Source organism: Carcharodon carcharias, chromosome 13 (assembly GCF_017639515.1).
Source record: "Carcharodon carcharias isolate sCarCar2 chromosome 13, sCarCar2.pri, whole genome shotgun sequence".
NCBI classification, from domain to species: domain Eukaryota; kingdom Metazoa; phylum Chordata; class Chondrichthyes; order Lamniformes; family Lamnidae; genus Carcharodon; species Carcharodon carcharias.
The window spans coordinates 28,075,799-28,138,547 of NC_054479.1; the positions used below are offsets into that span (position 1 = coordinate 28,075,799).

The window sequence follows — 62,749 nt, forward strand, 5'->3', positions numbered from 1 at the left end:
TCCAGCCAGGCTGGGGCACTGAAGTGACCCAGTACCTGGGAGTGTCAGAGGATGTAGGCATCATGGGAGCTGCGTGGGTATCTTGCACAGACTTGTAGAATCAGCATCTTGTGATCACTCACAATCTGCAAGTTCATGGAGTGGAAGCCCTTCCTGTTCTCGAAGGCATCGGGCTCACCTACTGGCGCCTTGATGGCCACATGTGTGCAGTCTATAGCACCTTGGACACGGGGGAAGCCAGCAATGGCTGCGAAGCCTCTGGCTCGCTGTGTCTGGCTTGCTTGGTCCCAATGGTAGTGGATGAAGGTCAATGCACACCTGAACAGAGCGTCTGTAACCTGCTTGACACAAATGTGGACAGCTGATTGGGAGACACCGCAAAGATCACCCACCGACCCCTGGAAGAAGCCAGAGGCATAGAAGTTGAGGGCAGCTGTGACCTTTAGAGCCACTGGTGTGGGGTGTCCACCCACACAGTTAGCGGAGATCTCAGGCCCAATCATCTGACAAATATAGTTGACTGTCTCCCTTGAGAGACAGAGCCTCCTTCGCCACTGCACCTCAGACATATTGAGGTAGCTGCTTCGCCACCTGTATACCCTGGCAGCAGGATAGTGGCATCTTCTACTACCCCTTCCACCTTGGATTACCTCATGGCCCTGCACCCCTTGTGCCTGCACCTTTCCTCGTAAAGGTGGCTCCCCTGGAGGCTGAATAGTACACCCTTCCTCCTCAGGGAAGGTGCCTCCAGTGGAGAGTTCAGCTCCCATTCCCAGGCTAAGGAAAGGCTTCCTGAGACCTGCAGGCCCAGAAATGATTCTTCACTGCAGAGTGCTGAACTGAAGGTTGTGAGCCCAGTCCAAGAAGCTGGTATGCATTTTGAAGTATTTCAGCTCACATAGGCAAGTATCAGTAACTTTGCAAATTAAATATTTGACAGAGCATAATTGCGATCCCAATGAGCCCTCTTATCCCCCCGCCCATGGATGAGATTTATATAAATGTCTCCTAGCCGCCTGCCCGTTGCGCCCATGTGATGACCCGAAGATCGCATGGGCCCTGAGAAATCACCGTCAGTTGGCGCCTCGAGGGCCTTATGTGGCCCGTTAAATAATGGCAGACGTGCATCAGATATCATTGCACACTCACGCAATGAAATATCGCGATGGCGTGTGGTGATGTTGGGATGCTCACCCAAAGTCACCACATATCATTTTACGCATCAGTGCGCAGGGCCCGCCCCCACATGTCAAGGGGAAAATTCTGCCCTATGTAATCATTAAAGGTTAGATTTGATAGGTTGATGAAGGAAAAGAGTTTGAAGTGGTACAAGAATATGGTGGGTAATTATAATTGGAACTACTCACAGGGAGGTTAAGTGCCAACATGAACTGACTGGGCTGAATTTCATCTTGCAACTTCTAGTTATTTTTTCCAAACCCTCCAAATGTCAAACTTCAAAATGAAGATCCACGGCATTTCATTTGCAACAAACCAGTCCATGTGAGTACTTTTGATGACAATAAGTGTTTAATGCATTTTAGCATGTGAATAGCTCTACTTCTTTCTATCACTGTGATTCCCAGAAGAATTAAGGGTGATTTTATGAAAGGAAATAACATTCTGAGAAGGCTTGACAGGATAGATGCTGAGGAGATGTTTCCCCACATAGAGGAATCTAGGACCAGGGGTCAAATTTTCAGAATAAGGGGTTGCCCATTTAGGATGGAATTAAGGAGGAAGTCCTTCTCTCAAGGTAATTAGCCATGGTCCACAAGGAACCATAGACATCTCTTTCTGTTAGAGAGAGAGAGAGAGAGAACAAGTGGTTCTATAGTCTGTGTGGCACCATTCCACATCAAGCAGAGGACAAGGCAAGGAGGCAGCCCTCCATGAACTACTGGTACAAAGATTTAACCCATGCTGATGGCATAATTCTGCACCACACTCTAGGCATCTAGCCAACTTAGCTAACCAACCCCCTTCTTCTTCTCTCAGAGGGCTATGAATCTTTGGAATTCTCTACTGCAAAGAGCTGTGAAGGCTGAATCATTGAATGTATTTAAGGCTACGATAAACAGATTCTTGTAGGGGAATCAAGGGTTCAAGGGAACATGCAAGAAAGTGGAATTCAAGTCAAGATCGGATCAGCCATGATTCTATTAAATGGCAGAGAAGCTTGAGGAGCTGCTACGGCCCAGGCCTGCTCTTATATTCTTATGTATATTCCTTTTAATCAAGCCTCCTACTACTCCATGGTGGAATCTCAGTGGTAAGAGATTCAAAGATTCTATGGTTGGCCCATATCATCAGAAGCCTTGGGCACCTGAGATAGCTCTCATCCTGGAATAGCAGAGGTCCCTAAGTGGCCTGCTGAAAGCTACAAATCCTGTACTGCTGAAGATTCACCCTGGCTTCTTACACGTATATGTGCAGACCTTGGAGGGGCCTGGTGGGATGCCATACATGTCATAATGGGCCTTAACTTCCAACTAGCATCAGAAAATGCTGGCCTGCAGGAATTAGAAGAAATAAATGCATACTTACCTGGTCTTGAAAATTACGCTGACCCTTCCGTTCGCCGGAGCTGCCTGGGGCCTGCATCAAAAGACTCTTCACAGGCCCCAGCAAAGTGCAGCTCCAGTGGATTCAAGGAGGCCACGACCCCTTTCTTACAGCACGTGCTGCCGTAAAGCAGGTAAGTTTAAAGGGCCCGGAAATTGACAGGCCAGGCAGGAAGCATGTGTCTAAGGTAAGCAGAGAGGATTTGGAGGGTAGGTCTGGGGTCCGGTAGGGATCCGGGGAGGTCGGGGTGTCAGAGGTCAGGGGTGGGGGGGGCTGCAGGGTTGGGGGTTTGGGGGGATAGGAGGTCGAGGGGTGGGGGTTGGGGGGGCTGGTCTGGGGTGCGGGGGGAGTCCCATGTGGTGGGGTTTGAGGGTGTGGGGGAGTCCCGTGGGGTTGGCCTGGGTCTTTACAATAGTTACCCAAAAGTTAGAAGAGGGTTTAATTCTTCAAACTTTTTCTGGGTGACTATTGGTATAACCCTGGCAGAACCATCCGAAGTTTGCAATTTAAACTACATTTTCGGATGGTTCCCAGCGCAGCGCTATTGTCCAGAGCAAGTGTGCACTTCTGGGCAATTGCCGTGCAAACCCATACCTGGGAACTTCCGAGAGCGATTCCCCAGCGCACCTTTGGGGTAGCCCCAAATCTGACACTGGGGAGTTACGGCACTATTGTCTTGTGAAACAGCACCCTCACCATAAGACCATAAGACCATAAGAATAGGAGCAGAAATTTGGCCATTCGGCCCATCGAGTCTGCTCCGCCATTCAATCATGACTGATAAGTTTCTCGACCCCATTCTCCCCGTAACCTTTGATCCCCTTACCAATCAAGAACCTATCTATCTTGGTCTTAAATACACTCAATGACCTGGCCTCCACAGCCTTCTGTGGCAATTAATTCCATAGATTCACCACTCTCTGGCTAAAGAAGTTTCTCCTCATCTCTGTTCTAAAAGGTCTTCCCTTTACTCTGAGGCTGTGCCCTCGGGTCCTAGTCTCTCCTACTAATGGAAACATCTTCCCCACATCCACTCTATCCAGGCCTTTCAGTATTCTGTAAGTTTCAATCAGATCCCCCCTCATCCTTCTAAACTCCATCGAGTATAGACCCAGAGTCCTCAAACGTTCCTCATATGTTAAGCCTTTCATTCCTGGGATCATTCTCGTGAACCTCCTCCGGACCCTCTCCAGGGCCAGCACATCCTTCCTGAGATATGGGGCCCAAAATTGCTCACAATATTCTAAATGTGGTCTGACCAGAGCCTTATAAAGCCTCAGCAGCACATCCCTGCTTTTATATTCTAGTCCTCTCGAAATAAATGCCAACATTGTATTTGCCTTCCTAACTACCGACCTGCAAGTTAACCTTAAGAGAATCCTGGACTAGGACTCCCAAGTCCCCTTGCACTCCAGATTTCTGAATTCTCTCCCCATTTAGAAAATAGTCTATGCCTCTATTCTTCCTACCAAAGTGCATGACCTCACACTTCCCCACGTTGTATTCCGTCTGCCACTTCTTTGCCCATTCTCCTAACCTGACCAAATCCTTCTACAGCCTCCCCGCCTACACAATACTACCTATCCCTCCACCAATCTTTGTATCATCTGCAAACTTAGCCAGGATGCTCTCAGTTCCTTCATCTAGATCGTTAATGTATAAAATGAAAAGTTGTGGTCCCAACACTGACCCCTGCGGAACTCCACTAGTCATCAACCGCCATCCTGAGAAGGACCCCCTTATCCCCACTCTCTGCCTCCTGCCAGACAGCCAATCTTCTATCCATGCTAGTACCTTGCCTCTAACACCATGGGCTCTTATCTTACTGAGCAGCCTCCTGTGCGGCACCTTGTCAAAGGCCTTCTGGAAGTCCAAGTAGATAACATCCATTGGCTCTCCTTTGTCTAACCTACTCGTTACCTCCTCAAAGAATTCTAACAGATTTGTCAGGCATGACCACCCCTTGATGAAACCATGCTGACTTTGCCCGATTTTACCATGCACTTCCAAGTATTCTGAAATCTCATCCTTAATAATGGACTCTAAAATCTTACCAACGACCGAGGTCAGGCTAATTGGCCTGTAATTTCCCATTTTTTGCCTCACTCCCTTCTTAAACAGGGGGGTTATATTAGCGATTTTCCAGTCCTCTGGGACCCTCCCTAACTCCAGTGATTCCTGAAAGATCACCACTAATGCCTCCACTATCTCTTCAGCTATCTCCTTCAGAACTCTGGGGTGTAATCCATCTGGTCCAGGTGATTTATCCACCTTCAGACCTTTCAGTTTTCCTAGCACCTTCTCCTTGGTAATGGCCACAATACTCAGCGCTGCCCTTCGCTCTCTTGAACTTTGGGGATGTCACTCATGTCTTCCACTGTGAAGACTGACGCAAAGTACCTATTCAGTTCCTCTGCCATTTCTTTTTTTCCCACTACTTCTCCAGCGTCATTTTCCAGCGGCCCAATGTCCATTTTTGCCCCTCTCTTATACTTTATATATCTAAAAAAAATTTTGCAATCTTCTTTTAAGTAGATGTCTGCTGGGGGGCCGCTAGTGTTGGTTGAAGTTCTGTCTAGCACTGATCACCAAGGAAACAAGCTGAATGGTGCCAATTAGATTCTAGAAGCTCTGAGATTCTCATTAACTGTGAGAGTTTTTCCTTTATTATCTGATCATGGATCTCTTTAACAAGTGAGACTTCTGGCTGCATTAGCTTTCAATTCTACTTTTATTTCCTTTCTGCCTTTTCATTTTGATTTCTAAATAATTCAAGATATCAGTGACTCTATTTAATCTGTACACTCAGTCCACTTATTAACTGTGCTAAGCCTTGTTATATAAGAAAAAGTTATTTAATTGAACGTAATGGCCCTGAAGTTCTACATTATTATTGGCATAGGTTTAGTGTATAATCAGGAAAAGAAATCTTTTGGCAGATAAATGAGATGGAAACCATTTTTGCCAATATCACATTCCAAAATCAATCGCTCCAAATTCTCTCAGGCTTTTTTTTAAGCCCTTAATGCTATTAGCTTGCCAAGTTCCAAAATAACTTATTTATACTTTTATATGTTATAATGAGGGTCCATAGTGCTGGAGCCCTGAGTTTTCTGCCTTACACTCTCAATGCATTCAAGGTAAGTTAAACTGAAAATTATAGGGATGACACAGCTGTTGCCAGGGTCAGTTGAGGGGGGCAGAAGTGAGGAGTTTGTGAGCCTGAAGACTCTGGAGAGTTTCAAAAGCTGTTGTTCAAGTTCCAAAACCTGGAGCTCAAGTTTTGGCAGCTGGTGCCACTGCCTGCACATGTGGTCATGTAGGCCATGGGAAACATCCATGACTTCACACATGCCACAGGATGCACATTCCACACAACTGAGCTGCTCTGCCATGCCTTAACTTTACCTTGCAGACAATTTAATATAAACTGGAGACTAGAAACGTAGATTTTATTGCTCCTAGTAAGCTTTACTACTGCCAGTAGCCTTACTACTACTTATGAAACCTTACAATTACTAATAAGTTACCCAAGTTTTGGAATATAAATGAGAAAATACTCACCAACCAATCACTTACCTGTTACTCTGTGAATTTTTCTCAGAGCATGGCTGGTGGACAGACTGAGTCTCCCTGGACCTGCATTCTCTCTCTTGCTTCTCCTCGCACTCTTTTAAATCTCCCAAGGGCTGTTATCTCTCTCTCATTCCTCTTTGCACTGTTTTAAGTCTCCCTGGGACCATGCTCTTTCTCTCGCTTCTCCTTGCTTTAAGTCTCCCAAGCATTGCTCTCTCTCTTTCACTCCCCCTCTCACTGTTTTAAGTCTCCCTGGGGCCACTCTCTCTCTCTCTCTCTTTACATAAAAAGGCTTCAGAGGAGATCTGTTCCCTTAAGATCTCAAGCCACAGTTATCTCTCATTGCTCCCTTACCTACACAAGTTCCGAAATATGTTCTTTAGGGTCAAATCTTGTGTAGAGATTGAAGGATAATAAAGTTAAGATGCTGCTTTGGAAACTGAGCACTCTTGGACTCCTATGAATGCTTTTTTCACTTCAAAAGAGTCTAGAACCAGGAGACAAAGTCTCAGAATAAGGGATAGGCCATTGAGGACTGAGAGGAGAAATTTCTTCACTCAGAGGGTAGTGAATCTTTGGAATTCTGTACCCCAGAGGGCAGTGGGAGCCCAATCATTGAGCATGTTTAAGACGGAAATCGATAGGTTTCTGGAGACCAGTGACATGAAGGGATATGGAGATAGCACGGGAAAGTGGCATTGAGGTAGTTGATCAGCCATGATCAAATTGAATGGCGGAGCAGGCTCAATGGGCAGAATAGCCTACTCCTATTCCTATGTTTCTATGTTCCTAAAATACAATTGTTTAGTACCATAATATTCACAAAATTCGATTGTTGCAAATTTCTATCATTTATAAATATATTCAATGTCCATTTTCTTCTCTTCAAAGTTGTAAACTATGGACTCTGACTGAAAGGATAAGCAGACAGTCACAGACGTTTCCACACCCTGACCTTTCTAAAACTGACTGGCTGAGACACAAGGGAGTGATTCACAGAATCACAGAATTATTACAGCACAGAAGGAGATCATTCAGCCCATTGTGTCTGCACCGGCTCTCAGAATAAGCAACTTACCTAGTGCCACTCACCCACCTTCTCTCCTTAATCCTGCATGTTTTCCTTTTCAGATAACAGTCTAATTTCCTCTTGAATGCTTCAGTTGAACCTGCTTCCACCACACTCTCAGACATTTTGAGTCCGTATGACTCTTCTTCAGAGCTCTTCCTCAACTCTGAAGAAGTTATACAGACTTGAAATGTTAACTCTGTTTCTCTCTCTCTCCAGATGCTGCCAAGCCTGCTGAGTTTTCCCAGCATTTTCTGTTTTCATTCCCATCTTTTCCTCATCCCTGGAACCATTCTTGTGAATCTTTTGGGCACTCTCTCCAATGCCTTCACATCTGCCCTAGAGTGTGGCTCCCAGAACTGGATGCAAGGCTCCAGTTGAGGCTGAACCAGAGTTTTATACAAGTTTAGCATAACCTCCTTGATCTTGTACTCTATGTCAATTCATAATGGAACCCAAGAGAATTTTTCATTGTGCCACGACCCCACCTACACTAAGTCTAATGTGTAGCTTAGTTGGATTGGTGGACACTGCAGCTGCATGTTGAGCCCAGGGTCCAATGTTAAGAGATCTGCAGACTGGCCCGTGTCAAAAACTGAAGAGAAGCAATTTTCAGAGAATTTCTACGCACAAGTACTATTGATAAAGCTAGACCTTTCCAAAAGAAACGTCCTTCTTTTTGCATGGACCTCTTTCTCCAGGTGTAGTAAGCCCCAACAAGCTGGCAAGTCTCCAGCCAAACATGTCATTGGAGGGCAGATGGTCACAGGCTTGGAAATGTGACTAGAGTCAGCAAAGCAACAGATGTCCCATCTTGCCAAAAATACTCCTAAACAATGGGAAATGAAAAGTCCAGGCCAAAGCATTTTGTCTGAGTTCTGTACAACTATTCTGTTTATAATGGAGTGGAATGCAGCATGTCACTGTTGTTGCACACCATAGACCTCAAGAAATAATAATTTGTCTACTTAATCTCACTCATTATGGACCAGACTGGTCATTCCCAGAAGACACTAGTCTAGCTTATTTTAATTCTCCCATGTATATATGAATTTAATTGATGTAAAAACACACTTGCATATTAGAGATCTATATTCAATTTTAACTTTTGCTCCAGATTTCCACTGACCCATCTGGTGCCTTTATAAACTATTCATGCCTTGTTCTTGCAGTTTATGACATTAGGCTATCTCAGTACTCATGCAGGCTAAATGTATTCATAGGCGGTTAAATAATGCATCTTCGTCTTGACAAGTTAACATCCCGGTTATTTTTTTCTTTAAGCAAGTGTTCGAAGAGAGTGTATCGTTTTGCTGCATCTGCCAGATTTTTATGGGGAGGATTTTTCCCTCATCAGGCTGGCATGGGGGTGGGGGCAGGGCCAGGAGCAGCCAGCCAGTGTGAACTGCGCCCTGAAACACTCAGCGCTAACTGGGTGGGGGGGAGGAGAGCGATCGTGGAAGTCAGCATGGGCGCAGGCTCACAGAAAGCTCCCTGAAGGTACAGAGCTGCCTCAGGAAGCTGAAGATTTTCCACATTAAAAATAAAGCTTTAAAAAATAAGGAAAACATGTCCCCTCGTGAGCAGGGAGTGTTTCAAATGAGTTCTGAAAACTTCCATTCTATTTTTAATTAACATCGGAAACTTCATCTGTGGATGAGGTTCCCTCAAGAATCGAAAGGCCGCTTGGCCTATTCACCCGCCCGCCAACCATAAGGTTGGATGGGCAGGGAAAACTATATTTAATTAATTGAGTAATGGGCTTAACAGCCATCTTAATTGTCGGCGGGCGTGCTGCCGACTCCCGCACATGCACGCCGATCGAAATATTGCACGGGTGCGCAGTGACATCAGGGCGCTCACCCAACATCATCGCGCGCTATTTTATGCTCGTGTGTGTTGGGCGAACGCCCGGAAGCTGAGGTGAAAATTCAGCCATGTATCTTGTTCTTTTGCTTTCATTTAAATCTTTTGCCAAACAGCAAAAAAATATACAGTACTTCGCTTTTTGAATGAATTCCAATCTTTTTGTAAAACTTTTATTAGAATTACTACACGTTGGTTCCCCGTTGCATCACCCTGATTAAAAGCATCATGCTGCCTCAAATACCCGGGATCCCTCTCTGCTAAGTGGGCCAAAGTGGACTTCCCATGTCAGCTTCAGCCCCGTGTCAAAGATTTCATCCTCAATCCCAGTGAACAGGGCCATTGTGATGGCCAGGGCACGGTCCTATCTTTTAAGATGAAGAGGCCCACATCTGCTCTGCTCGAAGTCCCTTGAGCTTCATTGGGATTGCAGAAAAACATTATTATTTGGAATCTTCGGCTGTGATACCAAGCCAGACCTGTTCTCCCGGGCATCAGACTAATCCACAAGCATCCTTCCAAAGAGTTTGACAAACATATTAACATGTTAAGTTTTCAGCTCTTATATTTTTATGTCAGTAAGCCAGATTCACTATCAAGTTTCCCAAGAACAATAACATTTTCCTTAAAAATCATCAAGATAATGGACTTGTGTACTGTGTGTGAAATATTTCTCTTGCACCTAGTATCAGGTCAAATAGTTGCTGCACAGGCTAGATATGTTTCAAAATCTCTTTGGTCTTCCCCAGCAACAATGCACTAACCTATTCAGCTGTAAAGAAATTTATTTTTCCCATTTCAGCAATCCTTATATGGCCTCTTTGAATAACATTCTCCAATTAGGGCAATTTTTCACTGTGGACTTGTCACTATTAGAAGGTCCACCGAAACTAGCCAAATAAATTTCACGTTGGACACTTTATTGTGAAACGCCAATTTTTATCCCTCAACCAACATCACTGAAAACAGAAAGGGCCGGATTTTAATGTCAAACTAACAATCAGGCTCATGGTGCTCCACGGTGATTTATGTGTAAACAGTACAGCTACCTCAGCTAAGATATAGATGTGCAGTTAAACACAAATGTACAAACATTGCTGTCTGTGTTGCCCCACTCTACCACTGGCTTTGTGAAAAAGGCATTTTTCTGCATTAAATGTCATGGAGTTGCTGTATTTGCATATGTACAGGCCATTAGCTTAACACCTGTCATAGGGAAATTGCTGGAATCTATTAGTAAGGAGGTTACAGTGCTTAGAGAGCTTAGAAAATCTCAATGCAATCAAGCAGAGTCAACATGATTTTGTGAAAGGGAAATCATGTTTGACTAATTTATTGGAGTTCTTTGAGGAAGTAACAAGCAAAGCAGATAAAGGGGAACCTATGGATGTGCGGTACTTAGATTACCAGGAGGCATTTGATAAAGTTTCACATCAAAGCTTACTATGCAAAATAAGAGCTTATGGTGTAGTGGGGTAACAGATTAGCCCAGATAGAGGATTGGTTAGCTAACAGGAAGCAGAGAGTAGGGATAAATAAATCTTTTTCAGGTTGGCAAGATGTGATGAGTGAAGTGCCGCAGGGATCAGTGTTGGGGCCTCAATTATTTACAATGTATATCAATGACTTGGATGAAGGGACTAAATGTATAGTGGCTAAATACGCTAACGACACAAAGATAGGTAGGAAAGTAAGTCGTGAGGAGGACATAAGTATTCTGCAAAGGGATATAAATAGGTTAAGCAAGTGAGCAAAAATTTTGCAGATGGAGTATAATGTGGAAAATTGTGAACTTGTCCACTTTGGCAGGAAGGACAGAAAAGCAGCAAATTATTTAAATGGAGAGAGATTGCAGAACTCTGAGGTACACAGTGATCTGGTACACGAACCAGGAAATGTTTGTACGTATAGCAAGTGATTAGGAAGGCAAATGGAAAGTTTGTCATTTATTGCAAGTGGAATGGAATATAAAAGTAGGGATGATTTGCTGCAGTTGTCCAGGACATTGGTGAGGGCACATCTAGATATCATGTACAGTTTTGGTCTCCTTATTTATGAAAGAAGCAATTCGGAGAAGATTCACTCAGCTGACACCTAGGATGGGAGGGTGATCTAACGAGGGAGGTTGGACAGGCTGGACCTATATCTATTGGAATTTAAAAGGTTGAGAGGTGACCTTGTTGAAAACATATAAGAGATTAAATGTACTTGACAGGGTGGATGCTGAAAGATGTTTCCCCTTGTGGGAGATACCAGAACTAGGGGTTACAGTTTAAAAATAAAGGGTCTCCCATTTAAGACAGAGATGAGAAGAATTTTTTTCTCTCAGAGGATCATGAATCTTTGGAACTCTCTTCCCCAGAGGGCAGTGGAGGCAGGATCAATGAATATTTTTAAGACAAAGGTAGATAGATCTTTGACTAATTAGGGACTAAAAGGTTATCAGGAATAGGGGGAATGTGAGATTGAGGCCACAATCAGAGCAGCCATAATCTTATTGAATAGCGGGACAAACTCAAGGGGCCAAACAGCCTACTCCTGCTCCTAATTCATGTGTTTGTAGATATGAATTGAACCTGCCCCAGATATTTAGGGCTAGTAATTAAAAACATAAATACCCTTCTAACAGTGTTAAATGTTAATGACTGTCGATTAACTACTCTGAAAATGATCATTCATGTTAATTGGTTAAGAAGATCCTCTATCAGATGCCCTGTTCATTCAGGTCCCAGATGCTCTGTTTCCCTATGTTTTTATCTACTTGCATTTTCAGCTACTTAGTGGGCAAATGGTGTTTGAGCTGAAGGGTGCAGGGGCAAGTTTAACCAACAGAAGATGCAATTAGGTGATTTGCTACAGCAATATTTGGCCATTAACTCCCTGCTGTATGTGGGGCTTTGCTGTGCAGAAATTGGCTAGAATATTTCCAACATTGCAACAATTATTGTACTTCAAAAGTATTTAACTGGCTGCAAAGTGCTTGGCATCATCCTGAGGTGGTGAAAGGTGCTATAAGTCTTTCTTTCTTTAGTTTCAACTTATTCAAACCCCATGTCCAGTAGTAAAGAAAACTTATCCGCGATTCCCCATAATATTTAATAACATTCATGGTTATTGAATTGGAAAATCAATTTGTAAATCAATTTTATTAAAAAGCAGGTTGTAGTTTAAGCATTTAGGTTACTCAATAGTTCATGTCTTTTGTTGGATTCCTGTAAACTTTGCCCCTGTCTTAGCTCATCTGTTGCTGAAACCCTCATCCACGCCTTTGTTACATCTAAACTTGATTATTCCAACACACCCTTGGCTGGCCTTCCACATACTATTCTCTGTAAATGTGAGATCATCCAAAACTTTGCTGCCTGTGTGTTAACTCAAACAAAATCACCTTCACACATCACCCCATACTTGCTAACCTACATTGGCTCCTGACCAATCAAGGTCTTGATTTTAAGGTTCTCATCCTTGTTTTCAAATTCCTCCATGGCCTTGCCCCTCCCTATTTTCATAATCTCCTTCAGCCCCACAATCACACAAGATATCTGCGCTCATCTAATGCTGGCCTATTGAGCACCCCCGATTCTAATCGCTCCACTAACGATAACCAAGCCTTCAGTTACCTAGGACCAAAGCTCTGTAATTCCCACCCTCCACCTATCCATCTCTCTACCTCACTTTCCTCCTAGAAGATACGCTTAAAACCTACCTCTTTGACCAAGCTTTTGGTCACCTGATCTTATATCACCTTATGTGGTTTGGGGTCATATTTTATAATGCTTCTGTGAACGACCTAGGGATTTGTTTTTACATTAAAGGTGCTATATAAGTTGTTCATATTGGAAGTAAAATTAACATTGTCTGCTTCACGCTGCTTCATAAATAATCACAAAACACATTATGTAATCTATGGCCGTTTCCTTCTGACTACCCTGTATGAGCAAGATTAAGGAGTCGAAACGAAGACATTTGGATAGCAAAAAAAGTATGTCATGACAAGGCTTTTACTTCATTTAGCCTCAAAATTTCCCAAATAAGTAGGGTGATACCTATGTAGTTATCTTGTTTGCAAATAAATAACATGTAGATTCTACTTTACAAATTTGGGCTGCTATTGAAAAAACGACCCAATTCAAAAATTAAGACAGTTAAAAAATTAATTCCAGTGGTTATTTTCAACTCACTTCGTTCTGCCAGAATTTTTGAACTTGTAGCTAAAAAGCAACTCCTACCCTCCCCCCCATGTAATCCAAAGACAGTAACTATACAACTTCAATTTTTCAGTGCAAAATCCATTAGTGCACAGGACAAGAACGATATGCAGTTGCTGAAACTGCCCATAATCACAAAAAAATATTTTCCTTAGTGTTAAAAGTCACTTGTTTCTTTACCTCAAGCGCCCCCAATAGGCAGGGAAGACTCCTTCCCACTGCTGAAACAGTGCCCCCGCAGGCGGGGAGGAGCAAACTCCCCTCGTTTGCACGGTGGCAATGCCCTCTGCAGGTGAGAAGGAGTAAACTCAGGCCGTAAATGCGGAAACGGTGCTCCCTGCTGGTGGAGGCGCAAAGTCGATCGGTTTATGTAGAAACAGCGACCCCGACAGGCGGGGGAAGGGCAAAGTCGATCGTTTAACGTGGGAACAGCGACCCCCGCGGGCGGGGCAGAGTTAAACTCCGACCGCAAATTCGGAAATAACGCCCTCCGGCGGTGGGGAGGAGGAGTAGGAGGAGGAGGAGGCGGGGTCTGTTTTTCTTTCCCTTCCGCCTGAGTCGGTAGAGCCTCCGGGGTCACCGGTGGTTCGAGTGCTGGAGCCGGGAAGCTGCAATGTCCGCGGATTCGGCGAAGAAGAGAAAAACCAAGGTGATTCGGAGTGACGGCGGGGCGGTGGAGAAGGAGGTCAGAAAGGCTCGAGGTGATGGCGACCAGGTGGGTGTCTGAATCCGGTGAGGTTGGTGCAGGGCTGGGCGCCGAGGCCTGGCGGGCGGGCCGGCCGGCTCTGCAGCACATTGAGCTGCTTCTGAACCAGCCACAGCCACAGGCACAGGAGGAGGTGAATTCCTCCTCATGGGTGCCTTGTAACAGGATTTCAGGACGTTAAAGACAGGCAACGCTTCAATTGCTTGGGGGTTTTGTCTGGAAATTGCTGCTGGAACCGCTTGTTGTCTGGGTGGTGGAGCGTCCCAGCCCCTCTTGTTTCCCTTTGAAAGGTGAAGTTAAAAGATAAGTCCTCTCATCTAATGTTTTGTTTTTAATTTTAGGAAATGCAGTTTCAGTCCCCAGAGTGCTGCTATCACCAGGCCAACTGGTTAAAGGTGGTTCAGTCGTTGAGCTGAATGAAGCACCCATTTCCTCCCAAAAGTCACCCTGATCTTAATCACGTTTATCCCTGTGTCACTGCACTTAGCCACTTCTGCCTTCAACTGTTAATAGTTGTCAGTCACTGTTAATAGTATTTAATTTGTACGAATTAGTAAAATACGCATCTGTTTTAGGAGACTAAATCTTATTGTGAAGAAGTGGAAGTGGAGACACGAGACCCTGCTAAAGACTACGACCTGTACAAGAAAACCTGTGAGGATCTTCAAAGGTTGATGGCTGAGATTCATGAACTAAAGAGTAAAGGAGGAAAAGAGGCTGTAAGTAGAACTCAATTTACGTAACTACACAAGCGAAACACTCTGGGTGCCAGTGTCTGTGGAGGAAGAGAGTTAGTGTTTCAGGTCAATAACCTTTCATCAGAGCTGATCCTGCTAGCTCTGTGTCTCTCTCCACAGATGCTGCAAGACCTGCAAAGTATATCCATCATTTTCTGTTTTTATTTACATTTACAGGATTCCTGCTTTCCCAAGTGAAGAGCTGTGAAAGCAAGAGAAATAAACCCCACAACTAATTCCAGATTGTTTTTAAAATATAATATGAATTCATCTTGGTAGAATCATTTCTAACTAGTCTTAGGTGTTAAGACTAGACAAGCTGTAAAGATATGAGAAAGCAGGAAAGTAATGGGATAGTATATAAAATACTAGACATTTTTCCCAAGAGTCTGCTGAGAGAAGTTGGAAAAACTGTGGACTTGATATAAAATAGTATTGTGAGTTTGAATATGGTACTGTATAGTAGTTTGCTTCATGCGTCTGCTGCCCTTGGCCCTCTAGGTAGTGGAGGTTGCGGGTTTGGAAGGTGATGTTGAAGGAGCCTTGGTGGGTTGCTGCAGTGCTTCTTAATATATGATATACACTGGTGGTAGAGGGAGTGAATGCTTAAGTTGGTGGATGGGGTTCCAATCAAACAGGCTGCTTTGTCCTGGATCATGTCAAGCTTCTTGTTGGAGCCGCACTCATCCAGGCAAGCGGAGAGTATTCCATCGCACTCCTGACTTGTGCCTTGTAGATGGTGGACAGGCTTTGGGGAATCAGGTGGTGAGTTGCTTGCTGCAGAATTTTCCAGCCTCTGACCTGCTTTTGTAGCCACAGTATTATATGGCTGTAACAGTTCAGTATTTGGTCAGTGGTAACCCCCCCCCCCGCCCCCCCCGCCCCGGCTACCTGTGCAAAGCTCATGCCTTCAGGAACTATTACCTAAAGATGTAAGTGGAAAATGAATCAAATATCATTTAAAATAAGCAACAGGAAGAACTTATTTATACAACTTGCGCTGGGCAGGTTAGTAAGGACAAAAAAGGGGTCGGTTCACAATATCATTGGATGCCATGTTGAGAGAGGAATGAGCTGAAGTTGGCCGAGAGGTTATATTTTGTCCTCAATTTTGCTTATGTCTTTTAAGAAGTGCAGCTTTTGGTGTTTATTGCTACCCTGTTGATGACGTTTTGGGGAAGTTAAAATTGACAAAGTGAATTGCCCTTGTCGTTATGTGCTTCATTTGTCATAATATGAGTAGCAGGTTCTGTAAAGTGAAGCCAAAGAAAACTAAAGATCTTGCTGAGCAGGTAATTGAAAGTCTCCGCTTAAAATTTATCTCTGTTATGAGTAGCAGATTAAACAAAGGAGGAGAGTGTGTGTGCTGAACTCAGTGTTGAGGACAAAGTATAACCTCTCGGCCAACTTCAGCTCATTCCTCTCTCAACATGGCATCCAATGATATTGTGAACCGACCCCTTTTTTGTCCTTACTAACCTGCCCAGCGCAAGTTGTATAAATAAGTTCTTCCTGTTTTAAGTTTAGATCATCATAAATTGAACTTATGTGCAAAACTTGAATGGCAGTTCAGCCATATCGGTGCTTTCTTCCTATAAGACACATTAAGTGAAAGAAAGAAGCTAAGCATGTATATTAAGAACATCTTTCACAACCTCAGAACCTCCCAAACTGCTTTACAGTCAATTAAGTACCTTTTGAAATGTTGTCAGCATTGTAATCTAAGCAACACAGCAGCCAATATGCACATGGCAAGGTCCCGCAAACATCAGTGAAATAACGGACAGGTAATCTGTTTTAGTCATGTCAGTTGGAAGATAAATATTGGCCAGAACTACGGGGAGAACTCCCATGCTCTTTTTTGAATAATGTCATGGGATCTTTTATGTCCACATGGTTGCAAATAGTGCCTCGGTTTAACCCCTCGTGAAAGACAGCACCTCTGACAGTACAATACAGTACTCCCTTCGTACTGCACTGAAGCATCTGCCTAGGTTAGGTGCTCAATTCCCTGGGGGTTGGTTCTTAAACACATGACCTACTAATACAAAGATAAGAGTGCTACCCAAGAGCCAAAGATGACGGTGCTCTTTGTGGAGCAGGAGAAGCACAGGTATGACGTCTTCCTGTTTCCAGTGCTAAGCACATGCTTTATGTTTGATATGTTTGTGCGATTTCTCATTCTTTTCTTTCTTACAGTCAGCAGAGATTGATGAGCGGCGGATCCAAAGCTGTATTCACTTCATGACTCTAAAGAAATTAAACCGTTTGGCTCATATTAGGTTAAAAAAGGGTCGAGATCAAACTCATGAGGTAAATGAGGTTTTGCAATCCATTTCCACTTTGGGAGATTACTGTCTCAGAGAAAAATGCTTTTGTTTCAATCCTCAGCTCCAAAAGAAATAGAATAAAAATAGGACCCTTTTTTTGGTTTACACAACCAGACTTTTTTCTTTTATATATTTAAATTTCCACAACTGCATTATTGATCAGTGGGGTAGCTGTGTCATTGTAGAGAAACAATAATTATTTTTATTTTCCAGTAGTAATTATTTCTGGAATATTAATCCAATATATCAGCCTTCAACAAATCAAAGTAGCTACAATTATTGTTATTGCACCATAGTCAACAGACTGGCATGTTTCCAATTGGCATGAAATAGCTCTGGAATACCATAACAACTTTGAAAAACTTTGTATGTTCATTCGGAATTGACTTTTATTTTGAAATAGTAGTGTAAATAAATTGATCCAATTTGTACACTTTGGATACTAGAGACTCTAGCTGTTGTTTCTCAGGCCAAACAGAAGGTGGATGCTCTTCATCTTCAGCTTCAGAATCTTCTATATGAGGTGATGCATCTTCAAAAGGAAATCACCAAGTGCTTAGAATTCAAGTAAGTTTCCCTTATCAACAAGAAAGGTTTTCAAATAGTTTCTTGTTCTCATCTTTAGTTTTACTGCAGCCAGGTGGTCTGTTTTATTGATGCTTGTCAAATCTCATCAATATTGTGGTAATCCACTTCTTATTTCATATTGTTCATTGTCTCAAATTTCTCCACTAATATTTCATCCCAGCATTCTATAGTTTAAAGTGCTCCTTAGGTTTGGAAGGGCAGAGTGTATATTTGTACAACTTGGTATCGTACATTAGCAGTGACTTAGAAAAACATGTCACTATGTTTTAATTCATTCCGTTTCACTGGCAATACCAGCATTTATTGCCCATCCCTACTTGCCCTTGAGAAGGTGGTGAGCATTCTTCTTAATCCACAGATACTGCAATGTTTCAAGTGCTCCCACAGTGTCATTGGTAGGTGAAGTTCCAGGATTTTGACCCTAAGACAGTGAAGGAAGAACAATATATTTCCAAGGTAGGATGATGTGTGACTTGGAGAGGAACTTGCAAGTGGTGGTGTTCCCAGGTCCCTGCTGCAATCGGTAAAGATCACAGGGTTAGTAGGTGCTGCCAAACAGGGCGTGGCAGTTTGCCTCCATGTAACCTGTAGATAGAACACACGGCAGTCACAGCACACCAATATTGAAGGGATTGGATATGTAGGAATCTGAAGGTGTAAATGAGCTGCACAAGCCACATTATCTTTCCCCTTGCATTTCATGCCAGATGGGCCCCTCAACTAAAATACTGGACTGAATTCGGCTCTCTTCATATGCCTGAATTAATTCAATTCTTTAACTTTAGTAAAACTGCAGATTTACAAATCTACAATCTTGATAAGATTGAATGGATGTGTCTAATTTCTTTACTTCTGTGCTGTCTTTTAGATCTAAACATGAAGAGATTGACTTGGTGAATGTGGAGGAGTTCTATAAGGAGGCCCCATTAGACATTAGCAAGCCTAATTTCACCATGAATGATCCACATCAGCAAACTCTGTCTCGCTTAGACTGGGAACTTGAACAACGTAAAAGGTATGGTAGTGATTCAATACAGAAGGATGCCATTCAGCTCATCATGCTTTTTCTGGTTCTTTGAAAGAGCTGTCCAGTTAACTCCATTCCCCTGCTCTTTCCCCTAAAGCTGAGCAATCTTTTTCCCTTTTAAGGATTTATTGAATTCCTATTTGAAAGCTATTATTGAACCTGGTTCCATCACCCTTCCATGCGTTGCACTCGAGATCAAAACAACTCACTAAGTAAAAATGTTTTTCCTCAAACTACTGATCTTTCTGCTATTGGAAGCAGTTTCTCCTACTTTACCAAAATCTTTCAAGTTTTCTCTTAACCTTCTCGGCTCTAGGGAAGTAATTCCAGTCTGTCCACAAAATTCCCTGATATCATGCTTGTAAATGCTTCTGCACTTTCTCCCAGTCCTTCAAATGCTTCCTAAAGTGAAGTGCTCAAAATTGAACACAGTACTTCAGCTGGGGCCTAACTAATATTTTACAAAGGTTTAGCATAACTTATCTGCTTTTGTGGTCTATGCTTTTTAAAGCCAAGGATCCATATGCTTTTTTAACAGCCTTCTAAAATTGTCCTGCCACCTCCAGATTTCTCTGTTTGTGCACCTCTTTAAAAGTGTAGTAGTTTATATTGCCTCTCTTCGTCCTTCCAATCAAAATAAATCATTTCACATTCCTCTATTAAGTTTCATCCCATTTCATCAGCCTGTTACTAACCACTTCACTGTTTACTACGTTTCTAGGTTTCTTGTCATCTGTAAACTTTGACATTGTGGTATATAAAATGGTTATAGCACAGGAGGTCATTCAGCCTGTCTTGAACCTACCCACTCTTTGCAAGAGCAACTCTGCTTATTCCAGCCCCTGCTCTTTCCCCGTAGCCCAGAGATTAGAGATTTTTTTTTCTCTTCAGATGCTTATCCAATTCCTTCTAAAATTCACAATTGAATCTTCCTCAACCACAGTCTTGGGCTGTGCATTCCAAAACCTAACCACATACTCCATAAAAAAATTTTCCTTGTCGCCTTTGCCTCTTTTGTCAGTCACCTTGAATCATGTCCTCTAGTTCCTGCAGATGGGAATACTTTCTCTCCCTCCACTCTGTCCAGGCCCCTCATGGTTTTTGAACACCTCTATCAAATCACCTGTCAACCTTCTGTAATGAGAACAACCCCACCTTCTCCTATCTATCCTCGTTACTGAAATCTCTCATTTCATGAAGCTTTCTCATAATTTTTTCTGGGTCCTTTGTAAATCCTTCACATCCTTCCTAAAGTGCAGTACCCGGAATTGGATGCAACGCTCCAATTGAGGCCAAACCAGCTTTTCGTAAAGGTTCATCATAATTTCCTTGCTTTTGTACTCTATGCCTCCATTTATAAAGCCTAGGATCCCGTATGCCTTTTTAACCACTTTCTCAACCTGCTCTTCAACCGTTTGTGCACGTATACTTCCTCACTGTTCACAATATTTCCAAGTTTTGTCACCCAGATCATTAACATATATAAAAAGAGCAGTGGTCTCAACAACAACCCTGGGGGAACACCACTGCACACTTCACTCCGGCCTGAAAAACAACTGTTCACCACTACTTTCAGTCCCTTAGCCAATTGCATATCAGTGATACCTTTGCTCCTTTAATTCCATGGACTTTAATTTTGCTAACAAATCTGTATTGTAGTGCTTCATCAAATCAACCAGACTACCCTCAAGTTAATTTATCAAAGATCTCAATCAAGTTATTCAAACACAATTGGCCTTTAATAAACCTGTGATGATTTTCATTTATTAACCCACATTTTTCCAAGTGCCAACTAATTTTATCCCAAATTATTGTGTCTCAAAATTTCCCCACCACTGACATTGGACCGATTAGCCTGAATTCCTGGGTTCATCCCTCTCTCCTCATTTGAACAAGGGTGTAATATTTGCAATCCTCCATGTTCTGGCACCATCCTTGACCCCAATGAGAGTTGAAATATTGTGACTGTGAAGGGCCTTCACAGTTTCCATTGTTGCTTCCCTCAACATCTTTGGATGCCAGCCATCCAAACCAGGTGACTTTTCTATTTTGAACTCAGTTGACCTTTGAAGTACCTAGTTATCTATTTTTATCTTATCCGATTTCTCCACTGCTTCCTTTCCTGTGACATTGACAGCATCTTCATTAATAAAGACAGATGCAGTACCTCACCTATGCTGTCTGCCTCTCAAGGCGATCTCTTTTTAGTTCCTAATCAGCCCCACCCTTTTACTGTTTATATGTTTGTAGAAGAAAAAACTTTTGGGTTCCCATTTACGTTACCTGCCAATCTGTCTCATACTCTTCTGTTTGCCCCTCTTATTTCCTCCTGCAGTTCTCCCCGTACTTATGTTGTATTGGTTTCTGTACTAAAAGCTTCTGAAACCTATTAATTTTTATATTTAGGTTGGCCGAAAAATATAAAGAATCACTCGCAAACAAAGAGAAAATTCTAAAAGACATTGAAATCAAAAAGGAATATTTAAGCAGCCTTCAGCCAAGGCTCAACACTATTATGCAGGTATGTGGAGAAAATGCATTTCAACTTGACAAGTCTTACTTTTTAACCATTACCGTATAGTCAAAAAAAATTGTCTTTTTGGATCATGATGCAGACTTGCATGGTTCACTCCATGTATCATCTTTACCCCTAATGAGACAAAGTGCTTGTGTTCATGTAATTAAAATCTTTTTAAACTAATAATATTTGGGAAAGGTCACTTGGTATGAAGCATGACATCTCCAGCATTAATGACATGATCACTGCAAGCGCCATCCAGACTGCAAACCAAAATGATATCATGTGAATTTGTAATTTTTGCAGCCTAAAACATTTCGTGGGAATTTTTGTGCTCTTTTGAGTCAAGGATAATAGGAAGAGAATGGAACGTTTCTAGCTTTGTTACCCAGCGTCTGCATCAAACAAGCCTAGATTAGATGCAACATGGGAAGATGCGTCTCTTTTTCCAATAATGTCCCTTAATTATAACCACAGAAAAGCGACACCCTGAACCACTCCTTCGTAATTTGAGGCTTCCTAATTTGAGTTATATTATATATCATGTCAAATTGTAAATGGATTTATTCTATGAACATATGCCCACTAAGACCTGGTGTAACAATATGTAAAGTTATTTATATTTAACCTTTTATGCCTACCTGAGGGGACTTTTATCCTGTCAGTCAAGGCTAGATTTAATCCAGGTCCCAGATAGTTTGTTAGCACACAGTGCTGTCAGCCAGTCCCTCAGAAACTTCAGCGTAAAATTTAATTATGTCGCAGGCTCTAGACAGACTGAACATGAAACCCAGTGTTGGTGACTGGAGTCATCGACTTAAAGAATCTTTGCCAAACTGAATTATGTTTCCCAAAAACTTGCAGTTACATGTTCATGATAAAGTAGAACCTTGCTTGTACTAAAGTTTGTGAGGATTTTTTTTTATTTGGCATTAACACAAATCTGCCCAGATTATATCTGTTTATCTCTGTCTCTTCTCCCACTTCCTCCCTCCTCCTCATCTAAAGAAGAAACTACTTGGCCCTCCTCTTTCCTCCCCACCTCCCATTCGTGTTCCTTCCTGTGCTTTGGCCAAAACTGAAGCAAGCTTTGGTAATTTTGTTTGAAAAACTTCTAAGTTTTTCGACCATTCTCTTGTAATTTATTTGAATATTTGTTGTGTTAGAATATCCAGAAATGTATATCACTATTTCACTGTTTATTCTTGCATTAATATTCAAATAATATCTAGATTCTGCACCTTCTGTGCTGATACTTCCATAGAGCACCTGTACACTATAATACAGCCAGCCTGCAAGCAGAAGAATGTCCTCATTCACAATGTAGCAACTATCCCAATTACTTTTGTAGCTCATTATGCACTTTTCTTAAATTAGATTATGTTCTTCAGTTTTCTCACTCTCTTCTGAAGATAGGAACTCATGCAGGGTTATGGTTTTGCTGAGATGTGCAGCCTCTGATGATGCTCTTGTGTAAGTCTAGGCAGTGACAAATTATTTTAAGAATTGCTAGGTAACCAAGAGAAAATAAAAATCAGAAAGGAATATTTAAACAATCTTCAGCCAAGGCTCAACAATATCAGCCAGGCATGTGACAAAAAGATGTGCTAACCAATTTTATAAGAACGTAGAATTACACAGAATCTACATCACAGAAACATGTCATTTGGACCAACTGGTCTGTGTTGGTGTTTTGGTGTTTATACTCCACATAAGCTTCATCTCACTTTAAGTAGCTCTTCCCACCCTGTCTCCTCTCCTGATATTCCCTTCTCCCTCATATATGCATATAAAATTAAATAGTCAGCAGTACTAATTTTCTCAAATTGGCGGGGGGTACTGAATCATTGGGAGGAGTGGGCGGTGTGGTGCACGTAATTAGAACACATGTCCTCTGTCTTCAGAGTGAGTTTAAAGCAAAGTCGTCTTAAATTCTCGTGTGACTAATGCTATGAATAAACAATGTGTGTTTTGGTTGTATCATATACAGCATTTGGGAGTCCATTGACTATTTATTTTACTGCTTCGTTAGGCATCTTTACCAGTCCAGGAGTATCTTTCAATGCCCTTTGACCAAGCTCATAAACAGTATGAAATCGCTAGACACCTGCCTCCTCCATTATATGTGCTGTACGTGCAGGCAAATTCTTATGGGCAAGCTTGTGGTAAGTCAAATGCATAATGACTGAGTGCCTTGGCATGCATAAGGTTCACAATAGCAATGCATTTATTTTCATTTCTATCATTGTTTCTATAACCTTAAAATTATTGCATACAAAATTTAAATCAGACTGGAGCTGAAAACTTTAAATGTTTTTTTTGCTCTTAATACAATTGTTGCATTGGCAAATGTATATATTAAAATACTATTTTTTCTTTGACATTTGAAATGGTTCACTGTATTAATCTTCAGTGTTCCTTCATAGTATTTTTTGCTGATGTTGATATTTTTTATCCTTATATTTCTGTGCTGCCCTTCTGTTGCCAGATTTTGGAAAACTATTTCAAATAAGAAATACTTTTGCAAGTGTGGCCTACTTGTGTTTTCCTACCACGTCTCTTGCATAAATTAATAGTGTTTACTGTGAGTGGCATTTGTGAGGAAGAAACTCCTATGTAATAGCTTTAATTTTTTTACTGTTGGTTTCTTAATCTGTCAGTTGACAAGTAGTTACTTCTGTTCGGGTTTTTAATTTAGCATGTGAGATTAATTACTGGTTTAAGTTCAGCTTTGTTGCTGATCTGTTTTCTTTTACTGACACCGTGTCTCTCTTTCGCAATCCTTTTTTTGTAATCCTCTTCTGGCTGTGGTGGTGGATGCCCCATTAGCTCAGATGAACAAGGCCTCCCAGCCCTATGGGCGGGGTGAGTATTGGGACTTGAATATTGTTTATTAAGCTTTGAATTTTTTTGCATTTAGTACTGTGCTGCTTGCATATTGTAACTTCCAACTGACAGTTTCACTGATAAAACAATGATATTTTAAATCCAGATTAAGATGTTTGAGAATACAAACTATAGGTGTGGATTTAGCCAGTTCTTACTCAAGGTGTGATTTTAAAATAGATATTTGTTTTCAAATTTTGAATATATTAAAACTTGAAGAGAATCTCTTCAGTGATCAGCCTTAATAGAAAACTTGACAGAGAATCGTATCCTGTGGAATTAATACAGCTTATCTTCATTTGTTTATGATTTGTATTATATGTTCATTTTTCCTCCATATGCTTTACATTAGCCAATCTTGGGGAAATATCTTGACCATATTACACGAGAATTGCATAACTGAAGTAGATATATTTCTCTAGGGAAGAGGCTGCAATGTTTCACTTAGACTGGGAGTTTCTCAGTTTGCACATATCGATATAGATTTATGTATGCTGTTCTACCACCTGTCTTTTAAGTGAGACCATCTGCTTGTGTTTTAAGTTTATTCCTAGCTATCATCAGCATGAAATGCTTAGGTACTGCACCCAAGCAGATTTTGACCTAACTCAATGAGTGCATTAACTTTTTTAAATGTACTGATTCCGATTTTCAATCTCCTGTTTTACTACTAATACTCTAATTCATTAACTTCTTGCAATGGTAGAATGAACAACTAGAAAGCACTTTTACTAAGATGTGAATTGGATGTAGTTTTGTGTAAATAAGTCAATTTGAAATGTTTTTTCTAGCAAAATACGAAAAAGCTTCAAATAATTTATTATTTATATATATACTCTCAAAATAAAAGAGAGAGCACACAAGATTCTAATGCAATAATCAATTGAAGCTTTCAATTTCAATTTTGAAAATATGAGATGGCTGCCCCATTCCTGGAAATATAAAATATCAAACCCATCTATACATTTGATTTGCATTTTTAGGCTCAGAACACACAACCAAAGCTTAATATGTAGAATTGATTAGTATCAATGGACTATATTTCTGCTCTTTGCATTCTGTGGTGTTTAAACTACCATATAGACAGCTAGCATAGAATTAAAAGTTAGTATTTTCTTGGGTCATTTTTTTTTTGTAAGTGTAGGGATCTGACATCATTCATTAATCATCATGCAAACAATGTTCTTTCCACACAAACAAAGTTACACATTTAATTGTATTCCGTTTTGATTTTGACAGGCCTTTATTTCATTTTGAACGTGTGTAGATGATTATAGAATGCCCAATTCCTGACTTAAGTGCCACTTTAATTATGCTGAACTCCGATACTAGGTGGAGATGTGCTTTTTCTTCCTGATGCTTGGATTCCTTTGGCATCATTTGGTGTTGCGCCTGATAACCTAGCTATTATCAGCAACTCCCTCTTTGAAAAAAAATTGAGGATTATGTTATAAATTTAATCAAATGTATATGGTGATTAAAATATAATTTCATCAATTTGCAATACTACTGCACAACTAACAAGTTAGTAATTTTTTGGATATTTCTGCCCCTCCTCATACTACTCTGCATTGCATTATCCCTGTCAATTACCCATTTAGAACAAATGGTGAGCATAGTGTGTTCGTAATGAGTTTGTAAAAAGTGTGACGCAGAAGAAAACTGTCACTTTTTGCAGTGTCAAAGAGTTTTCATCTTCATGATAAAAACCTTAATCTAAATTTTGCAGTCAGTGACAAAGCAAAAGCGCTCGCTGCTGAATTCGAAGAAAGTTACCCACAGAGGTCTAAGTGATCTCTGCCTAGAGCTTTCCTGACAGCAGTTTAAATCTGGCACTAAGTCAAGGGGGTTTGCTGGTGTCCAGCAGCAATGATGTTAGCAAACAGGGTGAGCAACCAATCAGATTGAAGTATTTTCACAGATATGAAAGCAAAAAGTTAAATCGCTGAACGCCTTCACTTTTATTTTAAATTTTCAGACAGAGAAATTGATTATGGATTGACAACAAAGCCAAAATATTATAAACAAACTTTAAAACAAAACTAATGTGAAATCTTATATCATGATGAAGAAAATGGACGTTCCACAAATATTAAAATAGCTTTTCAGGGCCAGTGTCAGGCCAGTTTAGCACTAATTATGAAAGTACACCGTTGAAAACCCAATTACATCTCCTTCAATAAGGTGTAACTTTTTCAAGGGCTTTTACAGCAACACTGGTAATTTAAAACTGGACATTTTCATCAATTTGCTGGTTGCTTAGGGATTGCAGTCTAGGGGTCTTAACAGCAGATCTTCTAGAGGAGCATTGAATCTTTGGCAGCAGCTTCTGGATATCAGTGTTACTCTGATCATGTAAGGACTGAAGTTATCAGTTTCAATGGAATAATGACTGGGAGCACTGACAGTTTCATTATCATTATTGCCATAAAATCCAGACCCTTAAATCTGGTTACTTGATGATGTCAATGAAGAATTTAACAGATGTTAATTTTTTTCCTTAAACATTACAACCTTGTCTCACGAATAAATAATTATATCCCCAAGCATCAAATGCAGATGCATTGCACAATCTGTTGTACACGTTTTCTAACCTACTAAAATTTCTGGGTTTTTTCTATGTAATTCCCCCACACCCTTGATTGCAGTCACAACTCACTGTGCACATATTAATCTTTTGTAGCATACTACCCCTGAAGTAAGGAATTAACACTGATCACAATGTCAAATTTGCTATGAATCATTTCAGTATTAAATATTTTTTTTGTTTTATAATTTCAATTTCTGTATAATTCAGGGAGCTAATTGATTTTTAACATCCATGCAAGTTTTTTTTTTTATTTCTGGTTCTTATGCAATTTAGGAATTTTCATAGTCAAGAAATAAAATTTGTGGGTTATACAGTAATTGGCCAACATCATCTGAAGTTCACTGTGGACTGGTCTATCCTAAGTTGCACTGTACAGATTTTAATTAGTGGAAAACCTATTGCATTCTGTAATGTGACAGGAGAGGTGAAGTTTTCTGGTTGTACATACCATGAATTTAATCTGTCCAGGTCATAAACACTTGTTCTAGGGAGTAAAGTTTAAAAAGAGCATCTAGGCACACTGATATTGCCAACACAATTCAACCATTACTTGACCTAAATTTGGCTAACGCTGTTTATTGCCATATTGCTTCATCATTGTAGATTTTCAATCTTTTGCCTTCATTTGAAGCATGTCACAGTATTCCCTTATCACCATGTGTAAATATTTAATTGCTATACACGTGCTGTTTTCCTGCCCTGAAGTACACTGACAGTTCTGACCGTTACCAACTGAGAGGTTGCAGTAGTAATAAACTGGTGTTTATCAAAACAAAATTATCAATTTGTGTGTCATCAGACAAATGTAATATGGCTTATTGATAGTTTCAGACTACAAGCCAGATATTTGTAAAAAAACATATTTTGCCCACACAATAGAACTATATGGGTCTGAAAACTTATCAGTACTACTTGTGGATAACAATTGGTGCAGTTTCCTGGTACTCTGCTAGACTTGGATTAAATTTTGCATTGAAATATGACACAGTAGCTCCTCATTGTGTAAAGAGTGCTCCCTGTAAAATACAGTCACGAGGAAAATTTAGTCACATTTCTTCCCAACGAACTTGAGCTATTGCACCATAAATGAAAGTGACCAATACAAAAATCTGGTAAAACTTTTTTACCATCTTTTCTGGCATGGACCTTATGAAATTATATCGATCAAATTAATATTCTTCTTTTGCCAGATAAGAACCTTACAGTAGCTATTGATGGGGATGTGGAAGAAGCCAAGGCACTTGCAAGACCACCAGAGGATTCCCAAGGTAATCCAATAGGAAATTAGGGCTATTTGGAATTTTACTTGGAAATTCATTTATGCTTTAATTAGCAACTAAATGCTCTTTTTCTAATGACTCTAAGTTTTAACTAAGCTGTACAGCCCAGGAAGGTTCCTGGTACAATACCCAGTCTAGTCTCAGTGGGAGCTGTTGCATTGATACTGGCTTCACTGGCGCAGATTGCAGTGGTGGAATGATCTGGCAGAGTCCATATATATTGGGCAGAATTTTCCGGCTGACATACAGGTGGCGTGGCCTGCACGTCAGCGTGTAAAATGTCACGAGTGTGCCGACGTCAGCACACGGCATCGCGATATTTCAGTGGGCGGGCGCACTCAGTTCACCTGCCATTAATTGAAGGGTTCATTAAGGCCCTTAACTTGCCAATTGTCCAGGATTTTGAGGGGCCCGTGCGAACTTCGAATTGACACACAGGCCCAACAGGCAGGTGGGTAGGAGATTATTTAAAACTTTTGCAATGTTGGGATATGTGGACTCAGAGGGGTTGTTCAACTATAACTTCATGTAAAACATGATGAAAGTGTTAAAACCTGCCTGTGTGGTTGTTAGTAGTTCTCATCGATGTCCAAGAGGTTTTTGTGTAATTTGAAACCAGTCTGCAGACAGTAATCTTTTTTGGCCTTGCGGCTTTCTGGAGGCCTCCATTTAGCCTGGGGCTATGGGTTCTGACCTCTCCAGCAGAGGCAGCTCCCCTGAGGAGGAAGGGAGGGATAGAATAAGGAGGAGGCCAGGACTGAACAATCAGCCTCCAGGGGAGCCACCTTTGGATGTCCAGGCACAAGGGGCTTAGGGCCAAGAGGTTGTCCAAGGTGCAAGGGGCCGCAGACGACACCACTATCCTGCTGCCAGGGTATACAGGCAGCAAAGCAGCTACCTCAGTATGACTGAGGTGCAGAGCCAAAGGAGGCTCCATCTCAAGGGAGACAGTCAACTATATCTGTCAGATGATTGGCCCTGAGATCTCTCCTAACTGTGTGGGAGGACACCCCATGCCAGCGGCTCTGAAGCTCACAGTTGCCCTCCACTTCTCTGCCTCTGGCTCCTTCCAGGGCTCGGTGGGTGATCTTTGCGGTGTCTCCCAATCAGCTGTCCACACTTGTGTCAAGCAGGTTACAGATGCTCTGTTCAGAAGGTTATCTACCTTCATCCACTTCCACTGCAACCAGGCAAGTCAGGCACAGCGAACCAGAGGCTCTGCAGCCTCTGCTGGCCATTGCTGGCTTCCCCTCCGTCCAGGGTGCAATAGACTGCACACATGTGGCCATCAAGGTGCCAGCAGGTGAGCCCGTTGCCTTCATCAACAGGAAGGGCTTCCACTCCATGAACGTGCAGATAGTGTGTGATCACAGGATGCAGATTTTACAAGTCTGTGCAAGGTTCCCAGGCAGCTCCCACGACGCCTACATCCTCAGACACTCCCAGGTGCTGGCCCGGTTGGATGGTTGGCTGCAAGGTGACAAGGGCGATCCCCTGCGAAGACGCCTCTCTGCCATCCAAGGACAGAAGCTGAGCAGCGGTACAATAGGAGCCAGGGCCCATGAGGGCTATGGTGGAGAGAGCCATTGGTCTTCTCAAGATGCAGTTCCGTTGCCTTGACCACTCAGGGAGCGCACTCCCGTACCCCCCCAGATCATGTCTCTCTGATCGTGGTAGTCTGCTCCGCCCTGCAGAATTGTGCGCTGGAAAGGGGGGATGCAATTGACGATGAAGACCTTGACGCCCTGGATGAGGCTGCATATGATGAATCCAGCAGTGCCTCAGAGGATGAGGAAGCACAGGCCGATGATGAGGGGCATAATGACGACCCGCGTTTACACCAAGGAGGCAGGGACACCCAGGACAATTTAATCCAAAGAACCTTCAGCTAGCTCCACACACATAGATCAGCAGGAACAGCATTGCCTGGAACTTCCACACGTGGTACTTAGGTGCTACATCTTCCACCTTATCAGCTGCAAATAAGGCCTTAGTACAGAAACATCAATGTCCACTCAAGCACTCATGATAATTATGTGAAAAAGAAAAAAGCACCAAAATGAAAAGACCCTCAGCCATGGTAACAAAGGTGGACTTTATTGTGTCCAAAATTAAAGCACGCATGATTATTTCACAATGATAGAAAAATGGGTCCCTATTCTAAGGCCAACACAAAATCACCAGTGACATACCCGGGGAGTGCCTAAGGTGTCTTATGCTTACGTTTCCGGGTGCTACGTCTACGTGCTGCCCCATCGCTTGGAGTGGCTTGTGAGACAGCCTGCTGACTCTGCTGTCCTATTGGCCTAGATGACCTTGGCGTGCATCCTCTGGCCCATGGAGCCTGTGATGGCCCCGCCTTGGAGGGAATGGCCAGTTCCTGAACTGGCACCTCCCCGGTTGTCGCAGCCTCAACGGAAGAAACGTTGACTAGCCGAGGGGCTGCTGCCCTCATCCGGAGCACCATGAGAGGAGCTCGCAGCAACGACAGGCAACTGCTGTGCCGACGTACGGTCCATTTCAACCTCCCTGCTCCCCGCAGATGCATGGGCACCGAGTGCCAGTGCTTGGTATCCACAACATCTCCCACAATGGGAAAGACCACCTGTGGCCAGTACCACTGAGATCTTGCAGGTCAGAGCGTATCCCAATCATATTTTGATCCATTCGGTTAAAGCCTGTCTCTTTGAGAGTCGCCAATCTCTCATTGAAGGAATCCTGATGATCTGCCCTGAGAGTGGAATCTTCACATGTACTCTGCCTAGACTCCTCCGTCGCAAAGAGCAACTGAACCACTCCCTCATGTAACCCTGCCAAATGCAAATGCATTTCCTGCCGCCTGTCCAGCTGCTGCAATGGGGACAACTCCAGAGGCAAGTCATCAGTGCCGAACTCAGTATGTGCCTCGTCCCTGCAGCCCTCCGGCTGCTGGAGCCATCAGCACTCTCTGCCCCTACCATCTCCTCCAGTGATCGTGATGTGCCCTCTCCACTGTGACCCGGGACACTAGCTGACGGTAAATTCCCACCGAGGTGTATGTGTCTGCGTTGATGCCTGGCTGGCTGAAATGATGTGCAGCAAGTTGCACATGTTGCCCCTCGGGTGTGATGGGGCGGCTCGGTGCCGACATGTGGGTCGCTCTGGTGATGATGCTGAAATTAACAAAGACAGTGCATCAGTTAGCATTCATTCACTTCAACCTTTCTTCCCTTTCCCCCCTAGCCTCATAAGTCGCTCACCCTTAAAGACCCTAAGGAGAAGAACATTGGTGAGGTGGAAATGAGTCAAGACAGGCCCCAACCATTAAACGCACATGTAGACAGGCTGGTCAGATGGACTCGTGAATGCCACATGGCTTGTTATGAAGCACAGGAGTGGGGAGAGTGCATTGTTGCCTGGATAGTTGTGGGGCTAAGGAAACATCTCAAACAGTTGTGACATTTTCCGCCGAACACAGGAGATTGAGAGGTCATATTATTGCCCTTCATTCCATAAGGAGGGGCATTGACCGGGTGGCCAGAAGGCAACATTTCCCCTTGGCGCAGGAATGAGTAACGTGGTGGCATTCATCTAAGTTGAGTGCCGTGAGGTTCACAGCTGAGGTGCTGAGGACCTTTTGGACAGAGTAATGTGGGGCTCACTGGCTGAAAGGGTGCAGGAGGTCCCAAACCCCCTAGAAAGCATTAAGTCTTTGGCTGTGCAGCAGCGATCCAATGGCATGGTAGACCATGGTGATAGTGGTCACAAATGGGATCAGGTGACTTTGGAAGGTGGTGGAGACGCTATTCCTCAAGGGGACGAGGGTCCCTCCTGTATGACCCAAACGTCAGAATGTCTCAGCCTGTGAATGAGCTTTGTTGCAGCATTAACGATTGCAGCAACCATCAGTAGTTTGGATGGTGGGCAGAGAGAGTGGATGGGACTGTGGACCTCAAATACCTGCCCGCCAGATCCCAGCCTCGCCACCCTGGCCTCCTGCCCCGCTCCATGGCCTGCTCCTCGAAGGGTGTGAGGCGCTGGAGGAGGGCACGCCCACCTCCAGTCCTCAGGTGCTCCCGGGAATCGTGGTTACTTTTTGCCTGCAAAACAGAGAAGAGGATTTATTGGGGCAACTTGCTCATGTACTCTGCACACGCACGCCGCACCCCAACTGCAGTGGCCCATCTGAGGCCTCCAGCAGCTCCTGTCCACACTACTGGTGATGAGTCCCCAGAAGACAGTACAGCTGATCCCAAACCCCTTGCCCAACAGTCCCCTTGGACACATTCTGCGTCCATTACTTTGAATAGTGCCCATGTCAAGGAGGAGCAAATAGGTGCGGTGCCGATACCAGCAGATGGGACTTGCCCAAAAGACCTTGAGGCACCCATTAGACCATCTCATTACCATCAATATGACGTGTTGGAGTTCTGAGTGTGTCTACTGGCCTCCCCTGCAGCTTGCTCCCAAACTACTCAAATGCCATAGAAACCAACATATGCTGCGGGGAAAGCCCTTCTTCTCCTCAACCACTGAGGCTGATGTAAGCATTGTCAGTACCCATTTGCCCACCCAGCGTGTGACAGATGCCCTATGCAGTAACGACAGCAATACATGGTGGTGGTGGGGGGGCGTCAAAGGCTAAATCTGCCTTCTGGGTCAAATGGTCAAGACAGACATGATACTCACCCATCCGGAGCGCAGCAAATCATTGAATTGCATTCTGCAGTGTACCAGTGCGCCGGATGTCATTATGGGTACTTACAGCCTCACCCACCTACTCGCATGCCTGGCTGGTGATATGGGGGGCCCTCCTCCTCCCATCCTCAGGATACAGAATCTGACGCCGGTTTCCCACCTCTTGCAGGAGGACAGCAAAGCATGCATCTGAAAATCTGGGAGCACAGTGGCTCCCCCTTGGCCTCTCCTGCAGCCTGCCCCCCTCCTCCTCCACCACCACCTCTGCCCTCCATGCAACATTTCTTGATCTCTGAGTGGCCATGGTGCACTGCTTCAAGCAGGCTGCCTGGCCACTCTCTAAACAGGCTGCCAGCTCCCCATTGGAACCGGCAGTCTGAGGCCGCCCGTCCCCCGCAACAATTTTCCCGTTCTCCATGGGAGTCGCAAAGCCGCGGTGCGGGCCTTAATTGGCCCGCCCATGGAAAATGGCACGGCCCGTTTCGCCAGCGGCAATCGGCTACCCGACACCGAGTCGGTCAGACCCGCCTAACTGATGAACGTAAAATTCTGGCTGTTATTTCAGGTATCATCAAGTAACTTTTCTTTTTCCTTGCTACTTAGTTTCTTTGCCTTCTTCTGCAGATGATGAAAGTGACTCAGATGCAGAGGAAGAACAGTCGACAACTGTAAGTAACTAAAATTTTAGCTGAATTTGATCTGTTCAGTGGATGTTTGGTGGCAGTAGTACGTTCTTGAACAAAATATAAAACCCTGCTCGATTGGCCAGCAATCACGAAACCAAAATTGCTGGGAATGTGAAACAACTTGATTAGTATCTTAAAGAAATAAGACTCTTTCATGTGGTAACCTTTATTCTTCATTAGGAACTGGATAAAAGTACAAATTTCTAATGTGATCAAAAATACTCTGCTAAGATGCAGTGGATGTGTCTAAGTGTGTTTTGCCACACTTTCCTAAAAGTAAACTGAGATTCTGGCCACTTAGTTCAGTGCAGGTTTTACTACAAATTATAAAGAACATAATTACTTCAATAAAAGGAAAGACTTGCATTTTATAGAAAAGCTTTTCACAACTACTGGACACCTCAAAGTGCTTTACAGTTAATGAAGTACTTTTTGAAGCGTCGTCATTGTTGTAAAGTAGAAAAGGCAGCAGCCAACATGTGCACAGCACAAACAGCAATTTGATCATCGCCAAGATCTGGTTAGGGGCCATTTGGTTAACGTTTAAAAAGAAATCCAAATGCCTCATTTTAACCAATAGAACTAGGCCACAAAATTTTGCTTTTTTTAACAAAACAAGCTTTATTGTACGTAAAATAATTAAATCAAATATTCACACTGTAGCTAATAACCACATATATTATGTACCCTGGTTTACAACTTTCTTCCCTGAAGAATGGAATGTGGAGCCATTATGGTGGGGTTGTGGCGGGGGGGTGTTGGTTATACACGGGTGGACGTGATGCGACAAAGATAACAGTTTTAAATTTGAGTTGTTAAGGGAACCAGGAGTCGACGTAGGTCAGCAAGGACCAGTTCCTGTAGATGAGTGGGACTTGGTACAGAATAGGATATATACGGGCAACAAAGTTTTTGATGAGCCAATGTTACTATGTGAGAGGATGGGAGGTCCACCAGCAAAACTTCGAAATAGTTAAATCTGAAAGTGACAGAATGACGTGAATGAGAGTTTCAGTAGCTGATGGACTGAGGTAGGGGCAAAGGCAAATTGTTACATAGTTGGATGTAGTTGGTCTTTATGACAGAGAGAACATACGGTCAGAAGTTCCGCACTAGATCAAATAGGCCTTTCTCTTGATCTATAACCATTTGCAGTTCCAAGTGTTTTTACTCCCTAAATATGCATCTGTGTAACTACATAAAAGCAAAACCTTTTAGATCCTGCAAAGAAAGGAGAATTGTTATTGAGAGAATTCTATAAAAACTTAAGTTGCAGCAGTAGCAAGTAACTAAAGGAAGTGGCCACATGGAGATTTTTTTTAAAAAGTTATTTTTGACACGGTGCTGAATTTTGATATGCATGACGGGGAGTCAAAGTGGGCTTAGAGGGTATATATTAATGATAGGAAGGTTAAAGAGTGAATCTTGCTGTTAATGTTGTTTTTGTAGTCATCTATAATTATTTTTTTTATTATCCCCAACAAAATACTTTAGAAATAACTTGAATATTTTATGTAAGACTGTATATGAAGCAATTCCCTGTGTACTTTTTAACCCAAGTGCACATTATGATAACGAATGACCTTTGGAAACAAATTTCATTGCAGCTTTAATATGTTTTGTGATTGTTAAAATATTTTTGTTCAGAATTTGCTAATTAATCCAATGAACAGTACTACTCAGGAGAATTGCTGAACCTGACACTGATGGAGCCATGCTACTGTGCACTTAAAAATATTTTTTTAAATTTATTGCTAAACCAGTTTAGGTTCAGTGTCTCTACTGATAACTCAACTTTCTCAGACTATGGCCCAGACCTTCGACGAAGCGGCAATCATTGTCAGATTGCTGCTCCACATGAACGTTTCCACCCCATGATGCTGCCCCGCATTTCTTGCCAGGCCTTCTGAGCCCAGCTTCTCCAGAAATGTGTAGCGTGGCATCCTTCCAAGAGCTCCATTGCAGTGCTGTAACGTCAGGGAGAAGACAAGACATGCCCCCTTTTAGCACCATTCGGCATGTGTGTTAGTGAATGGGTGAAGGGGTAGAGTGAGGAGGTGAGTGAAGTAAGTAGGCAGTTGGGTCAGGGTTGGTTTGGGAGGAATAGTCAAGTTAGGAGCTAGTCAGTTCAGGTTGAGGGGTAATCAGGTAGTGGGGATAGTCTAGGTGTCAGGAGAATAGTCTAAGTATCAGGGAGATGGTATGGGGAGGGGTTTCAAAGCGGGTGTTGGTGGGGGGGACGGGGGAGTGGGGCGGTCAGTCCTGTAGTTACCCAGAAGTTAGGCTAGGATTTTTCTGTCTTAACATTTCCTGATCAACTGTTCAGCTAAGTCCCATGGAACTGTCCGAAGTCTCCAACTTTAGCTCAGAGTCTGAAACATTTGCGGAGGGTCCCAGGGAGCAGGGCAATTGCTCGTCAGAAGTTCAAACTTCCCTAGCAATTCCAGTGGAGATTAGCGGTCAGGACTCCTGCAGAGCCCCAACGCGCATCTTGGGTCATACCGGTCTCCAACAATCTGGAGGTCAGAGGATTTGGGCCAATAAGATTTGGCAACTCCCCCAAGCATGTTATGCTCATGTTGTCATCCTCAGCATTCATTGTGTCTGAGCAAAAATAGCCTAAAAGCCTTTTAAAATTATGTATTTCTTTGTAACTGATTTTAATTGTAAAAGAAAAACTTGCAATTATACAGTGCCATTTATGAACACGACATCCGAAATGAAGTACTTTTGAAGTGTAGTCAGTGATGTAATGCAAAGCAAGAAACCCAACGGCAAATTTGTCTGCAGCAAGCCCCTGCAAGCAGCAATGTGATAATGACCAGATATCTGTTGGTTGATTGAGGGATAAGCATTGGCTAGGACACTGGGAATAAACTTCCAGCTCTTCTGCAAAATAGGGCCATTAAATCTATCACATCCACCTGAGAGCGCCTAGGGTTTAATGTCTCATATGAAAGATGGCACCTCTAACGGTGCAGTACTCTCTCAGTACAGCAATGGAGTGTCAGCCTCAGCCTTTGTGCTCATGTCTCTCGAGTGGGATTGAACCCACAACCTTCTGACTCAGAAGCAAAAGCATTACCAACTGTGCCACAGCCGACTCCAAAGCAATCTCTGAAAAAATATTTAATGCTTAATAATGTGCTGGTTAATTATCTTAGGCACATGTAAAGCATCCTCATGAAGGGGTAAAGGTTCATTTGGTATAGTGAAGAATATGTACTAGGAGACAATATTAAAGTATGATTGGCTACTTTTCTTATGACTAATTATTCATTTCATTGTAGTTTTATGACATTCAAGTCTTGAGTTGCTCCTGCAACAAGTGAACAAATCCCATAATTGCAGCTAATATTTATATTTCTTAAATGAACCGATTGTGAAATGTTGTCTAAACTATTGATCTGTTTTCCAGAAACGTCGCCGCCCAACTCTTGGCCTACAGCTGGATGATAAACGCAGAGAAATGTTAAAACGGCACCCGCTGTCTGTTACTTTAGACCTGAAATACAAAGGTTAGAATTGACCCACCACCTCCTCCACCCTCATCATCACACACAGAATTACTGACAAGACTGACATTCCCTTTGTGCTATCTAAAGTTACTGAAACCAGTTGTGCAAGTACCAAAGGCAAAATGTTATGTAAAATCAAAAACTCTTGTTTTTTCTTAAATATACTATCTCCATAGCTTTCTAGTGTGCTGTCTTCAAACAGAAGTGTGTGTGTTGTTTTTTTTTGATTCATTAATGGGATGTAGATGTCGCTGGCTAGGCCAGCATTTATTGCCCATCCCTAATTGCCCTTTCATAGATTTCTTGAACTGCTGCAGTCCATGTGGTTTAGATACATCCACAATGCTGTTAGGGAGGGAGTTCCAGGATTTTGACCCAGTGACAGCGAAGGAACAGCAATATGTTTTCAAGTCAGGATGATGAGTGGCTTGGAGGAGAACTTCCAGGTGCCAGGTGGTGGGGTTCCCATGTATCTGTGCCCTTGCCCTTCCAGATGATAGTGGTCGTGGGCTTGGAAGGTGCTGTCTAAGGAGGCTTGGTGAGTTCCTGCTGTGCCTCTTGTAGATGGTACACACTGCTGCTACTGTGTGTTGTTGTGGAGGGAGTGAATGTTTGTGGAAGGGGTACCAATCAAGTGGGCTGCTTTGTCCTGGATGGTGTCAAGTTTCTTGAGTGTTGTTGGAGCTGCACTCATCCAGGCAAGTGGGGAGTATTCCATCACACTCCTGACTTGTGCCTTGTAGATGGTAGGCTTTGATGAATCAGGAGGTGGGTTACTTACCGCAGGATTCCTAGTCTCTGACCTGCTCTTGTGGCCATAGCATTTGGCTAGTCCAATTCAGTTTCTGGCCAATGGTAACTCCCAGAATGTTGATAGTGGAGGATTCAACGATGGTAATGCCATTGAATGTCAAGGGTATGGGTTGGATTCTCTCTTGTTGATGGTCATTGTCTGGCACTTGTCAGTCCAAGCCTAGATATTGTCCAGGTCTTGCTGCATTCGGACATGGACTGCTTTGCTATTTAGAGGAGTCTCGAATAGTGCTGAACATTGTGCAATCATCAGCGAGCATCCCCACTTCTGACCTTATGATGGAGGGAAGGTCATCGATGAAGCAGCTGAAGATATTTGGGCCTGGGACACTGCCCTGTAGTGATGTCCTGGAACTGAGATGATTGACCTCCAAACAGTCGCAACCATGTGTGTGTGACTGTATGTATCACTATCTGTTTGTGTGTTTGTAAGGATAGAACTACATCAAAGCTTTATGTACCGGATAAATACTGTGTGAAAATTTAAAAAGGCCTGTAGCATTAGCTCACATCTTTTTCAAACATTTAGATTCCTCTGGTATCAAATTGAAACTAGCACAATATATTACAACTCAAACATTTTTAGAAAATCTTCGTAGGTTTTGCACTATAAGTGGAATTTGTAATGATTTGTAGTGTAGCATCTTAATGTGTGCCTAGTCATTGCCTGTTGCTGGAATTGAAATTTTCAGTGAAGCATCTAGTATTATGAACAGTTTGAGTTATTGGACACCTTCAGATGGGAACATTTCAACCGTACTTCCGTACTTTTCATCTTAAATGTTTTTCTAAGCCGTCCTGCTTTCACCAAGTGTATGTTTAAGTAAAGATTGATCAGATTTATTGTTTGTTTCTAATCTTCCGTTACCTTTCTCTTTTGGCAGATGGCAGTGTTCTTCACCTTTATTTCTACTATTTGATGAACCTCAATATTATGACTGTCAAGACTAAAGTGACCACAGCTACTGAAATGTCCATAGCTATCAGTGCAGGGTAAGGGCTAAAGGCAGTGAAACCTTAATATTATCCCTGTGTTGACTTAAGTCCTGGTTACAGCATTGATTTGCATGAATATTTGGAGCAAAGTGGTAGGAATTCATACAAACATATGAATGAAGAGCAGGAGTTGGCCATTCGGACCCCCTGAGCCTGCTCCACCATTCAATAAGATTGTGGATGATCTGATTGTGGCCTCAAGTCCATATTCCGCCTACCTGTAATACGCTTTGACTCCCTTGTCAATCAAGAATTTATCTAATTCAGCTTTAAAAATATTCAGCAACCCTGGCTCCACCACTCTCTGGGGAAGATAGTTCCACAGACTTAGGGGAAAAGGATTTCTCCTCAACTCCTCCTTAAATGGGAGACCCCATTTTTTTTAAACTGTGACCCTAGCTTTGGGGTCTCCCACATCCTTTCAGCATCCACCCTGTCAAGTCCCCTCACGAGCTTATATGTTTCAATAAGTTCACAGAATCACAAAATTGTTACGGTATAGAACGCCATTTGGGCCTCGTCGTGTCTGCACCGGCTCTGAGCATTTTAACTTAATGCCAATCTCCTGCCTTTTCCCCTTAACCCTGCGCATTGTTTCTATTTAAATAATCATCTGATGCCCTCTTGAATGCCTCAATTGAACCTGCTTCCACCACACTTCAGGCAGTGCATTCCAAACCCTAACTACTCGCTGTGTGGAAAAAAATTTTCTCATCTCGCATTTGCTTCTTTTGCAAAACACTTTAAAACTGTGTCCTCTGGTTCTCGATCCGTTTGCAAGCGGGAACCATTTCTCCCTATCTACTCTGTCCAGACCCCTCATGATTTTGAAAACTTCTATCAGGTCTCCTCTTAGCCGCCTTCTCTCCCAAGGAAAACAATCCCAACTTCTCCAATCTTTCCTCACAACTGAAGTGTCTCATCCCTGGAACCATTCTCATAAACCTCTTCTGCACACTACTCAATGCGTTCACATGCTTCCTATAGTGTGGCGCCCAGAACTGTACACCATTCTCCAGCTGAAGTCTAACCAGTGTCTTATATAAGTTCATCATAATCTCCCTGCTCTTGTACTCTATGCCCCTATTATTGAAGCCTAGAATGCTGTATGCTTTGAAAACAGCTCTCTCTACCTGAGCTGCCACCTTTAATGACTTATGTACATATACATCCAGGCCTCTCTGCTCCTGCATGCCCTTTAGAGTAGTATCCTTTTATTTTATACTGTCTCCATGTTTTTTGTACCAAAGTGCATCACCTCACACTTCTCCACATTGACTTCATCTCCCACCTATCTGCCCACTTCACCAATGTGTCAGTGTCCTTTTGAAGTTCTACATTGTCCTCCTCACAGTTCACAATTCTCCTAAGTTTTCACCTCTCATTCGCCTAATCTCCAATGGATGCAGGCCCAGCCTGTACAACATTTTCTCATAGGATAACCCCACCCCCATCCCAGGCATCAGTTGCATGAACCTTCTCTGAACTGCTTCTAATGCAATTAAGGCCTTTAATAAGGAGACCAAAGCTGTACATAGTACTCTAGATGTGGTCTCACCAATACCCTGTTCAACTGCAGCAAAACATCCCTACTTTTATATTCAATTCCCCTTGCAATAAATGACAATATTTCACTTGGCTTCCTAATCACTGGCTGTACCTGCATACTAACTTTTCCTGATATATGCGCCAGGGCACCTGGATTCCTCTGTACCTCAAAGCTCTGCAATCTCTCCCCATTTAAATAATCTGTTGTTTTTTTATTCTTCCTGCCAAAATGGATAAGTTCACATTTATCCATTTTACACTTCATCTGCCAAATTTTCCCCCACTTACTTAACTCTCTTCAGACTCCTTGTGTCCTCTTCACAACTTGCTTTCCTAATCAGCTTTGTGTCATCAGCAAATTTAACAAGCATATATTGGGTCCCGTCATCCAAGTCATTAATATAGATTGTACATAGCAGAGACCCCAGCACTGAACCCTGCAGCATTCCACTTGTTACATGTTGCCAACCTGAAAATGACCCATTTATCCCTACTCTCTGTATCCTGTTAGCTAACCGATTTTCTATCCATACTTATATATTACCCCTTACACCATGAGCTCTTATTTTGTGTAGTTATTTTGGTGTTGCATCTTGTCAAACGCCTTCTGGAAACCTAAGTACAGCACATCCACAGGTCCCCCTTTATGCACATTGCTTGTTACTTTCTCAAAGGGCTCAAACACCATTTCTCTTTCTCCAAACCAAGTTGAATCTGCCTGATTGCATTGAGATTTTCGAAATGTCCTGCTATAACCTCCTTAATAATAGATTCCAGCATTTTCCCTACAACAGATGTTAAGCTAACTGGCCTGTAGTTTCCTGTTTTCTGCCTCCCTTCTATCATGAATAGAGGAGTTACATTTGCTGTTTTCCAGTGTGATGGGCCCTTCCAGATCTTAGAGAATTTTGGAAAATTAAAAACAATGCATCTACTATCTCAGCAGCTACTTTTAAGACCCTAGGTTGAAGTAAATCAGGACCTGGGGACTTGTCAACTTTTAGTTCTAATATTTGTTTCAGTACTCTTTCCCCAATGATTGTAATTGTTTTAAGTTCCTCCCTCCCTTTCACCACCTCATTTCTGCAATCCTATTTGTAAACTCTACAGTGAAGACGGATGCAAAATATCTGTTCAATTCATCTATCATTTCCTTATTTGCCATTATTAATTCCCCAGACTCAGTATGTAGAGGATTTACTTTACTTACTAGAAACTTATGCTGTTTTTATTTTTTTAGCTAGCTTTCTCTTGAATTCTAATTTCTCCCTCCTTACTTTTTTAGCCATTCTTTGCTTTTTTTAAATTTTCTGTCCAATCTTCTAACTTCTAATCTTGTGGAATTATATGCTTTTTTTCTTTCAATTTGATACTATTTTTTAACTTCCTTAGCTAGCCATAGATGGTGTATCCTTCCCCTAGAGTCTTCCTTTCTCCTAGCTCTCAGGGACTACTATTCATACATAAATAACATTTAGCTAGACCATGATTAGAAATACTTTACAACCTTCCTTAGACATCAGGGAGTAGCGTTTCCACTTGGGAAGTAATCAGTAAATTGCACCCAAAATGCATTGGAGATTTGATGGTTAGGTTGTAGTTCACATTTCCAACAAAAAAAATTATTTGCATAATCGTAAATCTAAAATATTCTATGAACCAGCACAATTGGACAGCATAATCAAACTTTTTTCTTGCATTTAAAAAGTATTCATTGATGTTCTTAAGTTTGTTAACCAGGTCCAATTTTAGTAATGCAGCTGAAAATGGGTTTATCACAAAAAAATAAAAATTTGAATAAGTATCCATTCCGCAACCTGTGATTAATTTGATTTTAACATCATGGGAAATTGCTTTTTAAAAAAAAACTAGACTGAGCCAATTACCACTTTCATTGGTGTTCTCTAGTCATGTCCTTAGTAAATTAAATATTTTCTATCTGGGGAAAAAAAAATCAAAGACATGCCTATTAGTGCCCCTAAGAAAATTAGGGCAATTTGAAGAGCCTTCACTAACCAGCAGAATCTCAATTTTGACCTGTGGCGTTATTGTAGATGGGGTCTGACCTGAGTGAATTGACTCTTAAGTAAGTGTAAAAAAAATTATGGAAAACACAACCAAAAGTGATTTGGAGTATAACTCGCGATGCTTTTTTAGTTGATTCAGCCAATTCTGTCCAGAATGCATTAATATTACTTGCGTAAACAAGTGGAAACTGTACACCCAAATTACTGAATGTCACACGGGATCAAATTGGCTCCAATCTTCTATTGTCATGCATGTTATCATGGAACTTCTCGACCTGGAAGAGACTCCAATTACCGTTCCCCTGATGGCAATAGTCTCTGATTAATCATCAAACAAGTTTGGGTTTGAGCATTTACAAGATAGGTTACGCAATTCATAAAATCTGAGGCAATAATGACCATTCCTCTGATTTTAATTTCAAGAGCCTTTTACAATAAATGTGAGTATCCGACTTGCCTTAGATCTAAGTGCCAATAGAAAAAGTAAATTTTTTATAGATAAAGATCTTCATTACTATTCATTTTTCTAATCAATTTTAGCGATTTGTTCATGCTCTTGTGTGTTTTTCTTTAAAATCTTTTGCAAATGCAGAGACCTGTTGTCTCCAGCTTCATTACTGAGTTGTCTGTACCCTGGAGACCATGGCAAGACGACTCCAAATCCTGCTAATCACTATCAGTTTGATAAAGTTGGGTAAGTGTTTTCTTTCATTACCTTTCAATATCGTAAACTATAGTATATCAATTAAACAGCTTGTCATGAACTCAATTTTTTTGGACCCTTTATGCGCTTTGTAAGTCAGCAATTGTGAAGATTGTAGCATTCGGGGCACAGGATTTTCCAATACTTGTTGCATTTGATCCTGCCTAGAAACAAGGGCGGGATCCTCTTGGAGTGTTTTGATAAGTCACCCAGGTCAGTTCAAGGGTCAGTCAATTTTAGTCAATGAGAGTCAGGAGCAAGAGAAGAAGCTCCATGCAGCTAAAGTGCTGCTGTTAGCTCTGAGGAGCTGAGTTGGCAGGCTCCAGGTGGTGAGAGCTCGGGAGAAGCCCTGGAGAGCTGAAAGGGCAGCAGAAGGTCAGTGACTCCATGCTGCGTTTGCCCAGTTGGGGCAAGGGTAACCCTTTGGAGCACTGATGTTCTGCTTGGTGTGGCATGGCTGAAGTGCTGGAGCTGTGTTGTTGAGTTGGTGCTGGAGTGCAGACTCAGGAATCCAGGGGAATGTAGTCTTGGGAGATGACATTGAAACCCTAGGAGGTGAGCAGTTGTTGAGGTAGTTCATGTCAGAGCAACATTGAGAGAATTCAGAGACTAGATCTTTAAAGGTGAAGACATGCCCTCTCTCATAAAAGAGACAGACTTTTAATGAGATTTTGTAATCACTCTGAACACTAATGTGTTCAGTGGGTTGCTGAGAAATCCATGGAATCTGTCTTGGTCGCGTCTGCCATTTATTGTGCAAGGTGGTGTGTTCCACAGTTTGCCTGTTAATTTACATGTACCTCATGTTGATTCTGAATGTTAGAGTATGTAAATGATTTTACTTTTCTGACTATGTATAGTAAAGTTTATTTTGTTTGTTCAAAAACTGTGGAATCTTGTGGCTTTATTCTCTGACTTCAAACTTTGTCTACTTTAAACAAATGTTACTGTTCTCTAATTTGAGGGTCTGGTCCAGGATCATCATAACCTCAATGTCACACAATGTCAATAATATTTATTGAAGTTGTTTTTTCTGTATTACTTCAATTGGTGACTGCATTTGTGATGCTGTGGCAAGATTCATTCGTTGTTTTTTTTCTAAGTGGATGAGCAAAAATAGGCTGAATGGCCTTTCCTCATCTGTCTTGTTTGTGAACTGTTCAGCTAGCAGAGGGAGACATTCATCCCACCAGTCTGCATGTGATTAAAGTTAGATTCCAGAGGTGAAAAGATAGTATGCCAAGCCTTTACTTCTAGTTCTCGAAACCTGCTTTTTTAGCAAGTAAATCTTACCTAAAGAACAGCAATTAGAGCCCAGACATGCTGATGATATAGCTGTATGTATTAATCTTAAAATATTTTCCCTAGAATCTTAACTTTCAGTGACTACATTGGAGAGTTGGGACATCCCTATGTTTGGGTTCAAAAGCTTGGAGGACTGCATTTTCCAAAAGATCAGCCACAGGTGAGTTTTTGCAGTTTAAAGAGTGCTCATTAAAATAGTGATGGCATCAAGTGAGCAACAATCCAAAATTTTACTTCTCATGGTGGAAGGTTTTTTCTTGGTGTGGATGGGAAGTGACTCTAAGCAGAAGGACCATGTTCTATCTAACGATAGAATTATTGTGAGAGATGTTTTTCCTCTAAGGATTCACTTAGAACTTAAGGTTGTTTACTGTTTCCTGTCTGCCATTGAGCAATTTTATGTTAAAGCAACTTTAGTCATAGCCGATAGGTTGTTGTACTAGCTCCATTAGATAATCAAACATTGGGCCACCATCTCTGCTATCAGTTACAGTGGATCTTGGCTTTTGACTTTTTATTTTACCATTTGGTAAGGGGCACCAAGTATAGTGAATTCAACAATACAGTGAGCAAAACGCACAACTGTTAAATGAGGGAGGGCTGCGATCACAATCTATTTGTCAACATATATGCAAGTAGGTTTTCTGAGGAGGACTTTTGTGATTGAAACATTGTAACCAAAGGTAACCACACTAATGAATTATTTTGTCTATGGCAAAATGTCATTTTCTTATCCAGCAAATTATTTTGTTGTCGTAAGCCATTCATATATAGTGCCTTTCTTTCTTCGCCCTGGGAGGTCAGAAATGTATTAGGGATAAAGGAAATGTACCCTGACTGGAGAGATATGTCAGGTGGTGTTCCCCATGGATCTGAACTAAGGCCTCAGCTTTTCACCATATATATCAATGATGTACATGCAGGGATAGATAGTTTTATATCCAGGTTTGCAGTTCACAGCAAGTTGTGCAGATGGGAGCAGGAAGTTGGAAAGGTACATGGACAGACTAGGTAAGTGCAAAACTACAGCAGTTAAAGTTAAATGTGAGGTTTAAGTTTGAGAAAGACACATCATAATATTTTCTTAGCTGGGTGAGACCAGGAACTATGGAAGAGCAAAAGGATTTTGATGCCTACATACACAAAACATTAAAAGCTAACCAGAAGTGCAAGTACAAAAAGTAATCAAAAGGGTCATGGAATAGTGGCATTTATCTCAAGGAATGGGACTATAAAGGGGAGGAAGTTGTATATCGTCTTTGTTGGAGATTCCAGCTGCATTCCGTTTTGGACATCGCACCTTAAGAAGCCTATATTGTCTGCACTTGGTTACAAATTGGATTCACCAGAATGATAATGGGGCTGAAAAGTTTAAGTTATGAAGACAGACTGCATAAACCAGACTGGCGTTTCTTTGCATTTAGATGGTCAAGAGGTGATCTAATTGAGGTGTTGATGAAGAGATTTGTTAGGGTAGATACAGAGAAACCATCCTCTTTTGATGAGGAATCCGGAAGAAAGGGACACGATTTTAATATCAGAACTAGGCCATACAGGAATGAAATCACGACACACTTTGTCAGACAAGGGTAGTGGAAATCCAGAACATTGTTCTCCAAAAGGCTGTAAGATACTGTATTGACTGAGATTTTCAATACTGAGATTGAAAGATTTTTGATATGAAAGACTATCCAACAATGACAGGTTAATAGAGTTGAGGTACAGCCATGATCTGATTAAATGGTGTATAGGCTTGACAGGCTGATGACCTACTCCTCCTATATTTGACACTGGGCAGGGTAGTGTTTGTTGCCCGTCCTTAATGTTTTGAGAGCATTAGCCAGGACTATTCATGTATAAGCTAGACCAGATAGGGATAGCAGTCTTCACTGAAAGACAGTGAATACTTATGTTTTCTGGAAATCTGGTAGTTTACTGTGTAAATGTACAACTTTAAATTTAGAAGATAAGCCATCGTAAATTTGGAGGATGTTGGAAATTATTCTGCAAAATTATTTTTGGAAGGAATTCCAGGATTGTTCTGCATTGAGTCTTTGTATTTTTTTTATTTCTGCCCTTCCGACAGAAATTTGTGATGGCTGACAATTCTTTGAGTGCCAGTCACATGGAAAATACAATAAAACTGCTGCGTGTGAGGTTGCAGTCCCGACTGGCTCTGCAGAAGCAATTTGCTTCACTTGGTGAGTATCAATATACAGTTTCCTTTTCTAATCTCCTAGGAATCAAGAATTCAAATGAGGGCTTTATGCTAATCGGGATAGTGTGGCACCACAACAGAAGCTGGGGAAAGTATTGATTGTGTCGTTTTCTACCTTGTCATTTTTGTGCTGGTAGTAATTTCTGTTTTTTTCCTTGGTTTTCTGATTGCACATATGCTGCATTTTGAGACGGTGTCCTGCTCCCAGACTTCTGTGGCATTGCCATTCTGGGGCAACCTGCAAGAGACATGTGAATTGCAGGACATTCTTCTCTCCCTTATTTCTTTGTTGGTTGTTTTTGAGTTGCATTAGTCTGTTGCTCCTGTTCAGCACTTCACAGTAAAGTGGAATCTCACCAATGTACAATGCTTGTTCTTGTTATGGCAAACATGAATATGAAAGCACAGATGGACTATAAGTCAAAAATGAATGCTTTGAAAATTACCGTATTAACCAGACCTTTTCTTAACCGGAATCTTGTGTTCAGATTTGATTTCCTATTAACTGCCTTCTCTGGATTACATCTGAGTTTTCTGGGTAGTAACTGTATTTTTAATTTGCTGATAAATTGGAAGTCTAATGAACCAGTCTGGGTAGATGTGTGTTATGTTACATTTACACATCACCTGTCCACTGAGAACTTTTGCCTTGAACTGTTTTGATGAAAATACTAATTGCAGAATAGCAAAAAGCAGCAGAGCTGCATTTATTACAGTTCCAAATTGACTGGTTCATTGCTGCAAAGGTGCTGTAAAAGGTTTAAAAATCTTCCCTTGTACTTCAATTTGTGTATTTTGAATGTTAAACAATATTAATACTTCTCATATTTAGTCATCTTTCCTAATGGAATCCAAATATCCAAAAGTCATCTATGTTGATGCTTATTGAGAATTTTAAGAAAAGCTAAAAAAAACTTTGTTAATATGGTTCAGTGCTTTCCTGGTTTTATTTTATTTCATTGATAAGTGTGTTGTAATCCAGAGGCAACATTTTCCTATATTGGATCTTCAGCTGCTGATGAGTTATGATTGTTCTTTTACAGAACACAGTATTGTGCCAATATCCACTGAATGTCAACATCTTTTCCCAGTGAAGATCATATCTAGATTGATCAAATGGTGTGCCATTTCATTTGAAGACTATGTGGTATGTGTGCGTTTTTTAACCTACATTATTTCCGCCACCACCTCATCTTGATATTCTTAATTTTCTTTTCGTTGCTGCCCTCAATGATGTAGTTGTGAGGGTGAGTGTTATTGGCTCTGATCTGAATCACCACAGAGTGCATATGAGTTCCTAGGTCTTCAGTTGCAATATTCATACTTCAGTTTGAGCTGTCACATTGACTCGCATGTTTTTTGTGACAGCTGACAATTGAGTACCTCCAAACAGTTGCCCTAAGGGTGGCATAAGCAGAGATCTAAGAACAAAACTCCTATTCTTCATCTTCAGTGTTGTTAATATAGAATTTAAAGGCGAAGGAAAGCAACATCCTGATACAATGGATACAAAAGCCTGGTTTATACTGTAATTTTCAAAGTATTAATTTTTAACTTATAGTCCATCTGTGTTTTCGCATTCATGTTGTTCTACATAATTAGTATACAGGGCCAAGACTTACATTGTGAAACAGCCAGAAGTCCCAAAAAATGATCTAAGGACCAAATCAATTTGACACGAAGCATACAGTGAACTATTCTGTTGCTCAACGAGATATATGTTCATCTTGGTCTATGCCTTTTTTTAAAAAGAAAACACTCGTGCCGATCTAAATTAACGGCTGATTGTGTAGGTAAGGACATTAGAGGCCTTGGAACTAAGATGGAGTAAAGATACAAATCAACCTTGATGTAATTGAATGGTGGAACATACTCGTTATTGGGGGAAGATTGGATTGGAGAAAGAGTCAGAAAAGAATACCAAGAAAGAGAGAAACGGGAAAAGAGACAATCAGAAAGGACAGGCAGAAAAAGAAAAAACGCTCGCTTAAAAACAATAGCCATTATTAAATCCAATATGGAATGCAGGAGGGACTTCTTTACTCTTTTTTTAAAATTTATTCTTGGGATATTGATAATGCCGGCAAGGCCAGCATTTGTGCCCATCCCTAATTACCCTTGCAAAAGTGGTGGTGAGCCGCCTTCCTGAATCACTGCAGCCAAGTGGTGTAGGTACACCTGCAGTGCTATTAGGTTGGGAGGGCCAGGACTTTGACCCAGCAGAAAGTGAAGATACAAGGATGTATTTCCAAGTCTGGATGGTGTGTGACCTAAGGGGGATCTTGGAGGTGTTCCCATGTGCTTGGCTCCTTTGTTGTTCTAGACAGTGAAGGTCACGTGTTTGGAAGATACTGTCGAAGAAATCTTGGTGTGTTGCTGCAGTTCATTTTGTAGACGGTACACACTGCTGCCAAGGTACACCAGTGCTGGAGGGAGTGAACATTTAAGATAATGGATGGGGTGCTAATCCAGCTGCTCGGCTGCTTTTGGCCTGGATGATGTCAGGCTTCTTGACTATTAGTGGTGTTGCATTCGTCCAGGCAAATGGAGAGTATTCCATCACACTCCTGACTTTTGATTTGCAGATGGTGGAAAGTCAAGAGGTGAGTCACTCGCTGCACAAGAGCTAGCCTCCGACCTGCTCTTGTAGCCATAGTATTTAGTAGCTGGACCAATTAGGTTTCTGGTCAGTGTTGACTCCCAGGACGTTGGAGGTGGCGGATTCAGCAACGGTAATGCTGTTGAGGTGGGGAGGTGGTTACACTTTTGTTGGAGTTGCCAATTTCTTGCCATTTGTATGACATGAATGTTCCTTGTTACTTATTAACCCAAGTTTGGATGTTGTCCAGAGCTTGCTGCACTCAGGCACAGCTTGCTTCGTTATCTGAGGAGGTGTGAATAGAAATTAATACTGTCCAATCATCAGCAAACATCCCCACTTTTGACCTTACGATGGAGGGAAAGTAATTGAGGAAGCAGCTGAAGATGGTTGGGCCTAGGACACTATCCTAGTGAACTCCTGAAGCAATATCCTGGGGCTGATATGATTGGTCTCTTAACAACCATAGCCATCCTCCTTTGTGTTAGATATGACTTCAGCCAGTAAAGAGTTTTCCCCCAATTGACTCCAATTTTAGGGTTCCTTGATGCCACAACAGTCGAATACTGCCTTGATTTCAGAACCTCGGATGAGATGAAGTAAGGTGAGGGGAGGCTCAAATGGAGTATAAACATCAGCTGAGACCAACTGGTCAATCCTGTGCTGTAATCTCTACATAATTCTTTTATTACTCTTTAATTTAAGAAGTCAGGTTGTTATGTAAGTATTGCATATAGGATCTGTTCTTTTGAGGTTAGAAGCTGAAGAATTAAACTCTTGATTTCCTGCTTAGGCTCTGGCTTTTACCAAGCATGTCATAGAAGCAGACATGGCTCAAGAAACTGATCTCTTCTTTTCAGCTTTGATCGAACGAGGAACAGGTAGGAGCCAAGTTCCTTGAAAAATGCCTGCAACTGCTGATATGAACCTTTATTCTAACAACAATCTTTTAACCTTTTCATCAAATACATAATGAGCATTTTTGCAGTAAAGTTTTATATATTTTATGATCCCCATGGAGATCAACAAACCAAAGGAACCGAATTTACCAAATGACCCCAACAAGAACCAATGGACAAGGTTTCACTTTTTATAATTTTTACTTTTAACAATCAAATAAAATCAACAAAAATTAAACATGAATTAACAAGCAAATTGCAGTCAATACAAACTATAAATTACAATTAAATAGCTGATACAACAAAGATAGATCTCACGGATTTACCAGGCAGTCCACTTAGCATATATGGCACTATTTTCAGCTACAAGGCCTTCAGAGCTCTGAACGTCCTTGGATAGAATTCCAGCTCCTTTTCTTCAAGGTTTTAGCCACTGATTCTCATCCAACAGAATTGGGGATGGGTTCACTGATGATTACACAATGTTCAGCATCATTCGCAACTCCTCAGATACTGAAGCAGTCCATGTCCAAATGCAGCAAGACTTGGGCAATATCCAGACTTGGGCCGAAAAGTGGCAAGTAACATCCGCGCCACAGAAGTGCCAGGCAATGACCGTCTCCAACAAGAGAGAACCCAACCATCGCCCCTTGACATTCAATGGCATTACCAGCTGATTCCCCCACTATCAACATCCTGGGGGGTCAACATTGACCAGAAACTGAATTGAACTAGCCATATAAATACTGCAGCTACAAGAGCAGATCAGAGGCTAGGAATTGTGCAACTAGTAACTCACCTCCTGACTCCCCAAAGCCTGTCCGCCACCTACAAGGCACAAGCCAGAAGTGTGATGGAATACTCCCCACTTGCCTGGATGAGTGCAGCTCCCACAACACTCAAAAAGCTTTTTTTTATTTGTCCATGGTATGTGGGCGTCACTGGCTAGGCCAGCATTTATTGCCCATCCCCAATTGCCGTTGCTCAGAAGGCATTTTAAGAGTCAACCACATTGCTCTGGGTTTGGAGTCACATGTAGGCCAGACCAGGTAAGGATGGCAGATATGCTTCCCTAAAGGACATGAGTGAACTCTGGGTTTTTACAACAATTGACAGTGGTTTCATGGTCATCATTAGACTTTTAATTCCAGATTTTTTATTGAATTCAAATTCCACCATCTGCACAGTAGCAGCAGTGCGTACCATCGACAAGATACACTGTAGGGATTCACCAAGGCTCCTTCAACTGTACCTTCCAAACCCACGACCACTACTATCTAGAAGGACAAGGGCAGCAGATAGATGGGAACACCACCACCTGCAAGTTCCCATCCAAGTCATTCACCATCCTGACTTGGAAATATATTGCCATTCCTTCACTGTCGCTGGGTCAAATTCCTGGAACTCCCTTCCTAACAGCACTGTGGGTGTACCTGCACCACACATACTGCAGCAGTTCAAGAAGGCAGCTCACCACCACCTTCTCAAGGGCAACTAGGGATGGGCAATAAATGTTGGCCCAGCCAACGAAGCCAGCACCTGGATCCAGCCTTCATTTATTTCAGCCTCCCTGCCTGCATCACAGTGATCTGAGCTTGGATGATTCTGTGCCTTTTACCTGGTTTTAGTCAGCCCCAGTTTCTCCATAAACCGAAGCTTCTATTTCGGTTTCGGTGTCCCTAGAAACCTGAAGGTTCAGTGTCCTTTTCAGTTAAGGTCTGATCCAAAAAATGCAAGCTTTGAAACCACAGATTCTGTCACAAAATGAAGAAGTTACAATTAGAGTAATCTGATATAATTTGACAATTTTGCAGTAACACCGTTTTGGAATTCCAAAATAATCCGTTTATGGAGGATGTCCTAGTGATCATGTCACTTTGCAATTACCTCACAATAGCTTCAGTTATCAAGGAAACTTCAGACCAACATTGAACTTTACCACCACTAATTTAATTTAACACAAGCAAATATACCCTCTTTTGGGACAAAAATAAATCAGAGAGGTTTAAGTTTAAGAGTCTCAGGTCTAACAGGAGGTGGTAATCCAGAGAACTGGGCTAATGCTCTGGGGGAAAAAGTTCAAATCCCACCATTGCCGCTGGTGGAATTTAAATTCAATTAATTGAATCTGCTTTCTTAAATTTCTTAAATTAAATTCCGCTTTCTTTACATCCTAATGGAACCAATGACTCTTCCTTACCCCAAATAATTTATAATGTAATCTGTTTCACTTTTGCCCTATAAACAGGATTTTATTGAGTAAACCATTAGAAAATTATTTCTTAAGAACTGATTCCTATGAAAAGTAATTGAGGCAATCTGGATATTTATTGTGCGAATTGAAATATATTGCCAAATGCTTGTACTTCCTTTCATTATTTAACTGTAATTGAATATCCTGCTTTAGCCTGTGTTAGATATCTAACAATTCTCATTGCTGCAAATTGCATACGTATTAATGCTTGGATTACTTACCTTTATTAAGATCATAAGATCAATGTCTATTGAGAAGATGCATGGCCCAATACAGGAACCACTGTTTAAAATATTGAGGGAGAAATGGTTCTATTAAGAACGCTAAATTGTAACAGATCATAAATGCAACACTAGCACTAAAGTGCAAGAGTAACAGATTGCAAATTGCAACGGAGAGTGAACTTGCCTTTGATTAAACATCTTCTGTGTTTACTTAATTTAAATATTTATTCTTTACACTTAGCTAAACTCCATGTGGCGATAGTGTTGAATCCTGGTTATTCTACCATCCCCCCTATCTTCAGCATCTGTTTAAATTGGAAGGGAGAGAAATCAAGTCGTAATGATGATAATCTTAAGGTAAAGTGTCAAACTGCTAACTGTTATTTTGCAATGTAGCAGATTGTCAAAATCTTAATAGCTTCACAATGTGGAGTTCCTCTGACTCCTGAATACTGTACCATACAAAAATCTGAATGTGTATTTTCTTCACTTTTGCTCTCTTTTTCCCCCCAATGTCTCTGAAGTTAGTTGACTTCCTGTTCTGTTGCTGCTATGCACTTAGCTAATTGTTTTATGTTTATGGAATGTATATAGTCCAAGTTGGCACCATTCTACAAAGTCATTGTACATTTTGAAAACTGTATCATTCAGTAGTCAGGGACAATTTGAATTAGTGGCACATAGAGCTGGAAAATATTATGACATATTATCAGAGTAATATCTATAATTAAAAGTCTTGAGCCTACCTCACCTCTATTATGACGTGTCTCTAAAGTGTTTCATAGGGCAAGCAAATCGTGATTTGCTCACGTAACTACTGTTTTAAGTTTACTGAGTATCTCAAGTTTAGACCATTAGGTAATTGAGCTAAGCGAAAGCACATATGTTTAGCAGGCAGGAAACCAAGAATGTCAGTCATCACCGAGAGCCATTAGGCAATCAAATTTCTTGATTCTTTAAGCTACTGTTTACAAACCAGCGAATACTAAAAAAACTGCCAGTCAAACCTCTCGAAATATTTTGTTCTAATGTTTATTGACAACCATATTACTTTTCAAGCCACTGAATCATATAAAATTTATATCACAAATAACTCTTCAAGAAATCACTGACCTGAATCAAGAAGATGACTATTTTACATAACAATCTCTGTAGCTACTTTTCTCTGCATAGAGATCTGCTCTTTCTCTGACACTGGGGTTCTATTAAGTTCCCAGTGCCAGCAGCATTTAGCTGAACTTTCTTCCTGATACTTTCTGGACCCCAAGGATGCACCCCCTTCGCTGGCAACCTGCGAAATGTAACTTATGTGGTTGGGAGATGAGCAACTCAAACTTATTTTTGAACTTAAGTCACAAGGGAGAAAAGATAACCCTTCACCTCTTTTCTCTGCTGTCAGCTAACTCTTTAAAGTCCTGCCCCCTGCACCCTTGCCTCTATCACCAACTGCAAGGAACTTATGCACCTGCCTCCCTCTTGCCTAGCCCAGATCTCTTGCTCTATCCAAGTTCATCTTGATCATGATCCTCCACCTTGCTTTCTTGTGCTGATCACCACAACACTGCAGATCACCCTACTGCCTCCTGATACCCATGATGGTTGATGTTATAAATAGACCTCTTCCCTCACCTCGCTTTCAAAACCAAGCTCATTATCTCCCCCTCAAAAAATAAATAAATAAAATCCATTCTCGCCCCCTAAATTTTGATTCATTCCAAACTCTACTACTCATATCTATCCCACATCAGGCCCCACTCAACCATCACCCCTATGCTCCACAAACTCAATTGGCTTCCAGTCCACCAACACCTCAGTTTTAAAACTCACATCCTTATGCTCAAATCTGTCCATGGCTTCTCTTCTCCATATCTCTCTAACGTACTCCAGCCCTACAAACTCCTTAAAACTCTCCAGTCCATGGCTCCAACCATCTATACACTGCCTGCGCCACCCACCCAATCCAATTTAACATTGTCAGCCACGACTTCAGCCAATAGTTCCCACATTGCCTTTCCACTTCTCTTTCCTCCTTTGTTCCTCCTTAAATATACCTTTTTGACCAAGCTTTTGGTCAGCTCTCCCATATCTTCAGCTTAGTGTCCATTTTTTGTCTGATTAATTCAATGTGAAGTGTCTGGAGACATTTTTCCTATGTAAAAGGTGCTATATAAATGAAAGTTGTTGTTGAAACATGCAGAAAAAGAACAGAGAAAATGTGTAAGAGACACTTAGAATGTCTCAAAGCAAAACATGGAGAGAGAAGGACCAAGCATGAATGAAGTAAATAAAATCATAAAGCAACATATCCTTCCATTTGCCGTGAGTAGCCCACAGGAAAACTGATAATTTGTTCTATTTATCCTTCTTGCTGTTATCAAAGCAAAATACTTTCTGTCCAAAGATACAAATGTTTGAAACCTCAATAAATATTGGCAAAAATCATATGAACAAGAAGCAGGAGTAGGCCATTCGGCCCCTGTCATTTAATCAGATCATGGATGATAGTGACCTCAAATCTGCATCCCATCTACCCATGATAACCTATCACCCCCTTGCTTACCAAGAATCAATCCGCCTCAGTCTTAAAAATATTCAAAGATTCTGCTTCCACCATCTTTTCAGGAAGAGAGTTCCAAAGACTCACGATTCTCTGAGAGAAAATAATTTCACCTCATCTCTGTTTTAAATGAGCAACCCCTTATTTTTAAACAGTGACTCCTGGTTCTAGTTTATTCAACAAGAGGAAACATCTTCTCCACATCCACCCTGTCAAGTCCCCTCAGAATCTGATGTTTCAATCAAGTCACCTCTTACTCTTCTAAACTCCAGCAAATATAAGCCTAGCCTGTCCAACCTTTCCTCATAAGACAACCTGTCCGTCCCAGGTATTAGTCTGGTAAACCTTCTCTGAACTGCTTCCAACGCATTAACATCCTTCTTTAAATAAGGTGACCAATACTGTATACAGTACTCCAGATGTGATCTCGCTAGTGCTTGTATAACTGAAGCATAACCTCCCTACTTCTGTATTCCGTTCCCCTCACAATAAATGATAATATTCTATTAGCTTTCCTAATTACTTGCTGTACCTGCATACTAGTTTTTTGCGATTCATGCACTAGGACACCCGGATCACTCTGCATCTCAGAGCTCTGCAATCTCTCACCATTTAGATAATATGCCTCTCTTTTATTCTTCCTGCCAAAATGGAAAAATTGCACATTTTCTCACATTATACTCCATTGCCATTTAGTTGCCCACTCACTTAACCTATCTATATCTTTTTGTAGCCCCCTTATGTCTTCTTCACAAATTACTTTCCTATCTATCTTTGTATCATCCACAAATTTGGCAACTATCCTTTCACCCAAGTCATTTATATAAATTGTAAACAGTTGAGGTCCTAGCACTGATCCCTGTGGCACACCATTTGTTACATCTTGCCAACCTGAAAAAGTCCCATTTATGCCTACTCTGTTTCCTGTTTGCTAGCTAATCTTCTGCCATGTCAATATGTTACCCCCTATACCATGAGCTCTAATTTTCTGCAGTAATGAAGAAACATAAAACTACGCAGTTAAATTTTGATACAGAACTGTTACTGCAGCTTTGAGTGGATTCTGCAGACAGGACGGTTTCCTGAAACTAAAATTCAGTATCGTCTCTAAAATTTGCAGTAACTGCACATTGCTGAAACTGCTCTGCTGTTGTCGAATAACTAGAGCAAAAAAAAATCATCATTGTGTTTCTGTGGGATAGGGGGAGGGGGAAGGATTTCTCTACATTTAAGGTATGCCTTTTTTTAGTGAGCCATTAATGCAGTGCAAGAAGCATTGCTGGCAGCAGATGTAGTAAACAGGGTATCTGGGTGATTATGAGGCCAGCCAGTCACAGTAGTAAGAACAGAAAGAGATGCAAACACATGGTATTTCTGTCAGTACCTGAAGGGAAAAAAATACCCTGGGTGTAGATTTTCATCAGAGCTAGCTACTGCCTCTTGTAACGTAATCACACCAAAGAAGGTTTACTGAATGCGATGAATTAAAGCAGGCCTTTCCAAGGCCTGGCCTGCAAGCTGGATGTGGCCCCTTGGGTCTTTTCATCCAGTCCGCAATGTCATTGGAGTCAACCGTCAAAACTTCCCAGGCAGAATTTTGAAAAATGCTCAGAGGCTGCTCATCCAATCACAGGCTGGTTCCACCCTACATAGACTAACCAGTGGCTGCCTATCAGCAGTGATAGGGTGGAACCAGCAGTGATCGGACGAGCTTCATATCACCAGTTGTTAGGTAAGTTTTTAATACCTCTCTTTCTGGCTCGGAAGCTCAGAGCCACAGATAAGTTTAGCAGGGAGCGGGTGCTCGGTGTGGGGGGTGCTCAGAGCTTTGGCAGCTGAGTGATGTGGTTGGGGGGAGGGTGACTGGAGCCAGCGGCCTAGGTGGCCCCGGCCTTGACTTCCAGAGCCTCAGAACTTGAGGCCTCAGGAGGCCTCAATTTCAATTTTGACCGTCGGGCAGGTGGAGGTTGCTCAGTGGTGGCCCCAATCTCAGCCCCTATATCCGGAGCCCCAGACCTAGTGAGATTTCCGGCGGCCTCAGTTTGTATTTTCACTGGCATTTGGGGTGGGGGGGGGTGGGGTCACACAGTGATGGCGGCCCTGACCTCAGCCTTGTGCACCAGACCTCGTGAGGCCTCAAATTCAATTATGACCAAGAAATCAGTGGCTCATGGGGTGGGGGTGGGCGTTCTGGGCTGGGGACTGGTTGGATGCTCAGAGCTGGCGGGCTGGGGAGGTTCTCGATGTTGGCAGACTGGGGGAGGTGGGTACTGAGGGCTGGTGGGCTCGGGGGCAAGTGGGTGCCCAGAGCTTGGGGGATGGGGGGGACCTTGGCTTTGATCTTGACAGCCCCACACCTCGGACGGCCTCAATTTTAATTCTCACTAGGCGGCAGGGATTGCTCAGAAATGCGGCCCCAGACCTCGGGCAGCCTCAATTTTAGTTTTCACTGGCGGGGGCGGGTGGTGCTTAGTGATGGCAACCCTGGACTTCGGGAGACCTCAGGCGGCCTCCATTTTATTGGAGAAGTGCGGAGAAGGTAAGGCGGTAAGTTACTCTTCTCACCTGCAGCTTGCTTATAGTGAATGCAGATTTGTGCTGTTTGAAGTAACAGCAAGATAAATTTCCATTCCTCTAAGCCTGTTTCCTTTTCTTCCCAAAACTTGTGCTTCGGCCACCCGAGCGAGAGAAAATCCGAAATGTGGCCCTCCAAGCAAAAAGTTTGGACAAGCCTGAATTAAAGCAACTGTGGCTGCCCGGTATAAAATGTTTATATGTGTATTCGTGGTCACTGTCTAAAACTTGTGGAGGGTGATCCTGATTGTGTATAATTTGACCATTTGTGTGTATTATTTCTTTCAGGCAATAGAAAGTGAAGTTAATGTATGTTTCAAGGAATTGCTAGGTCCCAAACCAGGGCATCAGTTGCTGACAAATCAGATCCAACGTTTATGCATGTGTCTGGATGTGTATCTGGAAACAGAAACTCATGATAACAGTGTGGAAGGACCTAAGGAATTCCCACAGGAGAAGATGTGCCTACGCCTTGTTAGGTGATTTTTTTTAAAGTATCTTATGTAAAAGAATATTCTCTGACAGATATCTGTCTAGCACAGCAGTTTCAGACATCATTTGAAAAAAAATCTGCACTAAATATCTCTGCTCCTGTTATGAAGGCATTGACTCTCACTTAAAGAACAATATCACACGTGCTTATTAGTCCCTGTTACCACACCCAAGTGGCTAATGTGTGTGAGCTCAAATCATGACTATTGGCAGCATATTTAGAAACTAGTTCCACACAGCTGAGTTTCTTCTTGTCCTCACCTGCGCCTACATGTGAATACATCCAGCATGGTCACTGGATGATAGCCAGGAACAGAAAACTTAACTGATTTTTGTCCCCTTAACCCAGAATTGCTGAAGGCAGTTTTAGCCTCTGACTGTTCAGTGAGCGGAGATTAACACTCAGCAGAGACTCTGGATTCAATCTGGACGCTACCTATTTTGTATGGTTTATCAAATCACTTGTGTAAATCCACTAAATATTGATTAATTGCAATGCAAAAATAAGTTAATATTGTAGTAGTGTGCAAAATAAATTTTAAGTAATCATAGATCAGAATTTTTAATTATTTGTTACATTTAGTGTAGAATACTGTGTATGTTTCACAGCATATTTATTTTAGTCATGTCATTGCTTGTGCTAATTAATGTGCTGCAATGTAGTTTTGCAAAATTTTCAGTATCAAACCTGAGCTTTCAGGAAAACTGTTTACTTATCGGATAAATGCTTAGTATATGGTACTAAACAGTTGATACTTTTTATTCATTCACGGGATTTATTGTCCATTACTAATTGCCCTTGCGAAGGTATGGGTAACCGCCTTCTTGAATACAACTTGCTAGAGCACTTCAGAGGGCAATTAGGAATCAACCACATTACTGTGCATCTAGAGTCACATAGAGGCCACACTGGATAAGAACAATAGATTTCTTTCCCTAAACGAGATCAGTGAGCCAAATGGGACTTTACGACGTTCTGGTGGTTTTGTGCTCACCATTACAAATATTAGCTTTTTAATTCTAGATTTAATTTTAATTAATTGAATTAAAATTCTTTGACTGGTGTGGTGGGATTTGAACTCGTCTCTGGATCACTAGTCCAGTGATGTAACTACTACGTTACATCAAGACTAGGGTGGAATTTTACAGCCCCTCCCGCCAGTGGGATTTCCCAGTCCTGCCAAAGTCAATGGACCTTTCTACGGCTCACCGCATTTTGTGGCCATGTTTTCTGGCCCCTCCCCAACCCCCACGGGGCCATAAAATTCCGCCCTAGATTCAACTCCCAATCAGGTTTTGTTAATCTCAACTGCAGAAGCATTTAGGACTCAGTTAGCCTCAGGCACCTGAGTTCAGAAGAGAAACATATGGGATGTTTCTATTCCTCAGCAGTAATCACTAACATCGCCTGCAAAGTACATGGGAACTATGATGTTCTCCACAATTGAATAATCTGCTGACACGTGTTCTAAGATCACATAAGAAAGAATGTGGCCATTTGAATGAGGTAGCAGATGACTACAGGCCATGAATCTTCAGAAAAAATAGGGGAAGATTGAAGAGGTGAGATGGGGCAGGGGGCAGTTGCAAGAAAAGCTTTTAGAAATACCAAAAACATTTAATCATTAGTGAAAGAGGGGAAAGCAATGGAATGTGGAAGTGTTGAATTACATTTAATTATCCATTTTACTTCAAACTGAATCTCGTTTTGATGTTCCAAGCACTCTGAAACCCTCATGTTTTGACTCCTTCCTCCTTTAGAGGTCCTAATCGAATCAAGCCTTTCAAATACAATCATCCACAGGGATTCTTCACACATCGATGAAGCAGCAGTACTTAAATGGAGCTTCTGCATGCGGCAGTCTGGTGCACCTGTTAATTGTCTGATGGATCTTTCACAGCGATTTGAGTTAGAATTTAGGTATGGAAGAAAAGAAACTGCAAGCATCAGTATTACAGTTCAGATTTGTATATTGGTGAATAAAAGTAATGGAGGGAGTACCATATTTTGTTGCAGAATCTGTTTTTTGTCTCCCAGGATTGAATATGTTTGCAACTTAATTTTGGTATGTTATTTTTGAGAATACATTGGCATTTGTTGTACAATATCTTTCAGTTGGCATTGAAACTGAATTCAAGTCAACATGTTTGAGTCTAAATTACAAATGTCAGTTTTGAATCAATATTTTTAATGTTGACTTTCATCATTGAAGAGTAAAGATCTGTACAGCATTGAATTTCATATTTGTCATGACTAGCAAAGCAATTAGCATTTTGTCTTAACTTAGAACTGAAGATTTTTAGTAAAATAATTATATTCCCACAACTATTGAGTGCAGTGAAAATTATTTTAACAGTGTACTTCAACTTAAAGCATTCTCATTTGTTTCAAAATGATAGTTAAAGTCTGAAGTGAGTTAAAGCTCGTATGCTATGTGCATTGTAGAACTACAATTTTATGGACTAAAATCTCACAACCATGGATTTATAATCTTCATTTGAAACCTGGAAACCACTTTATTTAAGAAAAGACAAAAAAATGTCTTTCGGAATCATTGTCATAGTTTCATGTCTAATGTGGATATAGGTTAATTTTTAGTTATTCAGATTGACCTTTCCCACTTGGCATTTTGTAGGTCAAATCTAATAAAACTTGAGGTTTGGATAGAGACATCAAATATTTCTAACCTTTCTTCAGCACCTGGTCAGATTTACAGCTCCCCCATCAGAAGTGAACACAGTAATGAAAGTACAAATAAGAAAGCCTGAAGCAAAAACAAGAAATACTGGAAATACACAATAGGCCATTGGGCATCTGAGGAGAAAAGACAAGTTAATTTATAAGGCGATGCAGCAGCAAGGTCCAAACAGCAAATGATCAAATAATCTGCTTGCGTGATGATGCTAAATATTGACTGGCACACTGAGAACACACTGGTCTTCAAATCAAGTCATTTTATGTTCACCTGAGAGCACAGATGGCACTTGGTAAATCTTTCACATAAAAAACATAGTCATCCTCACGGAATCCTATCTTACAGATAATGTCCCAGACACCATCATCACCATCCCCTGGATATATCATGTCCCAGCAGAGGTGGCAGCACAGTAGTATACAGTCGGGAGGGAGTTGCCCTGGGAGTCCTCAATATCGACTCTGGACCCCATGAAGTCTCATGGCATCAGGTCAAACATGGGCAAGGAAACCTCCTGTTTGGGGAGGCAATGGTGTAGTGGTATTGTTGCTGGACTAGTAATCCATAGACCTGGGGTATGCTCTGGGGACCCAGGTTTGAATCCTGCCATGGCAGATGGTGGAATTTGAATTCAATTTTAAAAATCAAATTAAAAGTCTGATGACCATGAAACTATTGTCGATTGGTGTAAAAACCCACCTGGTTCACGAATGTGTCTTAGGGAAGAAAAACTGCTGTCTCCAGACCCACAGCAATGTGGCTGACTCTTAAAAATGCCCTTTGACCTAGGGTAATGAGGGATGGATAATAAATGCTGGCCTGGATAGTGATGCTCACATCCCATGAACAAATTTTAAAAAAGATTACCACATACTGTCCTCCCTCAGCTGATGAATCAGTGCTCCTCCATGTTGAACACCACTTGAAGGAAGCACTGAGGGTGGCAAGGGTGCAGAATGTACTCTGGGTGGGGAACCTCAGTGTCTAACACCAAGAGTGGCTCGGTAGTACCACTACTGACCGAGTTGGCCGAGTCCTAATGGACATAGCTGCTAGACTGGGTCTGCAGCAGGTGGTGAGGAAAACAATAAAAGGGAAAAACATACTTGACCTGATCCTCACCAACCTGCCTGCTACAGTTGCATCTGTCCATAACAGTATCAGTAGGAGTGACCACTCATGGAGATATCGTGTTACCTGGCACTAACACCGTGCTGAATGGGATAGATTTTGAACAGATCTATCAATACTGGGCATCCATGAGCTGCTGTGGATCATCAGCAGCAGCAGAATTGTACACAAACACAACCTATAATTTCATGGCCCAGCATTTTCCCACTCTACCATTACCATCAAGCCAGGGGATCAACTCTGGTTCAATGAAGAGTGCAGGAGGGATGCCAGGAGCAGCACCAGGCATAACTAAAAATGTGGTGTCAACCTGGTGAAGCTATAACAAGACCACTTGCATACCAAACAGCATAAGCAGCAAGTGATAGAGCTATGTGATCTCACAACCAACGGGTCAGATCTAAGCTCTGCAGTCCTGCCACATCCAGTCATGAATCGTAATGGATAATTAAACAACTCAGTGGAGGAGGAGGCTCCACAAATATCCCTATCCTCAATAATGGGGGAGCCCAGCACATCGGTGCAAAAGGTAAGGCTGAAGCATTTGCTACAATCTTCAACCAGAAGTGCCGAGTGGATGATCCATCTCGCCCTCCTCTGGAGGTCCCCAGCATCACAGATGCCAGTCTGAAGGCACTGGATAGTGCAAAGGTTATGGGCCCTGACAATATTTCGGCAATCGTATTGAAGACTTGTGCTCCAGAACTTGCTGCGTCCCTAACCAACCTGTTCCTGTACTGCTACAACACAGGCATCTACCTGATAGTTGGAAAATTGCCCAGGCATGTCCTATACACAAAAAGCAGGACTAATCCAACCTGGCCAATACCTGCCCCATCAGTCTATTCTCGATCATCAGTACAGTAATGGAAGGGGTCATCAACAC

At 41.9% G+C, this 62,749-nt stretch overlaps 1 protein-coding gene across 4 annotated transcripts; it reads left to right on the forward strand.

The window, feature by feature from the left end:
- Positions 1-13,819: 13,819 nt before the first annotated feature.
- On the forward strand, positions 13,820-60,362 carry thoc5 (THO complex 5). 4 transcript variants are annotated; one of them, XM_041203182.1, is made up of 20 exons: positions 13,820-13,999; positions 14,566-14,709; positions 16,927-17,040; positions 17,527-17,624; positions 18,514-18,660; positions 21,079-21,193; positions 23,223-23,355; positions 24,020-24,055; positions 27,857-27,934; positions 33,227-33,291; positions 36,728-36,827; positions 38,525-38,633; positions 42,804-42,905; positions 44,283-44,379; positions 46,306-46,420; positions 47,481-47,584; positions 49,830-49,917; positions 52,655-52,770; positions 57,833-58,023; positions 59,798-60,362. In XM_041203182.1, exons 1-20 carry the CDS (start codon positions 13,898-13,900, stop codon positions 59,859-59,861), a joined length of 2,118 nt encoding a protein of 705 aa, XP_041059116.1. In that variant the 5' UTR covers positions 13,820-13,897; the 3' UTR covers positions 59,862-60,362. The 4 variants fall into 4 exon arrangements, with proteins under 4 accessions (XP_041059116.1, XP_041059117.1, XP_041059118.1 ...); XM_041203183.1 differs by having other exon boundaries at positions 33,248-33,291; XM_041203184.1 differs by lacking the exon at positions 24,020-24,055.
- Positions 60,363-62,749: the final 2,387 nt, after the last annotated feature.

Coding starts and splice junctions, on each gene's coding strand:
- thoc5 (XM_041203182.1), top strand. CDS start 13,898: ATGTCCGCGGATTCGGCGAAGAAGAGAAAAACCAAGGTGATTCGGAGT. Junction 17,625..18,513: donor ACCAAGTGCTTAGAATTCAA/GTAAGTTTCCCT, acceptor GCTGTCTTTTAG/ATCTAAACATGAAGAGATTG. Junction 23,356..24,019: donor TTCTTATGGGCAAGCTTGTG/GTAAGTCAAATG, acceptor ATGCCCCATTAG/CTCAGATGAACAAGGCCTCC.